Here is a 58258-nt window from a genome sequence, read left to right as displayed (position 1 = left end):
AGGCTGAGACAGAAAGAGACAGATTTGGGAGAAAGGCCAGAGACACAAGGAGATCACAGACTAATCTCAAGCTTTTTTTTTTTTTTTTTTTTTAAAGAATATGAAGGGGAATATGGCCTGTTTATTTAAGAGATCTTTGAAAGTCAAAGGTCATTAAAAAGCTTTTCAAAAATATCCACATCTATTTACAACTTCCCAGAGAACTGTAGGTAAGAGGGGCCAAGAAAGAGCCCAGGAACCAGCCAGCAGACCAAGGTGGGGAATAGAATTGTAGGCTATATGGCTAGCTTTATGTCTCTAGGCCCTAAGGGAGGAACCAGGAAAGTATTCCAAGTCAGGGCTGCTGTTTCTAGATATTCTAGATATGTGTATATATATACATACATACATATATATGTTTATATATATATACATAATTGTACCAGTGTGCATACACACACACATATGGGTCAATGGATAATGCTGGAATTTGACTTCAGTAAAGGTGATACAAAAAAGAATAAAATAGAAATGGTTTGGATTTCAAAGGAGATGATGAAGAGAAAAAAAGGTTTAGGGCTCAAATATCTGGACTTTCATTCTAGAGGATGGGTCATAAAGACAGTGAACCAAGGAACTTAAAGGATTGAGATGGAATACTCTAGCATAAAGTAAATTGCTCTGGGCATGCGGGCATCTTGTTTAAAGTTTAAAAACTAAGACATAAGACACATTTTTAAGCTTAATCTGCATTAGCATTTTTATCATCAGTTTCTTAGTCTAAATCAGCAAACAGTCAATCAAGAAGCAATTTCTATCATATGCTGATTTTTTCAGTGTAAAGGCTCAAATTGAAAATTTCAACAATAGGCTCCACCAATGTTTCTAGGACATCACAGAAGTCTTAAGTCTCTCAGTCAATAAATATTTATTAAACACCTACTAGCAATCTGAAACCAAGATAAACACTGGGCATACAAATTCAGATAGAAAGGCACCTTCAAGGGACTTATGTAATGAAGTAAAAGGGTCAGACAGCTAGTAAGTCTGAGGTAGCATTTGAACTCAGGAAGATGAATCTTACTGACTTCAGGCAGTTTGTCCACTCTCTTTGAAGAATATAATGGAAAACGAATTAGGATATCTAATTTAAATATCTATCTATCCACATATGTATATGTATATGTATGTATACATATTTACACATATATATATACAACTTACAGAAGTCATAAATTTTTAAATGATATAAGAACATTATAAACTAAAACTGTTGATGTTTTACTGTTGTTTAGTTCTCCATTCTAATTTCAGAACAGATGTTTACTCTTTTATATATTAGAGATAATTTCAAAAGTAATTACCAACATGTTTCATATTCTAAGGACATTTTATCTAACTAGAATTTAAGTTACTAACTACAAAGCAAGATCACTCCTTGTGTTGAAAATCAGGCAAAAGTAAACCTTACCAGCTAGTATATATTAAGGATTGCTAGAATCAACTCTAATCAGCAGTCCCTAAATATTAAATTTTGGTATGAATATTTCCATTTTGGAAATACTAAAATGTAACACATCAGGACTTGATTGTTTTGTTGATTAAACTTTTAAAAGTGGTGGAAAAATTTTAATAGTGCAGAGTAAATTTAAATATGTTATTTGTACTTTTAGTCCTAAATGTTTGTTAAACATTTATCAACACACCCCTGTATATGTATGTATATACATACATATGCATATATAATTCCAATATTATCTCATTATACTATATAGCTGTATTATTCAATATCATTGAATTTTCCCAGGTAATTTATAAATTACTAGGTCAGTGAAAGCAAAACAAAACATCACTGTGACTTTATTCCTTTATTTCCCACTATATAGTAATACAAACCTAAATTAAACTGCTGACTTAGAATTTTTCCTCTCTTCCCTTAGTACTATCCATCACTTAAGTTTTAATTCAACATCTAATTCTCCATGAAAAGTTTTATCATCTATTTAAGAGTATAATAATCCTTTTTGTACTTAAACAATTGTGGCAAAAATCTATAGCTACATCATATATATGCATCACCTTTATACATATAGGTATATGCATATACATTCATGTGCACATATATATATATATATATGTATACACATATAGGTATCTATATATGTATTTGCATATATAGGCAAGCTGCCTTTCCTTTTTCTGAGCCTTTTGAAATCTGTTATTTTAATTCAAGGTTATATGTCATACTCAGCAGTTTTCCTTTTCTCTCACAAACTCTATAGTTTTCATCATTTCAGCTTAAGCAACTAGGTCCTCCCTGTTGGTGAAAAAAGTAGACCCAGTATAAAATATCCCTTTTTTGTCACTTCTATCTTTTGAAAGAGGAAATTAATAGATGATTAGCAGATCTGCCTTTATTACACAAAGAACTCCAACATGTCTAGGTAATTAACATTTCCCATCACTGCTGGCATGGCTATTGTTAAGTTTATAATCTATATGCTGAACCTCCCCCTTTGCTTCCATTCTAAATGTTCTTCAATATAGTCTGATGACAATATTGCTTCTGTATCCAATGATCCAAGATGTGTCGTTACTTGTCTCTTAGATTTTCTTTTTCATATCTCCACTCTGTAACATCCCTATCTTTCTTGTTTCTTTTGAATAGGTATATACATATTTCAGTTAAAAGTCTACCCTTACCAAGTTTCAGAAATTACTGAGGCAAAATTTGCCATTTCGTATTAAGATCTTTAACTTGCTTGTTATCCATGCCCACATATACAGAAATAAAATAACCAAGTTTGTCACTTTTAGAAATCTTTGGAATCAGAATGGAAAAAAAAGTTATGAAAACTGCCCACAACTTGATTTTAACCAAATATTTGTGGCCTACTTATAGTGGTGGTAATCATAAACAAGAATAATTTCATAAGCTCCTTGTCTCCTACTCCTGAGCTATTGAAACTAAAGTATGAAACTAGGTTGATTGGGTCTATTAAAAATGAATGCTAGTTAATCTTAACTGAGCTGTCTATATTAGGGAAATCATTAATTCCCATTCTCACTCACTATAGCATCTGTTTCAAATTGTCTTTTGCTCCTGCCTCCTAGCACCCTTTCTTTCCATCATTATTAGGTGAATGTGCCTCATACTTCATTGAAAATAACTGAGGCAGTTCACCAGCACTCCTTCTTCTGCCCTCTCCTCCTCCTCCTCTTCATCTAACATTACCATCCCCCTACTGTCTTCACTAGTCTCAAAGGACGAGTTGATTTTTCTGCTTGTCAAATTCAAATCCTGTAAGTGTCCCCTCTATCCCATCACTACCTATCTTTCCCAGCAAAATCCCCCTACTTTATATTATCTCCTATTTACTGGCTCCTTTTCTTACATGCCCAAGTTTTCCTTATCCTCAGAAACCTCTCTTACTAGCTATCATCCTATATTCCTCTTCCCCTTGAAATACCTCAAAAAAGCCTTCTACAGTCAAGGTCTTCATTTCTCTTACTTCTTTCCAAAACCCTCGTTTTGGACTTGACCATTGGTTGAATCTTTTTTTGTTGTTTTTCCTGAAGCCACGAGAGATCTTTTATTAATATAATTTTTCCCTTTTTTTTTTTTTTTTTGACAGCATAACTCTACCACTCTTCTCTTCCATAAAGATCTAGTATGATATAGAGAAATCCAGACCAAATATTGATAGAGAAATCCAAGGGGAGAAAAACAGCTATTTTTCCAACCCCGGTCAGCATATGGGGACAGAGGTCTGAAGACATTAGAAAATAGATCTGGTCAAAGGCATTCACTTATAACTCAGCTCTAGGTTACAAATGGAGAATATTTACTAAGGAGGGGATCTTTGTCTAGGGGTGTCATTCTAGGATGAGGAGTACCCAAGAACACTTAGTATATGTACTGAGGAACAAATTCCTATACCAATTAATTACTGATTGTTATTGCTCTGACACCAAAGGAGCAGCATTTCAGCTCCAGCTTCTAATTCAATCTGAAATCTGCAGTAAAATAATCAGGGCAGGAAACCCAGATTAAGGAACCTATAGGTCTATCACTTTAAATTGGCAGAGCTTTCTCAGCTGATTGATTATGGCTGACTCCAACAGCAATCTACTGGAAGTTCCAACCAGGTACAAGATAAAAGTAGTGGGATGGATAGTTAAATCCAGGTCTACTTATACAACTCAAATCAGGAGGGCAGTGATGAGATTTTACACTGGATCAGAACACTTTGGGAGCACTGAACGCTTGAAGAGCCTCTATTCAAGCTATGGTTGAGATCCTGGAATACTCAATATCCCAAGAGCAGATGTACCCTAAATGTGTCTTCAGAATTTTGCAGAGTCTGATCCTAATTTAAAGTTCAGGATCAGGAAATAAGCTGGAAGAATGGAAGAAAAAAGTGTTATAAAGAGGTATTATGATAAAAGATGTTCAAGATGCAAAATCAAGGAAAAAAATTACTCAAAAACATTTACAAGGAAATCTAAAAAGAAAAAATAACTAAAATTAATAGAATATGATGGCTTTAGGGGAAAATGGGAAATTAGAACCATGGAAGAAAAATTTGGAAAAAAAAATAATAGCTTGGAATAAAAGGTACAGATCATGCATGACTTCATGACCAAAGGAAAACTCCTATAATACCTTAGTCAAAGACCTTAGCCACATAACCCTGGCCAAATCATTTAACTGTTTACCCCAATTTCCTCATCTTTAAAATGAGCTAAAAGAATATATAAAATGAAAAATGACAAACCATTCCATTGTCTTTGACAGGAAGATGCAAAATGGAAGAGGTGGACACGACTGGAAATGACTGAATAAAAATCAATATTCTAATATGAGATGATGCATATATTCCCCTCAAAACTCTACCATCATCTAGGGTCATAGAGGGAATCTAGACAGATGCCCTGGGAATAGTATTGTTATGTTTTGATGACCTTAAAAAAAATTGGGCAGGGAAGGAAAAATGAATATATTTAGGGTGTAGGAGGGAGAAAAGGGAGGGAAAATTGTCTCAATTTGGTGCACAAGTAAAAGTCTATATAAAAAAGGAAGGAATAAGAGTGGTGACACTTGAAACTCATTTTCTTCTGATCTAGTCAGAGAGAAGAATACCTACACATGCACGTGCGCACGCGCACACACACACACAGTATTTCCAAACTCTAGATAGATATTAAAGTATTGAGAAACAAAAAATCAAAATTCCCCAAAATCATTTTTTCCATTTTTTTCACAAGTTTATTCACGCGTTTCAAAATAAGAATGAGTAGCCATAATAAACTGAATCTTTTTTGCATGTATGATAAGCTTATACTAAAAGTTTCGGATTTTTCTTTAAAATTTAAAAATATATATAATAAATGTTTAGTTTATTATAAGTATTAATATATTGTGATAACATTATATATTTCAATAACATAAAAATGATCTTCACTTGATATAGACATTTGATAATAGAAAATATTAAAAGGGAAAATCAATAGTTTCCCAAAAAATCATTTAAAAAGGAAATGATTATAACCAGACGTATTCAATATTTTAAAGCTATTGTTTTGAAAATGAAATATTAGTAGAGTAGCATATACAAAGAACTATTGCTTAAAGTGCTCAAACACTTGAAAACACTAGCAAATATTATTGGAAAGTATTCAAATAAGGTAATATTTAGATCTGCTAGCAAAGTTAAAAGTACTACATAGTATCAGATCAAAACTGCCCATTTTAAGATTTTGCTTCTACAACTCAGAATACCACTTATAGATTTGTAAAGACAATAAAACAAATTATGGATATAAAATTATTATTTATTTGAAAGAATAATTCACTTTTTATGTAGATGAAACCACAAATACATACTTATGGTAACAAACAATACTAAGGATGACTGATTAGATTGTGTCCACTTCTTCCCTATATGTTCCTATCTTGGATTCTGGAAATGATCTTTAACTTTTGACTATGTGTGTTCTCTGCTTATTTTCAACTTGGTATCAGTGGATTACCATGAAAAGCAACATCTCTGTTAATTGTCCTAACCTTTTTCAGAACTATAAAACCTTTTCCTGAGTTCTTAACTGATTTTTATTGAGGCTTGATATTTAGGGGAAAAACATAAGGGGGAGAAGGAGGGCAAGTTAATGGTAATGGAGGGACTTAAACAAAATGAACCAAAAGTGGATAAAGTTAAGAAAAATAAAAGAGAACAGTTAGGTGGAAAACACATACGGAACAGTTGTATCTATAAATGTAAAAAGGATGAACTTATAAAATGGAAGACAGTGCAATGAATTAAAAAGAATTCAACAGTATGTCACTTACTTTAAACTTACTTGAACAATATATATACGGAATTAAAATAGAGCAAAATCTTCTATGCTTCCAAAAAGTTAAAAGAAAAAGGGGAATTACAATCATGATCTTAGTCCAAAGCAAAGACAGAAAAAACTAAGACCTATTACACACTGCATTTTGCTGAAAAATGACCAGAGACAATGAAAATCAAATAGAACCTGCTACAAAGTAATTTATAACAACAGAAGCTATCCCATATTGTTATAATACTTAATATTGCATCAATTGAAGATTCACATGAACTGAGTCCTTTCAAACATTCAAAGAATTCTGGAAGGTTTAAGGGGTTATTTATCATATTACTTTAGTGTGAATGAGTTCAGTTCGGTTGCTGATTTCTCCTAATGCCCATCTGAAGGCATTTTTGTTTTTTAAGTTTACTTAGATGGGATAGGATTTGTGCATACTGGGAGTTAGAACAAGCCTCTATGAGGTATATTAGAAATCTTGAAGTTACAAGGACAATGTCAACCTGTGAAGAATAAAACCATAGCGAGAGGTATGGAAAGAGAGATTAGAAGATTCAAAGTAATGGTTATTTCATATTTTACTGAGACTGAATACTTATTCTCTGGGTCCATAACATTTTCCTTAAATCAGTTGAACAAAATATATCTTTATTTCCTACATTTGGCAACAAATAATTTTCCTAATCATCATCATTGTGGTATTTGAATGTCTATGGCAACAGAAGGAAAGAATAGCAAATAAGATTTATTGAATATTCTTTACAGCTGACAGGGGTCTCATGAGAACTAGGTAGCTTATAGTAAGCCTACATTAGCTGTCTAAGTAACAGATTTTAGACCAGTTCTTGTGGAAAGGGTAGCAAGATAACCTTTCAACTTTCCTTTTTTTTTATTGGACAGGTCCCATCCTCTTTTCATTTCTTTTGGTTCCAAGAATTTGAAGGGAGTGACTGGCAAAATGTTATTATCTCTGCTCTCAGATGTGTGCTTTTGTGGTCTCTTGGCATCATAGTTAATGGAGTAAGGAAGAAATGGAAGGTAGGTGAGGGAAAGATGAAAGAGAATTTGATTTGCATGATCAACTTTGGTCCTGTTCATGAAGTAACTTGTTCTTATGTCTTGACTATTTCCAAAATAATTTTCTCAGAGTCAAAGACCTCATCCCTTAGCTTCTAAGGGGGAAAAATCAAATAATCAAATGCAGCTTTTGCTTTTGTTCACCTGAAATTTTGACTTACTTGACCTGTGTCAGCATCCAAATTTTAAAATATACTACATATGCAATAAGTTAATCTTCACTGAAGGAATTTTGCTCAATACTTCATATGCTGGGATATTCTGAATCTAAATAGTGGACCACTAGGTAATAGCTACTGTGTATATATGTAGTGGTATATACACATACATATTTTTCAGATTCTGTTGAGGATAGGCCATGACTCTGGAGCTAAGAGCAATGCTTCCAATCCAGTATCTGTAGTCATCATTATAGAAATCAACTCTTACAAAGACGGCAACAGTTTTCTCCAAGTGCTATAGCCACGATTTCTCAAAAACCAATAAAAGATCTTATCACCAAAGTCATTACCAAATGGTCAAACATCAAAAATTGACATGAATTAATCAGTGGAAATAACATTGAGACATTACCATCTGTTTTGCTATAGTACCCTATAAACCATGAGATTTTACATCTGACTTGAAACTGAAGTCTTCCATGTTGATCTCCCTAGTTAGGATGTGAGCTTCCTTAACAGTGTGACTTCTCGGAAAGGGACCTGTATGTGCACGAATGTTTGTGGCAGCCCTTTTTGTAGTGGCTAGAAACTGGAAACTGAATGGATGTCCATCAGTTGGAGAATGGCTGAATAAATTGTGGTATATGAAAATTATGGAATATTACTGTTCTGTAAGAAATGACCAACAGGATGATTTCAGAAAGGCCTGGAGAGACTTACACGAACTGATGCTAAGTGAAATGAGCAGGACCAGGAGATCATTATATACTTCAACAACAATACTATATGATGACCAGTTCTGATGGACCTGGCCATCCTCAGCAACGAGATCAACCAAATCATTTCTAATGGAGCAGTAATGAACTGAACTAGCTATACCCAGAAAAAGAACTCTGGGAGATGACTAAAAACCATTACATTGAATTCCCAGTCCCTATATTTATGCACACCTGCATCTTTGATTTCCTTCACAAGCTAATTGTACAATAATTCAGAGTCTGATTCTTTTTGTACAGCAAAATAATGTTTTGGTCATGTATACTTATTGTGTATCTAAGTTATATTTTAATATATTTAACATCTACTGGTCATCCTGCCATTTAGGGGAGGGGGTGGGGGGGGGGGTAAGAGGTGAAAAATTGGAACAAGAGGTTTGGCAATTGTTAATGCTGTAAAGTTACCCATGTATATATCCTGTAAATTAAAGGCTATTAAAAAAAAAAAAAAAAAAAAGTGTGACTTCTCCTTTTTCTATTTATATATTCAGTGCTTTGCACAATTAATAAATAGCTTAATAAAGGCTTCATTCATTATTCTAACTAGACATAGCTCCCAAGACACAGATACATTTTCTAATGAGCAATGGCAATTCATTTACATTCATAAAGGATAGCACTACCAAAACTCCTAAAGAGCAAACACATCTTTATAAACATTTTGTGAAGGGCAATAATGACAAATTAGGTTTTGTTAAATTAATTGTACTAGGCACAAGTTTATCCAGCACCTTTATAGGTTACTGCAGGAAAAAGACCATTTATCCCCTCACCCTATACCCTTCATAATATTCTGTTCCTAGGATCAAGAACTCCAGCTAACACCCAGTGAAAGAACACTGGGAAATGAATATGGACCACAACATAGCATTTACACTCTTTCTGTTGTTTGCTTGCATTTTTGTTTTTCTTCCCAGGTTTTTTTTCCTTCTATCTAAATTGGATTTTTCTTGTGTAGCAAGATAATTGTATAAATATGTATAAATATATTGTATTTAACATATACTTTAACATATTTAACATGTATGGGACTACCTGCCATCTAGGGGAAGGGGTGGAGGGAAGGAGGGGAAAATTTGCAACACAAGTTTTTGCAAGTGTCAATGTTGAAAAATTACACATGCATATGTTCTCAATAAAGTTATGTTTTTTAAAAAGGTACTATTAATTCAGTTATACGATTGGACAACTAAGGTTGGCTATATTGAAAATTAAACAGTAGACACATCTCTTAAAAAAATCTATCCCCACTCCCAAAATACTTTAGTATGGTTTATTTTGGATCTTTCTGATGCATTTGTCTTACAATTATATAGGTAACTGAATATACTTTATAACTCCTATTGGAAAGTAAAGTTGAGGAAGGTATGATCTATGTTTAAAACACAGGACAGTGGTCTGTACCTACTAGGTTTTTACTATTTGTTGAATAGTTCCACTTCACAAACTTTCTCAATTTTAATTATACCTTTTATTTTTTTACCAGTAATTTCTGGATGTCCCTATTTTACTCCCACTCTTCAAAACTGAACCTATTGTGATAGACTATTTTCCCACTTGGCACTTTTCCTGTTTATTGTTACATTGACTTGTTTATGCAACACCTTTGTGTAGAAATCTATACACAGGTTTTTTATCTTGGATCCCTGATTTTTTTAGGGGAGGAAGCATGTATTATTTTTATAATTGTAGTTAAATGTAGTTGGTTTCCTTTGTAATATTATGGATTTTACTCATTTAAAAATATTTGGAGAAAGGCTTCCTAAGCTGTCCATAACATTCAAAAAAGTTATGAATCCCTTGTACAAAGTAATTTCATTTTTATTTGGTAGCTTTCATTTATCATATATTGATCACCATAAACAAACAAACAAATAAATAAATAAAGGCCACAGCAGAGAAGTCATTTGAGGATAAGAATGATTTTCAAAGAAATTCAAATCTATAACAGCCATGTGAAAAAAATGAAAATGGTCAATACTGAAGTTAGCAGGGTGTGTGTGTGTGGGACCACTGGGAATGTGGGCACACTGTTTCACTATTGGTTAATCTATGAACTTGTCCACTCATTTTGTATAATATGGACTTCCACAGGAAAAATTAATTTCTCTTCATGGCCTCTGATATGGTAGTCCTATTACTTGACAAAGAATGTTTAAAAAAAAATGAAGGTCGAATATCTGCCAAAAACACTGATGGAACTACAAAAAGTGGGTGGTAATCAAGTAAGAACGACATGATGATTTCAGGGCAGCTACATCATGCAGCTAGATGTGAATGCATTAAATTCATTTATCTATGTTTACAATATATGGATAAATGTATATAATTTATATAGACAGTACAAATAAGCAATGAGCTGGGCCTAGAATTTAAAGATAATTTGTGAGACTGTATCTTTTGTGCATCTTAAAATGAAATTTCATTTTAGAAGAACCAGTAAGTATTCTTCAATGTGATACCAGAATATGTTTGTAAAATATATAACACATTTTTTGAAAAACCAAAACTGTGCATGGTTATAAGAGCAATTGATAGGTCATGTGATTTAGCAATAAACATATAAACTTTTGACTTCCAAACTCAACATTTAATTGAAATTCCTCTTTTCAAGTTAACAATTATATAACTGATAAATCTACTGATTTTAGTCCATTTCTTATTTTTCTCTGACCCATCTGACGCAAGTTTTCATGACACTATTATTAGTTCTACCTCTCTGAATCTTTGATATTTGAGGAGCTACATCTTTATAACATTCTAACCACTGTGCACCCATGATTTTCTTAGGTGTTCTCTCTATCCTCCCTGACTTGGTGATCTTATTAGTCTATGGATTCAAATCTATAAAGCCAAGGTCAATCTCCAAGTTTCATTCCTGATTTGACTCATTTCTTCCTGGGGTGTTCCCTACATAAATCAAACTCAATTATGTACAAAATAGAATGCCTTACACCTTTTCCTTCAAATGACGGATTTGTCATTATTCTAAACTTCCCAATTTCTGTAAATGGAACCACTATCCTAGTCACTAAGGTTGAAAATGGGTCACCTATCACTTAAATCTCCTTTTTAGAACTGCTAAATACTGTCATTCATTCTTTACATTGCTCACATTGATCTCCTTCTATCTACTCATAGTACAAACACTCACGTTCATTCTCATCACTTCTTATCTTGATTAAGGCAATTATTAAGTAATTAGTCTTCTTGTCTCAAGTCTCTCTTCTCTGTAATTCATCCTCAATCCATCTACTGAAGGATGGATAATCCTAAAAACACAAATCTGACTATTTTAGTCTCCTCAAAGTCTATTGACTATTACCTCTAGAACCAGTTCATGGCTTGGCTCAAATTTACCTTTACAGGGTTATTATATATTACTTGATCTTTAGAAGCTCTATAATCTAAGCAATTTGGCCTCTTTGGTGTACCTCACATAGTACTCTTCTAAATCAAGGGCTGGCAAACTACAATCCACAAGCCGAATTCAGACCATTACCTGTTTTTGTATATCCTGCAAGCAAAGACTATTTTTGTTTTTTATTGAATATATGCTTAACAAAATGGGTCCATGATTTAGACATAAAGAGCGAGATTATAAACAAATTGGAGGAACATAGGATAGTTTATCTCTCAGACTCGTGGAGGAGGAAGAAACTTGTGACTAAAGACTAACTAGAGACCATTATTGATCACAAAATAGAAAATTTTGATTACATCAAATTAAAAAGCTTCTGTACAAACAAAACTAATGTAAACAAGATTAGAAGGGAAGCAACAAACTGGGAAAACATCTTCACAGTTAAAGGTTCTGATAAAGGCCTCATTTCCAAAATATATAGAGAATTTACTCTAATTTATAAGAAACCAAGCCATTCTCCAATTGATAAATGGTCAAAGGACATGAACAGACAATTTTCAGACGATGAAACTGAAATTATTACCACTCATATGAAAGTGTTCCAAATCATTATTAATCAGAGAAATGCAAATTAAGACAACTCTGAGATACCCCTACACACCTGTCAGATTGGCTAAGATGACAGGAAAAAATAATGATTGTTGGAGGGGATGCAGGAAAACTGGGACACTGATACATTGTTGGTGGAGCTGTGAACGAATCCAACCATTCTGAAGAACAATCTGGAATTATGCCCAAAAAGTTATCAAACTGTGCATACCCTTTGATCCAGCAGTGTTTCTACTAGGCTTATACCCCAAGGAGATACTTAAGAAGGGAAAGGGACCAATATGTGCCAAAATGTTTGTGGCAGCCCTGTTTGTAGTGGCTAGAAGCTGGAAACTGAGTGGATGCCCATCAATTGGAGAATGATTGGGTAAATTGTGGTATATGAATGTTATGGAATATTATTGTTCTGTAAGAAATGACCAACAGGATTAATACAGAGAGGCTTGGAGAGAATTACATGAACTGATGCTAAGTGAAATGAGCAGAAATAAGAGATCATTATATACGTCAACAACGATACTGTATGAAGATATAATCGGATGGAAGTGGATTTCTTTGAAAAAGAGATCTAATTCAGTTTCAATTGATCAATGATGGACAGAAGCAGCTACACCCAAAGAAAAAACACTGGGAAATGAATGTAAACTGTTTGCATTTTTGTTTTTCTTCCCGGGTTATTTTTACCTTCTGAATCCAATTCTCCCTGTGCAACAAGAAAACTGTTTGGATCTGCACACATACATTGTATCTAGGATATACTAGGACATATTCAATATATATAGGACTGCTTGCCATCGAGGGGAGGGGGTAGAGGGTGGGAGGGAAAAATCAGAACAGAAGTGAGTGCAAGGGATAATGTTGTAAAAAAATCACCCTGGCATGGATTCTGTCAATAAAAAGTTACTATAATAAAAAAAAGAAAAAAAATAAAATAAAAACATGAAAAAAAAAAAGAATATATGCTTAAAAACAATATAAAACTTTATCTTAAAATATAATAATCATTCTTAACTTGTGGATCCCAAAGAGATATATGAAGTAATTTTGTAGTAAAGAAGAAACCCACGGTGGATCAGAAAAAATAAAAATATATGCTAAAATTGAGGCAAAGAGAAAAATTGTTCAAGGAAGAATGTAAGTTTTGACAAACAGCTGTAATTTAGCAGCCTGGAAATAAACATAAAAAAACTAGATTGGATCCATTCAATCTGGTGCTGTGCACACCTCCAATGGTATCTTCAACATCTTGAGGGTAGATGAAAAGGTAGATTGGGGTAGAGTTGACACATTATTGGGAATCAGTAAAATATCAACAATTGTAACGAAGATTTTTGCTCTTCCTTTAACCTTTTACCTCCAACTTTCAAAAGATAACTGGTAAACTGACATGTGAAAATTTTATACAGTGAAATTTGGTTAAAATTAAGCAACACAGATGGGCAATTCAACATTCTATTAGGGAAAGTATTCAAATTCCCAAGCTGAAATAAGTTTCTGAAAATCTCTAAGAGTTTAATTTATAATAAGAGATCTGACTTGACAATAAGAAAGATCTAGATTCAGGTCTTAATTCTGACACAAAAATAGCCATGTGACACTGGACAAACAATTTATTATTCTGCTTCTTAGGACCCCAAGGGAATTGCTATGGCTATATGTTATAAATGAGATGCTGATAAGCATTGGTAGAGAGTTTATATAATGTAACTTCCCTATAATAATAAATATTAACAGATTTAGTTTAAAAAAACTGAAACTTGCATTTGGAATTTCAAAGTGATTTTTTACTGTACATCACTAATTAATCTGAAATTAGGACCATCCATGACTAGTTCACTCCAATAAAATACACTTAATCCCTTTCTCTGAACACAAAAAATCAAGACATATTAATGGAAAGAAAATAATTTATTGGAGTACTGAGAGTTGACTAAAACACATTTGCTGTATATCTTCCAATAAGATTTAAATGCATTTCATTTAGTTTTTAAATATATTCTAAAAGCTACTACGCACAATTCAAGAGTCCAGATGGTCAAGTTTCTTCTTCTCAAAGCTGGAGAATGCTTGAAAGATATGGAATTCAAAAGGAACCTAAAACACCATAAAAGCCCATCAAAAATGAAAATTATTTTAATAGAAACATATTTTATATAATATAAATGTATTAGAAAACTACAATTTCAGTATTTAGAAAATTAGTGAATCACGTCAGTTTGACAATATAATTTAATTTGTATAGGTAATCACAGCTTATGTGAACTAAAATTGTGAATCAAAGAACCAAAATTAAATATATTTTAAGGTCCCAAGAAGCAATATAAATAATTATCATGAATTCACACTTTACTTTATTGGTCTTTTTTTCCTATCTATACACAAATGTTAATGACAACTAATTAATTAAAAACTATACTGTTTCTAGAATTTACTAAGTTTATTAGTTAAAAATGTGGAGCTCTAAGAATGTTTTCAAAAGGTGGAGGATGGGTAAAAGTTGGTTTTTACTCAGTAAACATTTATTAAGCACTGTGTACAATAATACACTGTGCCAATCAAATCAATATGCATTTTAATAAAATGTATACTTTGCGCCAGACTATAGGTGCAAGGAAGATTATACACACCTTCTACATAAACAACTTTTAATATGTTGAGATGGTAAGGTGAAGGGCTTTGGAAGCCAATAGGCTGTTAACATATTATGCTTTAGCAGACATACTGTGCTACCATCATTAATCGACATAAAGAGATTAATTATATTCTTTTTCGAATATGTATCCATCATAAAAGATGTTTCCAATTGTCTACTGCCCTATTAAGGGATGATCTATTTGCTACTTCCTTCAATAAGGAATTAAAAAAATATTAATATCCTGGGTGTAAGGTGCTGTTAAACAGCAAGACTGTCATTTGGTATTTCCATCATTTAAAAAGCCAAGAAATAGACAATCTTTAGAAATAAACTTTGTTGAGTCTTCTATAATATATTTTACAATCTAAAATTTTAATTTTCCCTTTCAAGCAGTACTGATATATTTCCTATACTACACTACATAAAAATATAAAAAGAGCCAAACCAAGTGTTTTAAAACCAAGTCCATAAATTGCAAAAATTAAATTTCAGGAAGACAAATATAATAACTAAGATCAAATTCTGAGTTAAAAAGCAACTATTATCCTGTAGTAAATTTGATGACCTGATTCACTAACTTTCCCTGGAATGACTTTTCTTAAAATGAAGCACATTATAGACAAATCTAAATTATAGACAAATTTAAACATTAGTATCTGGAAAGAATATCAAATTTTCTTCAACCTACATTAAACATATTATTTCTAGAATGCAAAGTTAATCTCCAATCTACATTATGGGAAAAAAAATAAAAAGAAAGAAAAGATTTCTACAAAAAAGTACTGCCCCAAAAAAGGATACAACAAGAAAGGATACACTTTGCATGACAGTATTACTGCAGTATTTACGCAGGAATGCTTCTAAAGAAGAACAGCAGAATGTAGTTTAATTTTCCTTATTTTTCAGCATTAGATTTATAAAGAATTGATATTCTATCATAAATGAGTATGTTCTGTCCATTAAAATATTAAGCCTGTCACTCTAGGATATTTGAGAAACTTCTGATTACAACAAAATTGGGAAAGTAAAGAAATACAAATATCTACAGCATTTTACTGAGTGACTATTACACAGTACTACAATTTTCATTTCAGATGAAAGCTTTGGTCATCTTGATCCATCATTTAGTCTCTTCTTCAATCCACAAAGGTAAGGTTAATTTTTTGCTTTGTTTTTAAAAAACAAATAAAATGACTACATTTCAATTCAGTATCAATACTTCTAACATTTTTCCCACAGAAAGATGAAGCAGGAAACCACTCAAAAAAGCTTTCTAAATAAAAATGCTTAATGCTATTATCAAGCAGGTAACTTTTATATGGCTTTTATAAACCATTTTTGTTTCTGTTTTACTAAATACAGCCTAATACTATGGAAGGATAAGCTTGACATATGCAAGATATGTAACTCCCTAAATTATACCTAACTTTCATTTTGTGAAATGTTCATAATTATTTTCCATATATGACTTACATATTCCATATATGACTTACATATTCCATATATGACTTACATAACTAAGTTTTACAAAGTTTTTAACTACTAAACTCAGTGAACTTATCTTTCTCTTCAGCTGCTATACAAGATCTTAAATTGTCAGTATGTAGAGAAACAATTTGGAAGAGCTTATCATTGTAAAACTTGTTTTGTAATCCCTTCTCTTGCAAACATAAGTGTTCATACATGATTCTACAATTATTTCAAAATCAATAGCTATGGTTTTTCTAGCTGTCCCCCAAAGAAACAAAAGGTCTTTAAAAAATAAAAAAAACTCGAGATATTTTAATTACCACTCTAATATGTATATTCTCCTTATTTCCCTTTAAAGAATGACAATTTCCCTTTATTACATAAAAGTTCATACTTACCAATTCTTCAGCAATTATCTATCTTTTCCTTTTTCCATCTTTAGGATCTTGTTTTGGTCTAGCAGATCGAGCAAATTGCTAAATAATGTATTAAGGATTACTTTACAGAAAAATGAAAGTTACATTTTCTTAGGAAGGTCAATGATATTGATATAAGTTCTAAATTCTTTGGAATATCCATTAATGGCTTTCATCCAATTCTTGTAAAATCACACAACAACAAAGCTGTATTAGATTTAAGACTGCTTCTTACTACTATTCTTTATAAATCTTATATATTCCACATTCTAGTCCTGATTCTCATTCCACTTTTTTTTTTAATCCCTTATATCACATGCTATAAGAGGATCAATTGAAAGGACTGGAGATATTTAGGTGGGAGAAGAGTAGGATGGTCTGGTTTCAAATCTTGAATGTTACCTGGCCTCCATGGACCCATTTTTCTCATATTAAAAAATATAAAAGGATGGGCTAGATTAGGTATTCTTAATCTGAGGTCCATCAAGTTGGTCTAATATGTCAGAAATTTTAACATAATGTGTGTTTAAAAACATTATTCAGAAAAGAGGTCCATGACACACAAAAAAAGATGAATCCCTGGACTAAATGACAGATACCTAAGGTCTCTCCTAGCTCTAAATCCCATAATCTTAGGAAGCATTGTAAAATTATGATAGTTCCTTATTTTCTATTTATAATTTTTCCTAGTCTAGCATGTACATGTTTTACTAGCTGAACTAGCTACTAAAAGCTAATGCTATACACATAACACTTTCTGCAGAATTCCCCTCAAAAGTTTTAAGGCATATGTATTTCATTTAAGACTTCTCTCATAAATGTAAGGAGTAAGGAAGGGAAAGAAAATGGAAGATCTATACACAATAGTTCAAGGGCCAATATTTAAATATGGCCAACGCTTAGGCCTGCTCTAAGAAAGTATATGAGCAAAGGCCTGAAATGCTTTCAAGTTTATCCTGTAATCAGGAACAAACATAATGGAAAGAACTTTGAAGTTTTAAAATTAGTCAACATGTAAACCAGGGCAGGGACCAGTACATCTTTCTTTGTATCACATGCACTTTGCACATACTAAGACCCTAATAAATATTGTTTTAATTCCCAGTGAATCTTGCTGTATGGTGGAAGTCAACACTAGTCCTATAACCAAGCAAATTCAGGGAATAAAAGATATTTACTATATAAATTACACTTAGATTAATAGTCTGGTCACCCATAAATCTAACTGTTTCCTAATAAATGATTGGTCTGACATTATCCTTATTCTATATGTCAGATGTCATTTGAAAAACAAAAACAAAAACCAGCAATACTTTTTTCACCTTTATCCTATAACAGGGTACCAGAAATGTAACTACATAGCCTAAACAACAAAAGACATAACTTTTAAAAAGGATACGACAACCATGGGTTTTCCAAAAAGCACATATCCATTAGCTTCTTTTAAAGCTTTAGCTGCAGCCTTTTCATCTGGAAAGCCAATAAAAGCTTGGCCTTTCATGCGACCTTCTTTCATCAAGCGTATGTCAAACCTAGAAAAATATATGAAAAACGTAGTTTTATTTCAAATTAACATCAACCAAAATTGTTCAATTGATTTAAATACATGGAAAAGTGGCTGTACAACTCAGTCTCTCCATTAGTTCATTTTCTAATACCACATATCTACACTCTGTTCTAAAAAACGTCCTTAAAGATAGCTAACCTAGTTTTATTGGATTTTTTAAAATTAGGTATGTTTGAAACTTTAGAAGCTATAAAAATAGTAACTAAAATGGTATTCATATGTTGTAAATATTTTGTTTCATGTTAGCAGTATTCCATTATTGAAATACATGGGGTTAGTGTACTCTAACAAAGACAGAAAAAAAACCAACACCCAAGGCAAGAAGGGATATTAAATTTTCTAAGAGAAAATAATAGCAAGATGTTAGAGAGAACTAGTCTTCTTATGAAAACAATTGAAGAAACAGGTTCATTAGTTAAGCAACATTCCTATCACATGCTGGTTCTCTTATAGAACCAATGCCCAAATCCTGGTTTTGAAATTGAGTGTTCAAAATATTGAATTTTAGTTTAAGATATAGAAAATGGTAACAAATCAAACTGCTACAATTATTAGTACAAAGACATAAAAACTTAGCACTGCAGGTACCTACTATAAAATCTTCAATTAGAATCTTACTCTTTCTGAAAAGTTAAATTCATGGCAAATGAAAGTAATATACAAGTTTATACCACTATTAAGATAGTTGGCTTTCAATATTGTTTCAAGGACAGTAATGAAGGCACAATATACACCTTAATAGCAAAGGAAGATTTAAAACTAACTTTATTGGCAGAAAATTTCTTTTGAAACTAATAAGAACTATAAAAGCTAAATAGTTTTTTTAAAACTATTTAACTAATAGTTTTTTTTTTTTTTAACACCAAGTCATACTTTCTATATGACATTTACTTGTGAATTTTTTCCTTTTATTTTTTCTCTTCTTTATTAGAAAGGATTGTTTTTTTCAAATAATACAATCTTTCTTTATTTTTTGAAAAAGAGTTTACTACTATGAGATCTTAGAATAGATCTCTCAAAACAAGATATACTTTGTGTGCTCCAGGGCATATGATATAAATAGGTTGTTAGAAAAATAGAGTAACTATTCTTCAATCTCAACAATTTCTCCCTAAAAGTGTCTCATTACCTCCTCTTTCTTATTTCTGCCTTTCTACGAATTCAAAGGTTGGATTAGGGGGCTACTGTTCACCCGAAGATCATTTTCCCTAGATCAAAAAGCTTAAGTCAGAAATCTGAAACTTTAAAGGAAATCCCCTCCATGTACCATGCTGCAGAAATTAACAAATCACATTTCCTAACAAAAATAATTATATTCTAAAACAATGTTCTGCTGAGCCAAAAGGGATTGTTAAAGAAGAATGCTAAATCTAGATGCTAATTAGCCATGCCATTAATTTTGAAAGTTGCTGGGATCAAAGTCCTTAAATTTAATGAAAGATGCTAATGATGAAATGGATCATGATCTCACTAACTCACTTTGTTTTAGAGGGGAAAGTAGTAAGGAAGAAATGAGGATAAATGAGAGGACTTACATGATTCGTTCTGTTTGTGATGAAAAGTCAACATATCTTCCAAAAATAAACTTAAGATCCTAGAATTTCATCAAAAAGGTGGAAAAAAGAAAAGTCACAAGGAAGCCAAAAATAAAAATTTTTAGAAGACTAATTTATGGAATTCTACTTACATTTTCTTCAACTTGCTTTGCTAAGTTCTTTACATAAATCCTACAATTTGGATCCCCGGGTTCATAACTTTTGAAAACTGAAAGTGTTTCCATTTCTTGAAACAATGAATAGAAAAGAAAGAGAAAAGTGTAATGTTTCAATCAATTTCCACCAAGTCTTAAGCAACCAATTCCAAATAACACAGACTTCAATATTCAGTTGGGAATTGCAGCATACACCGAAACTATAAAGTATATGTGGATTGAGTTGCCAGGTCTGAAATCAGGAAAGCCCAAGCTCAAATCTAGCCTCAGACACTTATTAGCCTTGGACAAGTCATTTAAACTCTCTGAGTCAGTTTCCTCATATGTACAATGAGGATAATAATAGCACCTAGTTTTTCATGGCTGTGGTGAAAATCAAATGAGAACTGTAATCTGGCACATAATAATCGCTATGTAAATATCAACTATGGTTAAGTGACAGAAAATACTGTGACATTTTAATTAAGGAACACTTGAATTTCTGTTTATTAATTTGGTTAGAATTATGTCAAATTCAACCAATAGGGATTAAAGGATGCTGCAAAATGGAATGTTTTATATAAGTTAAAATAATTAGAAAGTCAACTACTTTTCATAAAGCATTTGAAAGTTTACTCAAGTATTGTAGACATTTCCATTATGATCTCTTTTATTAGTTTAATAACTGTTTATTATGTGCTAAACACTGCCAGCAGTGTTAACAATTCTGGTTTCTTTCAGAGAAATAATGATCAAGAAATGAAAAAGTTTAAATGGCTTTAAGGGAACAATTCAGCACTTCAACTACTAGAGCTCCTTGCTTAGTCCAAAATTGTAGAGTCTTCACAATAACTTCTTAATTTTATTTAAAGTGTATTTCTAGTATAATTACACACACCCCATTCAAATTTAAGAACATCAGGGATTCAGACCAAAGAGTTCAATTGTTCACTTTCACCAGCATAAATTTTTTTTATTTTGATGCTGAAAAAGCTATGTAAACCAAATGATTACCTTCTTTAGAAATTCTGCCTTTTTCCAACTCTTTTCTAGAGACAAATTCTGCTGGTATGTCATCTGAGTCTTCTTGAATCTCCTCTTTGTCATTCAGAATGGGAGTTGGAAAGATCTTTCCAAATCCTTCATTAGTTGTATCTCCAGGAGCAGACAAATCTAAAGTAATTCAGTATTAACATTATTCATATAAATATCTAATTTAGAAAAATTCTAAGCTTTAAGACGAAAAATATATGGTAAAGTGTACCTATAATTATCAACTAAATTTCAATTTTAGATCTGTACTAATAAAAGTTATATAAACCCGATAAATGATTTTATATTTCTAGACTTCTATGCTTTCTATAAAAAGAGTGAGAATATATCTAATACCTCTTCTAATTCTACAATATTTTGAATCTGTGACCTATATGCCCAGAACTAAATGTTACTTTTATGTAGCCTGAGTATATTAGCATTCAAATCAATTTCCATGTATGGCAGAAAGTTACTACACACACACACACACACACACACACACCTCCTTCACACCCATCATTTAGTGATTTTAATAAAAAACACAAATTAGATATATAAAATACAACTTAAGTACAATAAAACATTAAGAAACATCTATAAACACACACATACACATATGCATGCATATACACATACAATATTTTATCTTTTACCAAATAAAACACGTTAAAAAGAAACCTAACCTGATTTTGCATAACTAATTTAAAATAACTGTAAAATCTCCTTACCATTATTTTGTCTTCCCTCTAAATCTTTTACAAATGCAGAAGGTATCCCAGAAGATATGTTGAATTCTATTTTTTTATGCTCTACAGGTTGTGGCTGTTCAAACACATCTGAAGGTAATAGTGCAGGGTGTAAATTACTGTTTTAAAAAAAGTAACACTAGATTAGTCTCACCTAAGTGGAGAAAAACAACTCTTCCAGTTAGTGAAATAATATTATGTAATCCAAGTTTCTCTACAGATGGATTTCTGAAATTATTTTAATTAAGAACACTGTACTTATTTTGGGTATTTTGAAATTACAACCACAAAGGTGAAATAATTTCTCTTATATTATTCATACTTAATGAGAATTAAAAAATGGTGGCAGAATTTCAAAGACAGCAATATAAAATGTAAGAGGATAAATTTAATTATCAAGTAAAATAAAGGTATATTCTTGAATATCAGTATCAAGACTTTTCTTGATTAGTAAGTATATCGCAAACCTTTTTATTAGTTAAGCATTCAGAGCAGAATTTGATTAAAGGAAAATCCAAACATTTAAATGTTTTTGGGGTGAGTTTACTTAGAGGTAAACAAAATGAGAAGTCTTAGGTGATGATGCAACACTGAGATAGAATAATGGAGGTATGGAGGAAAGAAAGAAAATATTACTTTTTAAATGTCTTAAAAAAAAAAAACCCTCAAGAATTAAAAAAAAAAATTAACTATAACTTGAAACCCAAATATTTCTAAATCAAATTCTATTATCAATGCAATGGAAATGTCTTGAGTATCATATCACAATTTATTTTAACCATCTTTAATGAAATCTCCCTAAAGAAGAAGGCCATGGCTATTAATTTCAAACTTAGGAGATATAACTCGTATTTCATAATGTTACTTTGTAATCTAGAAAGTAATGAAATCACAAGTCTGACTTAAAAAAAAAAAAACTCAAAAAAGTGAAAAACTCTTTAAATTACCTATGGGAAGTAGATGCAGGCATATTCAACATGTCCTTTATCTTTTGCCTTTTCCTTACACGCCGTTGCTTTGCAGTTCTTGGTCTTTTAGGTTGAAAATTAGCTAATTCCATCAGTTTTGTCATCCTAAATTAGAAAACATTACATTTTCCTTATCTAAGATTTATCTACATGTCATCATTCATACAGCAAAAGATCATTCAAGAAAAATTTTTTAAAGAAAATCACAATTAAAAAGTATGCACACTTCAACCAAATACTTCTATCAGTCTAAAGCCATTTAAGTCCTTATGTGCTAGCCACAGCATTAAGTGCTAGAGGTTATGAAGAAAGGCAAAAGGTATTCCCTGATCTCCAAGAGCTGGCACACAACTTGAAAACAACTATATACAAATATAAACACACACACACAAATTGGAAATAATCAACTGAGGGAAGACAAGTATTAACCGGGGTCAGGAAAATCTCTTTGTAGAGAAGGTTTTTTTTTTTTTTTTTTAATTGGAACTTGAAGGAAGCCAGGGAAATTAAGGGATGGAGATGAGGAAGGAGAACATTTCAGATATAGGGGAAAAGCAATGAAAATGTTCATAGTCATAAGATGGAATATTATGTTTAACAAAAAGCAAAAAGTCATTATCATTGAACTGTAGTGTATATGCAAGTAAGTAAAATGTTAGAAGATTGAAAGGTTAAGAAGAAACTGGTAATAAAGGGCTCTTCACAGCAAACACAGACTTATATTTGATCCTTGTGGTGATAAACAGGAAGTGGAATTTTTTGATTAGGGTATTGTTGATACTGTATTTTCGGAAGAACAATTTGACAACTAAAGGGAAGACAGGCTGGAATAGGAGATCAACCAGACAACTATTGCAATAATCTAGGGATAAGGTAATGAAGATCCACATCAGGGTCTTAACAATGTCAGAGAAAGGGAAATCTAATTAAATAAAATCGAATGGATTTGGCAACAAATTGAATATGAAGAATGAGGCAAGCGTAACACCTAGATTATAAATCTAGGTGATAGGGAAGACAATAGCCTCTCCATAGTGGCAAGATGGCTTAGAAGGGGAGAGGTCTATGGGGAAAGAGAAGTTCAGTTTTGAACATTCTGATTTTAAAATGTGTATGAAATGTACAGTTTGAGATATAGAATGAGATATAGAATAGAGATATAGAGCTAGAGATAGAGATTAGGGGAGAACAAAAGGGTCTAAGTATCACCACCAAAAAAACAAAATAAAAAACACATAGTTTTGGAATCCATGGAAGCTAATGAATGACAAATATAAGGAACTAGTAAAACAGTACTGATAAAGAGAATGGGGGCCATGGCAGAGTTTTTGGGAACTACCATTGTTGACAGGTCTGATCTAGATAGAGATTCAGTAAAGGTCAAGCAGGAAAATCAGGATATAGTCAGAGAAACTTAAGAGAAAAAAGAATGACAAGAAGAAGGTGATTGAAAGTATCAATGTCTGCAAAGAGGTCAAGAATGAAAGCTGAGAAGATCCCACTTGATTTGGGAATAATTTATTAATGATCACTTTGGAAACAGAAGTTTGAATTAAATAAAGCTGAAAATCAGTTGGTAGAAAGCTAAAAGAATAAGAATAAAGCCAAGTAGAAACATTGGTTATATATGGCCTTCTCAAATTTAATCACAAAATGGAGATTTGAGACAATAAATGAGATGATAGCTCTCAGAGAAAGACCGAATAGTCTCAATTTTTCCAGTGAAATATGAGGCAAAGTTCTCAGCTAAGTTAAGCGAGGGTAGAGGAAGGTTTGAAGGATGAAAAGCCTCTGTGGGAAGTGGGATAATGAATCAATTAGAGAGGTATAAAGGTATAAAGGAACTGTTTTTACTGTTGAGATGATGTAATATAAATTCATAGCTAGTTCAGTTAGCATAACTCAATGATTTTCTTTAGCTTTGTTCTATAGCACTTGAATAGGAATGAAGACAAAGAATAGTGAGAATAATCAATCCATCCAAGGCTGGAGGTTGACACATCACAAAGGATGAGGCCTGTACTAGAGAGAAGACTATAGAGTAGAAATAATTCATTAAAGAGTCAAAATAAGGAAGGGACATCAATACAGCCAGTAGATAGTAGCCCAGGTGAAAATAAAACAAATCAACATTAAGGAATTAGAGATTATGGTGAACACAAAGATCATGGTTTGGAGGAAAGGGAATTTAGACTTCAAGATAGAAGTAGTGCATACATAAGTAATGGCAACACCAAGGACATGACTCTGTGTATAGCTAATGTAGGATAAAGGACTAAGTCATATGCAAAGAGTACACTGAAAAACTAGGTTAGGCTGTTTCAGGAAGTTCAATATATATGTTGAAATTCCCTTCTATGAGGTCAGGTGCTGGGGAGAAGAGAAAGCCCATAAGCCAAATATTAAACTCACTCAGGAAATAAAGAATCCTTTTGTCATTACTTCCTAATAACTAAAGTCTGCAGCTCTCCTAATTATTAGTCTCTCCATAAAACTGTATTTTAATTCTTTCTATCCAGTCACTCCAAACCTAGATCCCACACTTCTAGGACCCAGATCCCTATCTGTTCTGACCCTACTTCAATACTGTCTAAATACAGTCTACAATGGACATCATTCAAGCAAACACTATTCCTACACTACTTACTCTCTAATCCTGAAATCTTTTCCTTGCCTAGAATGCTTAGTACTTACATATCTTTTCCTATTTCTTGATGTTGCTTTTCTAAGGTGATATATAAAGATCAATTATTACCACCCAACTTTTAATTCTGATCCTTTTAAATATCAAAATCTAAATTACCATGATTTAAGTGTATTTTCATTAACTAGCTGAACCTTAGGGTCTTTTATCCTTGAATCTCTTGTTCCATTCTTTTGCAAGTCCCAACTCTGGATTACTTCCACATATGCTTTTTCCATTCCTACTCACAAATCTCCAAAAATAATGGAGGAAGTCAGATAACTGGAGGTGTGCTACCTTCATCTACCTTCAATGCATGCTAATCTCAACTGGACCCTTACTATTTTAAATTCCACTTACTCTTCTCATATTGGTTCCAAATCATGCTCCCGAGTTTTAAGTTCCAAACATTCTGTTTTTAAGCCATTTATAATACTCATTCCCTCTCAACTTCACTATTTAACAGGAAAAACGAGGTTTTGCCAGAAGTTTATCCTTTCCGATTTTTTTTTGTTTTTTTTTTTTGAAACTGGGTTTCCATTTCTCACTGAGGCTGCAGTCTATTAGACACTTAAAGGACCTAACTAAATGAGGGACATATGAGTTTTTATTTGCTCTGTTTCTAACCTAAACTAGTTTGTACTTCCTTAGGCCAAAAATTCTGCATTACCAGGGATATTGATGACAGACTTAGCATGGTCTCCACTGCAGCTTAAAACTCCTTGATTCACACAATATACCAGCTTTAACTGCTCCTGGTAGTACTACTTCAAATTTTTCACACCTAAAATTTTTTATTACAAACCTCTCACGGGCTTCATCATCACCACTTTCATATTCTGATTCTTCTCCATTAGATCCTTCACCTTCTTCTGGTACAGGAGGCTCCTCAGGTGGTAAAGGAGGTACAGGGGGAAGAGGCACATGCACTGGCATATATTCTTCATACTAATGAAAAGATCCAAAACATATTACTGTAATAAAACGTGAATTATAAATTTAACTAAAAAAGACATAAATTTCTTTAGGATCTACTTTTAACAAGGATCATTAGATAAGTCCAAAGACACTAATCACCAATCGTTTACTTTCTTTTTGATTAGAACAAGCCCCAAACAAAGAAAATTATTTAGGACTATGGAATTCAATATTCGAATTACTTCATTAATAAAGTAACGAAGTAGTGGAAAAGGGAGCAAAATGCATAAAGGAGCATATAGGTGAGATATAAAGATCAATTAATTGTTGGATCTCTAACTGAAAACTGACCAAGCAGTAAATATATTACTAGAGGAACAGCAACTAGGTCCTGAGTTAATCTAAATAACGAATCCCTTGTGGTGGCCCCCATTATTTTAATTCATTACATATGGCAGAAACAATTTCCACATTTTGTATAATGATAACTTCAAAGTGTGAATTCAAAAACATGCAACCACCTCAGGGGACTCATTATTTATACTAAACAGGATATACATCAATATTGACATTCTGACTATAAATGAAACTAGGGTCATAGGTAAATTGCAAGCTCAAGAAAAGTACATTTGAAAAGTTCTGCTTGGGGAAGCAAACAGATTGGGCCAAATTAGATTTTATTGTGTCAAAAGATGACAAGAAATATTAATTACTGACATTTAGTGAATGAGATCAAAAGTTTCTAGATTACTCATCAATGATGTGAAAAGAATGCTAGATTTAAAATAAGAAAATGAGTTCCAATTATGGCATACTATTTGTATAATCTTGGGCAAATAAACTTTTCTGACCTCATTTAGGTTCTTTCCTATTCTAAATATATGATCCTACAATTATTATTTTTCCATCAAAATTAATCTAAAAGTCCTAGAGATAAGCTCTGAAATGCAAAAAGTAAAAGTGCTTATATTATGATAGAAAATTGATTAGTACTAACTTAAAGAGTTGTTTCTAAATGAAGTGTGTGCAATAATCCAACAAAAAAGTAAAATCAATGACAAATTAGGATAAAGATGAAAAGATAATACTGTGTATAGTTTACTATGTAAACTATGAAAGATATATCATAATCAAAATAGTTAAATTTTGAAAAAATGGGAGATTAAATATAAAGATACTGACTCTGATCATTAATATTTCTTAGGAGAAGTAAATTGTTCCAGAATAATCATCAAAACTATAAGGGTAAAGGAGAATGGAAATAATAAGCCAATAAATCTTTAATCCCTATTCTTAACAGATATATGGCAGCCAAAAGTCTACTCAATGTAGACTAATATGCAAAACATTACAGAACATGGAATCTTTGAATTGGTTGTCTGAAAATACACTCTGTAAAACTGATTACACAAACTTGTTTTTATTAAGCAGTAACATATATATATGTATATATAGATATAGATTATTCTCATATTGTTTTAGAGATAAAATAAGCATATAGATTGCTAGCTGATAAAATCTCTTCAGTAGCCTTAAAAAATAATACTTTAAAAAGTGAGTGGAGGGTAGTATCATGAATGCTACCTTTTTATTTGATACTTTATCAATGAACAAACTAAGGTCCAAGGAGATTATGACATAACAGGGGGGCTTTCAGAGCTTTAGTTCAAACGAAGACTCTCTTATTCTAAATCTAACCCATTTTTCCCATCATTGCTATCTTTTCAATTTTGTATCTAATAACCTTTATATAAATCAGATCTCATAACAAAGATTTTTACAGGTTTATTTCCCCTGTTACTTTTTTATGTTTTATGAGGTATATCCTTGTTTGTGATTTTTTTTTTTTGCCATCTCCGGTTTTAAATTCCCAGATATTGTGATCTTCATTATCTGAAACTTGAACCAGTGTCAGTACTTATTCTTTCATCACTAAAGATCACTATAACTGAAATATATTCTTACCATAGGAGGTCGGGCAGTAATTGGTCCAAAAGGTGTGGGTAAATTCATTTTATTCATAAGATGAAGCACCTTAAAAAACAAACAAAACAAAAACAACCCATAAAACACTTTCCTAAATAATCTGGAATTAAAATGATTAACATATATCTAAAATTACATTTGAACTGTATAATAACATTTAATAGAAAATAAATCCATCTTTAATCCCAACCCTATCCACAGAGTTTATTTACTGAGATACCAAAGAATTTTCCTATAATATAATAATAAAATAGACAATAGTAAAAGAAGTTTTCTATGTATTTCTAAAATTATACATATTCATTGAATGTTTAGTAATTAACCTTAACTCTGAGAATATATAAATTACTCAACTGCAAATGTGATTATGTCTTCTTAGTATTTGCTGAATGAAAAATACTTTTCAGTGTCTTTTTAAAGTGCTTTATAGATTTTTAAAGTAATAGGCACATTAAAATTAGTAGATGACACTACTTTTTGAATTGATACCAGAAAAGAATTTTTTTAAAAAATTATAGTCAAAATAATCAAGTTCATCATCTTATAATCTCACATTAAATATTACTGCTATTCTAAATGTGGGAAGTGACAGTTTCTAAGAGAATTTCTAGGTAAATTGATTTTAATTTTGACTAGCAGATAATAAAATAAGGTCAGTTATTCCCCTCAGTGACTAAAAAAGACCTTGAAAAACTTTGAAAGCTTATAAAGCCTTTGGTAAAGAAGATCCACCTGAGGGTGGAAAGCAACTCTAATTGGTTAACAAGAAATGAGAGAATGAATATTCTAATGAGGAGCTGAGAAATAAGATTGACCATGTCTTGGAGAAAAAGACTTATCTCTACTTACCCCTCCATCTAGACTAGTCTAGACAAAGGGGTCCACCCTCCACTCAGAAAACAAAGTTTTGACCTAATCTAGAAGAGGAAATACAAAGAGAAAAATTCCTGGATTTCTCCAATACTAATAACTGGTTATTTAATAATTATTTCTATCATAAAGGAATAAGCGACACAAGTCAAATTAATTCTAAATTCATGGCAATTCAAATATAATAACGTATATGAATAAATACAATAAGATGGAAAAAATTCTTTCTGAAAGACTACTCAGTAACTCTAAGGGAGTATATCTTATCTTTAGATAGTGCCAATAAGTATAGAATTATTTTCCCTTATTTCAAAACTAAATCGACTTATTTACAACTTCTACCCATTATTTTCAGTTCTACCTCTGAAGCCATTTTTAGCAGTCTATACCACTAGACAACCCTTTACATAACTAGAAATAGCCACTGTGTCTACCATTTTCAAATCTTTTCTAAGCTGTTTAGTTTTCAGCTTCTTTAACTATGCTATGTTTTTGAAATTTTCTATCTTAAGATTGCCCTCTGATCTTAAGGTTATCAATGGACTTCTTAAAATGTGGTGGCTAGAATCAAATTTCCAGATATGGTCTGATGAAGGCAGAGTACAGCAGGAGTAGTACCTTCCCTAATGAGGTACACCTGTATTTCAATGCATCATAGATTGAATTAAGCTTTCTGGGGTGCCATGATACTGCTAACTCACTATTCTTGGAGTCCTTTGATCCTTGGATTCTTAAAGATTTAAGTTATACAATGTCATTAAAGGCTGGATGCAACATGCAAAATTAGCATTAATTTTCAAAAGTATAAATTTCTACTACTTACCTGTACATAGAATTTAGGCACACTTGCCAAGGCACTTGCTATGTTGGCTAGTATTGTACTTGAAGGTGGCGGATACAGATATTTGAGGCATGAATTTAGAGGAAAAGTTAACCTACAAGAAAAAAAAATTAGTTTTTAACAAGTTTTACTTTAAGTTACTTAAAATTACTAACACATTGTCAAAATAAATAGAAAACAAACTTCTTCCAGCTTTCCTTCAGTAAAGGGTACAACAATTTTTCAAAATTAAATATCTACTTGAAAATGTTCAAAATCAGTAATAATCAGACAAAAACCCATTAAAACAATTCTTCTGGTATTGCCTCTATCAAACTGATAAAATAAAAGAAAAATAAATCAATGTCAGAGGGGCCAAGAAAGCAGGCATGCTAACTCGGGGTAAACTGAGATTTGTTCTGATCATTTTAGAATATAATGTGAAAATATGTGGCTAAGGATATTAATATTACTCATCTTACAAGGCTGTTAAAGGCTTTGAAAATTAAAATACTACGTTACCATTACAAAAAATTAAAACATCATAAAGTTATATTGCACAAAATTATCTTACAGGCTGCTCAGCTTATTTTTAAGCCAATAATGTAGGCTATTCTAAAAAGATATTTCTCAGGGAAGATGCTGAAGATCAAAAAACTTTCAACTCACTAAATTTCCTTCACAAAAAAAAAAAAAAAAAAAAAATAGAGTACATCACCTCAGAGTACAGAAATAAACATGGTTGGTAAAACAGTCTCCAAAGTCTCCAAAAAAAATTTGAAAAAACCCCAAGACCTGCAGGGGCAGAGGTTTGGCTTGAGTGAAGTGCAAACACCTCCAGGTCACTTCTGCAGAATCGACAAACAAGTTCTGCCAGCAACTGGGTTAAAAGGAAGCCTGAGTCTTAGAAACTTTCATTTTGTAGTCACGGTGGGGGTCTGCCTGCTGAATAGAATACTGAAATTTCACTATGGAAGCTGTACTGATCAGAGGTGGCCCAGGCTGTGGCTGTGGGGAGAAAGAACTAACATACACCTGATAAGTACAGTAGTGAAGGGCAGAGACATGGTGGCTTTGGATTCTTGCTGGAGAGCAGAGTTCCTGGTTTCAGTTCTAGGGCAAAGAAGACAACTGTAGTTTGTAGCCACCAGAGGCATTGTGGTTTTTGCCTTGCGCAATAATAATTTACCACTCGCACAGACCATAACTTGTTCAGTTAATCCCCAAATGGAGGGGGCAACCCCTCAGATTCTAATTCCTTGTCCAAAGAAAGAAGAAAAAAAAAGAACCATTTTTAAAAACCTGGTATACAAGTCCTTTTCCTCTTTTTTTAATCTTTAGCAGGATCTAGTACAGTATCACTGACACAAAGTGTATGGACAGTTTAATAGCTTTTGGGACGTGATTCCAAATTTTTTACCGAATAACTGGACCAGGTCAAAGTTCTACCTATAGTTATTAATGTACCTATTTTTCCATATTCTACCCTCTCCACCATTTGTCATATTTATTTTATATCAACTCTGCCAATTTGAAAGATGTGAAGTGGTAGCATAGAATTCTTTTTCTTCTTTTTTTGCTGAGGCAAATTGGGATTAAGTGACTTAAGTGTATGAGGCCAGATTTGCACTCAGGTACTACTGACTTCAGGACTGGTGTTCTATCCACTGGGCCATCTAGCTGTCCCCACAGAATTCTTTTAATTTATATTTTTCTAATTATCAGGGAAAGTAATGTGTTTTTAATAAGATACCCATTACATGTTTACAAGCACTGAAAAACAATTTCTAACTTCAAAACTATTTCACTTTCACGAAATCTCATAAAAAGAACAAAACTGTCGACAACAAAAAAGAGAGGGGAAAAAAAAGAAGTGAAAAAGAATACTAACCCATGATTTGGTGCAATTCCATTTTCTATTGTCAAACAACTTGTCTCTTTTTTTTCTTTATCTTCTTCCACAGGCTCATCAGACCTAGAAAATAAAAGATTAAAATTAGTCTTACTTTTAACATCTTATCAAGAAAATATCTGCAATACTAAATCATGACATTTGAAGCTAATTAATCTAACAAACAAAAGTGTACTGTGCTAGATGCTGCAGAAAATACAAAAGATAAGTTATAGCAATCCTTAAGACTTTCTTGTTATCTTTCAATGTAATAGTTAGAGAAGCCATGGGATTTTTAAGGGAGAAAGCAGTTAATACAATACTGAGCTTGGCTATTTTGTAAAAACATGGGCAAGTCATCTAACCTGTCATCCTCCAATGTCATATGTGTATTGGAGATAACAGCATGTACCTTAGAAAATTATTGTAAGAATAAAGTTTCCAAATCTTAAAGGACTATATAAAAGCTAACTATTTTTACTATTAAGTTGGGACAACTAGTAGTGAAGTGGATAGAATACTAAGGTTGTAAGCAGTAAGACTTTTATCTCCAATTTAAATCTAGTCTCAGAGGCTTACTGGGCAAATCATTTAACCCTGTTTGCCTCAGTTCTTCATCTGTAAAATAAGCTGGAGAAGGAAATGGCAAACCAGTCAAATATTTTAACAAATTAAATAGACATAGTAATAAAACAAATTAAGTGCTTAACACACTGGGATGCTAGATATTAGAAGCTGGGAATGTAAATTTTAAAACACCCTCTTTTCAAAGAGCTTTTGTTTGAAATAAGGGAGACAATATGTAAATACAGCTAATAAATATAAGGTAATTTAGGAAAGAGGGCACTTGAAATTAGGAAATTTAGGAAAGGTTTCATGTAGAAGACAGGAATTGAGGTGAATCTTGAAGGGAAAGATTAAAGGAAATGGCGACAAGGATGCAGTACATAACAGGATTGGAAGAGGGAATTCTGTGAGGAACAGAGATAAAGCTAGTTTGGTTGACTCTGATAATATGGAAACGACAGGAGCATGTAACAAAGCTAGAAAGATGGGCTGCAATCTGTAAAGGGCTTTAAAAGTGAAACAAAGGAGTTCAAATTTTACTTCCACGATAGGTAGACAATGAAGTTTATTGAATAGAGATGTGGTATGGTCATGAAAAACATATGGCAGGGAGACCAATTAGGAAGCCACTGCAAAAATCTAAGTGAGAGGTAATAAGGGTCTTATGAGCAGAGAAGGAGTAAGATGCAAGAAATGCTATGGAGGTAACAACAAAATATGCCATAACTAAGGAGCCTAAGGAGTCTACATATATCCATTAGATGTGTTAAAAGCCAGAGTCTAGGTGGATTTTTAGGGAAAGATAGTTGTCCTGTTTTAAACATAATGAGTTTGAGATACCTACAAGATATTTATTCTGAAATGTCTGATTTGCAATTGGATTGAAGCTCAAGGAGAAAATGGGACTGGACATGGAGATCTGACAATCATCTCTAAGGATATGTTAAGTCCATGACTGCCAAAGAAGAGAGAGAAAAGAGTCTAGGACAGAGCCCTAGGATGTACCATAGCTAAAAAGCATAACATGGATAATAAGCCAGTAAAGAAAGGAGTGATATACAGGTAGGACAAAAGAAAAATGTTTATCACTAAGAAAGGTTAGCAGTATCAAAATCAGAAAATTCAAGAAAGATGAAGAGCGAGAAAAAGACAACCCATTTAAAAATTAAGAGAATGCTGGTAGCTTTGGAGAGGCCAGTTTCAGGTGAAGGATGGAATCAAAAGCCAAATTGCAATGGATTGAATTGAATGGGAAGTAGAAGTAATGAGTATAGACAGGTTTTTTTTAAGGAGTCTGGCTAGAAAAAGATAAGAGGATGATATGTTAAACATGCTGTTATTATAGGAATTTTAGGACAAAAAGTCATGTTTAAAAGCAATAGGGAAGTAATTGCTGAGTAGGATCAGGATGAAGACTGAATAATGGGGTTACTGAGAGAACCACTTTCTAAAGATCAGAGAGGATGGGATCAAGAGCAAATATAGAGGTGCTTGCTTGGCTAAAGAGCTATTTCATAATCAAAGACTAGAAAAAAGGAGCAAAGGGAGAAGGATAAAATCAAGAACTTCTGAGATGAAGAGAAAGGGAGGACAGTGAGTGTTGAATAATCTCAATTTTCTCAGCGAGGTAAGAGGTGAAGTCTTCAGCTGAGGGATTAAAGTATAGGTGAAGTTGTGGGAACTCTCAACTTGGGAAGCAATAAGAAGATTTGGCATAGCTTATGTTGGAGTAACAAGGAGAAAATCAGGGAAGAATGACTTGGTTTATTGCAATAAGGGTCAAATTAAAGTTGAAAAGCATGAATTTATTAGGAATAGGATCTAATTAAAAGTTGGAAACGATGAATTTATCAACTACTTGGTAAGGCCTAGAGCTCTATTCAAAAGCACTTGTCCAGGAGAATTATCAGGCAGATAATGGAGACAAATTCAGGATCAGTACTTGGTAAGAAACGAGCTTCAACAGAATAGAGGCTAGAAGTTTGAGAATTAATTACAGGGTAGAAAGGGATGGAAATAAAATGACTATAATTCTCGCTCTACCACTTATTAGTCATGTAAATTTGATCAAGTAATTTAATCTCTTTTGTCTTCAGTTTCCTCATTTGTAGGAAAATAAGTTAGCCTTTATCCTGTTTATGGTTCCCTCTATTTATAAACAAAGATTGTTTACATCTTCATTGTTTGAGTTCTGTTGCACTTCCTATAATAAGCAATTTCTATTGGCACTGTTAGATTTCCAAGCCAATATATAAAAATCAAATCAGAATTCAATGACAATACAAGACCTAATCATAATCTGTAATGAATATTTCTATAGGAAAAATTCATTCAGAGTTTCAATTTGGGATGTTAGAATCATTTATGTCTTTTCTTTTCCAATTCCCTTACCCACAAAAATATCAATATAATAGGAATACAGACTTCTTTCTCTCTTCAGGTAATACAATACTGAAGGAAATCACAAGAGCTGGGACTACTCTGTCTATTCCAAATGTGTATTTACTCTGAACTAAACCCTCACTACTACACATGAATCCTTTTATTCTTCCCTCATTGACTCCCAATAATAGCATCCTCCCCAGGAGCTATTCCAAATCCACTCTTCTTTCCTCAAACCATTTACACACATACTCCCCAAGCTTCATTAAGAAAAGCTTCCTTTACCCCCAAAAAGACGTTATTGAGAGTAAATTCTCTTCTTCAGTGCTGTATTGTCAAATAAATGTTTGAACTGAAATAATATTACATAAAAATAAGTTTTTTACTTACTGGTTTTTAATATCTATAAGCTTTATTAAGCAATTCCCCTCTCCTCCAAAACTTAATTTTCTGTTCTAAAATAACTCTAAAAATGTGAGAGGAAAAAAATACAACAAATCTAAAAACCACATACCTTTTCTTTTTCTCTGAATATGAAGTCTGACAGAAGGAAGACGCTTGGTCTTGTTCTTTTGCAAATTCAACAACTAAAGTGTGACCTAAAACTTTTAGCTGATGAAGTCTTGATAAAGCCTTCAAATGACACAAAACAAAAAAGTTAAATTTGATAAATGTTAACAAACATTTAAAATCTACTTATTAGCAACACATTTTGAATTAATGCTTTCAAATCCAAATACTCTGTCATTCAAGTTCACAAGTCACAATTCTTGAAATAGACCACAATTTTAAGTATATGGTTATTCTTTAAAAAAATAAATAAATAAAGTCTTTAAGATAGTAAGAGGGATGAGGGGAAAAAATAATTGATTCATCAGAAATTTTAACTTACAACAACTAAAAAAATGTACTTTTTTCAATATTATTGAAATTATGTTATTTAAATCCAGTTTTATAATAATGGTTTGCTTTACCCACATGTCTTTGACAGAATTACTTACACATTTAGCTTCTATTTTTAGAGGCAGAACTAGAAAATACCATCAATGATACTGAAGTCGAAAAATATTTAATGGGCAACTTTGTGAGTTGTGTACTATTTTTATCCTCAAATTGCAGTACCTGAAGCATAATCTTTATATAACCTCCTCTTGGTCTCTCAAAATCTCTAATTTATTCCCAAAACTCAGTTCAAGTACCTTCTACATGAGGTACTTTCCAATGTTATCAGCTGTTAATATCTTCCTCTCAAACCACCTTATAAATTTTACTAAGAGTCATCTATGTCCTTAGTGTGTTTCTTCAACTAAACTGCTAGCTCCCTAAAACTAGATTATTGCTATTTTTTGTTTTTATAATGCTTAGTGAAATACTTAAGGACATAATTTACACTTAATAGTGACATATCACAACAGTAAGTATCACATACTTTACAAGTACTGGGCTCAACTTTAGCTCAAATTATGGCTTATATTCAATCTATTCTATCTACTTTTGACAACATGAACCACCACAACCATAACTACCTACTACATCAGAACTACTTAGGTTTCTGGGATAAAGAAAAATCATTGAAGGATATCCCAACTTGTTTTTTTTTTTTCTTTCCTGTTCAGGAACTTCAGTGCCCAGAAGCAATGATTAATAACTTTTTAAATATTTAAATTTAAACATTTGTTGAAACAATTTAATATCTGTTCTTCAAATGCAGTAACAACTTGAAAATGTTTACCATAAGGTAATACCTCTAAGCACTTCTATGCCCTTAAGAGGTTGGAAGAAGGAAGGAATGAAAGAGATTTGAATGAAAGGTCAAGAGTATATGTCAGCAGACCTTAGCCCAATAGTTCAAATTTGATTAAGTAGAAATAAAATGTTTACTACCAAGAATATTACATACCTTTATGGCAGCTTTTTCATTAGGGAAAGTTGCAAAAGCAGTGTGTTTCTGAAAGATAACCATAATATACACAAGTCTGAATAAGCACCAACGTAAACTCAAAAAACAAGAGCCATACTAAGGTTAAAAGTCACAAAATAATCAGATGCTGGGAAAGCTGAGACCACACATTAAACTATATAAAAGAAATAAAAAGTCATAGTATTTTAATGTTCCTCTTAGCTTTTATAATTTCCAATACAAAATATTAGTAGTTTGCATTAGTAAGGAAAATCATTCCTTATGGTGTTATTTAAATATATTCCCTTTTGCCCTTTCTTCATGGAAAGAGTCTATTCTAAAAATTATAGTTTAAAAGAATAAAACATAAAAAGTAGCAAATATCAAAAGTTACTGAAGCCAGATGAACGAAGATTTTGGTTTTGGTTATCTCAAAATGAAGTTTTGTGTTTTTAGATAACATGGATCAGACTAATATTAATTTTAATGAGTTTCAACTGAAGTACTTCAGTTGCATTTTTAAATCTATTTGTATGTCTTTTCTTACTTTTATGAAAAACATAACCCTGGAATCTAAGTCACAGAATCACATAAGGATTATCTTCTAATAGAGAAAGCTTTAGATGTAAAATTAGAAAAGATATGGGATAAAAATCCAGCTCTGCTTTACTATGTATTTAACTGTGGCCAAGTCAATTAACTTTAGTGATCCCTAATTTTTTCTCAACTGAAAAACAGGAATTGAATAAGAACTAAAACTGCCAGATAACCTTTAGTAACCAGGTAACTAATGACCACCTGACTCAGGCCAAACCATTTTTAGACAAATTTGTTAACAGAAATTTTTTTAAACCGAGTTGATACACATCTTCCTGAAACTTTGTTTTCTCAATCTATTGAAAATGTTAGTATTCTATATTAAGGTACGAGAAAACTACTTTTAATGAATTTCAAAAGAACATCTCCAACTCATCCAATAGCTATTAGTTAATAAAACTATTCTGATTTTTCAATTCTGCCAAAAGAATGTAATAGGTTAGAAATGAAACCAACAGCTAACAGTCTCCTGGTTATACCTTGGACCTTGTCTTAGAAAGGCAACGATGAGGACCATTTCATCATTTTATGAGATCTACAAGAAGTAGAATCCCTTAGATCACTTCATTTGTTGAGAAAACTCAGGTGGAAATAGTGGCTTGCCCAAGGCTCACTATAGCTAAGTGGCAAAGCCAAGATTCTTATGACTTCCTTAAAGCATAGCTGGTCTTGGATGTAAGACCTGGATTGCATTTACCTCCCAATGATGTTGTGAAATTCACGAGAAAATCGTAAAATGCACAGCTCTGACCCCCAAAACACTTTTCACTTCATTCATGAACGTTTCTGGCCTCAGAAATTTCAATACAGTAAAATCAAGGATTAACAAGGGGAGGATGAAAGGGTAGAAGCAGTAAAAAGGGGTTAAGTTTTGGGATGCACTGCAGAGTTGGGAGTGGGAGCAAATGACTTTCCTACTTAACATGCTAATTAATGCATATTTTCTTTAGCGCCTCCACAAAGAACTCTGGGGCTAGATACTTCGGCAGGTGTCCTCTTTTTAAAGAGGAGTAAACTAAGACTAGCCAAGGGTCATTCTGCTTGCCGCCCTACCCCCACCCCCGATCAGTCCCGAGAATCGCAAAGCCAGCCCCAGATCCCAGGGCAGTTATCCAGATTAGGACAAGGGCACGGACAGCGGGCCGCCCGGCTCGGCTCAGCCTGCCCAGCCCCAGTGCTTGTTCCCATCGTGCTGCCCTCAGACTCGGATCGGCCCTGCGGGACCGCTGGGCCGGCCCGTGCTCGTCCTTCCTTACCAAGCGGCCCTTGTCAGACAGGACCCGCACAGCCTGGGCACCGAAATGCTTCAGGAGATGCTCCTTCTCCTCGGCGGTCAGCTCCGCCGGCAAGTGCCGCACCAAGAGGGTCCGGTTGGCCCGCGGCAGAGGCGGCGTCGAGGAACCCTGGCAACCCCGTGACAACGGGATCTGCTCCGGCGCGGCCATTTCTTCCCAACACGCCGCCAAGGCGGCAGTGACAGAAATCAGAGGGGACGGGGACCGAGGGCGGCTCCCGGACGACGACCGGAAGTGCAGCCCGAAGGAAGACGACGCGAGAACTGGAGCTTCTCCTTACGAGATCTTCGCGGACTAGCGCCCCGCGCATGCGCGGGAAGAGGTTCCTTGTTCCCTTTCTGCCCGTTTGGGTTATGACCACGAAGTGAGCAGAAAGTTGAAGTTTAAGGCCTAGCCGAGTCCCCAGCCCGACCTCTGCTGGATTTGTCTTTTCGAACACGCCTTAAATTTCCGAGAGTTAGACGGGGGCGAAGAACGTTCTGCTTTTTTTTTTTTAAAGAAGTGAGAGTGAAGGGGCTTGATTATAAACCCTTATTTCATAAGGGCGGGGCTGGCTATTTTTACGCATGCGCAGTCATCTGTTATCGCCTGTCCCGGAAATACTTCGCATACTCTGCGGTGAATCTTCAATGAGTCTGCAAGGTTATTTAATTTGGAGTCTGGAGTCTTTGTTTTTCCTATCAGGAAAACTAGGATGCCAGACGCTGTATTGAGTCTGGAAGAACGAATTTAAATCCTGCCTCAGACCTTAGTTGTGTGAACTAACCTCCCTGCCTTAGACTAGTTGTGTGAACTAACCTCCCTGCGTTAGACTAGTTGTGTGAACTAACCTCCCTGCGTTATACTAGTTGTGTGAACTAACCTCCCTGCCTTAGATTAATTGTGTGAACTAACCTCCCTGCCTTAGACTAGTTGTGTGAACTAACCTTGTGTTAGACTAGTTGTGTGAACTAACCTTGTGTTAGACTAGTTGTATGAACTAACCTTGTGTTAGACTAGTTGTGTGAACTAACCTCCCTGCGTTAGACTAGTTGTGTGAACTAACCTCCCTGCGTTATACTAGTTGTGTGAACTAACCTCCCTGCCTTAGATTAATTGTGTGAACTAACCTCCCTGCCTTAGACTAGTTGTGTGAACTAACCTTGTGTTAGACTAGTTGTGTGAACTAACCTTGTGTTAGACTAGTTGTGTGAACTAACCTCCCTGCCTTAGACTAGTTGTGTGAACTAACCTTGTGTTAGACTAGTTGTGTGAACTAACCTCCCTGCGTTAGTTTTTATCCTCTGTCAAATGAGAAACTCGATGGCTGCTCAAGCCCCTTGCAGCTCTTGGTCTCTGAAACTGTGAGGCACTTTTATGTTTCAGGCAAAAGTCATGTGAGGCAGGAATAGTGCACCATCTTGGAGTCAAAAAGATCTCAGTTCAAATGCTGCTTAGCTTTGTGACTGAGAAAATCACTTAATCTCTCTCTTCCTCGCTTATCCGTTAAATGAAGGATCAAATTAATTAAAAAGAGTAAAATGCTTTGCAAATCTTAATAAAGATTATAATAAATATATAATAATAAATCTTTATAATGTATTAATATTAATGTTTATTTATTAAATCTATTATTAAGATATTTATTAATATTAATTATTAACATATAATTATATATTTTGTATATAATTATCATATATTAATTAATAATAATATATTAATAATATTAATTATTTAATAATAATCTTATTAAATCTTAATAAATCTTTGCAATCAACATTTATTTAGAACCTTCTCAGTATCATTAGTCACCCCATCTCCTATATACAAAATGGATTTATTTTTGGGATTTGGGAGAATTGGCCCCAAAAGTATGTTGGGATTGCAGTCTATGTCTCTAGATATCTCCAAAAAATTTGTAGGCTTAGACCTTTTCCAGATGTAGATGCAAAGGTTTTATTACTCTGTTAACAGCAAGGCTAAATGCATATGGGGTTTTTAGGAAAGAGAAGTTTTAGCAATTAACAAGGGAAAATCAGGAGCTAAGTTCCCTCTAACTTGTAGGTACAAATAGGTTCTGGACTGTTCTTTTCTACATTAAGATGGTCTTGTGAGGAGGGCTCTTTTTCACTCACTGATCCTATGGAAAGTGGGTACCCAGCCCAAAACTTAATCTATAAAGGAAAAAAATCAGCTTGAGCATTGTAAGATTCTTGTTTGTTTTCTGGAGGTCTCTGGGACAGCCTTCTTTTCAGTAGAGTAATCACCACGAGAACACTCAAGAGTCCAAATCCTTCATTATCTCCTTCACAATCTAGTGTCCTTGCCTGTCACTGGGCCAGCTTTCGGGAGAGCCTTTCAGAGGGCCTTGGTCTCAGTGGGGGAAGTACAAGAGGACATGCCAGCTGCCATGGGGCTGATGAAGATGGAATGAATGAATCTCTCTGAGGCCGAGGGCTTGTGCTTCAGCCTCCAGCCACCACAAAGGTGGAGGATGGAATGAATCTGTCTCTCAGTCAGATAATCTTAGGTGTGAATCCTGTAGAACTATATTAAGTACTAAGTACATGTACTGAACTAGAGAACTATTAAGCACCATGCTAAACTAGAAAACCATTGTCTTTATCAATTCCACAGACTTACACTTTGTAAAAATCCTTGTTTCAGAGTTCTGCCCCATAACAGAGCACCAGGCATGAACATTTAATTCCTGGGAGCCATTGATCTCTACCACTTTTAAGATCAAAGTACTGGTTTATTTGCATCCCTACCACAGAAGATAAAGCTTGGATTGGAGCAAATAATTGTGCTTGATTAACTGAGGGAGAGAGAGGAAGGGTACAAATGCAATCATCAAGTCTCAAAAGCAGTGGATATAAAAAGTTACTACAACATAACATATCTATTAGAGGAAACTTTTATCCTTAAAAAGTTATTTAAATATCATTGCTTTTGTTGTTCATCTTGACTTACAAGTGAATGGATTCAAGTGAGGCAGGACTGTGCAAAATCATCAGCCTCTCTCTCCTCCACACTCATTCAATAGTAAGACCTAGATCAGGATGACTGGAAAGGGTCCAAAGGTCTTTCCCAGGTCTCAGTTTGTCTGAGGCAACACACATTCAATGATAAAAGGCTATAACAATCAAAAAATGGCCTAGGATGCCTTCATAAAAGAATGGTTTTGGCTCAAGTAATTTATTATCCTATAAACCCCATGTTTGATGGGAAGTAGTGATGCTTAGATCAGCACAACCTACAACCTGGTAACATGGAGGTCAATGACCAACCATTTTCCCTTCTCTCATCCCTTCAAAATCTTCATGTAGTCTACTATCCATATAATCTAATACCACTACACTTTTTTCTCTCTTCTGTACCAGTTTGGGAAGTCCATAAGACTAATAAAGCTATAAGCACCAGTGTTTCCATAACTACAAATATACTAGCAAGTTCTTGATAAATGCTTTTTGATCATATAATAAAGGACCCTTCTAAAACCTATCCTTTCATTTTAATATTAATATTTTATTTTGTAAAGGTCTTTTTCTGCATCTACTGACATAACTATATAATTTTTAATGTATTTAATTGTTTCTTGCATGGTTATGCTGATTATTTTCCCTGCTATTGTGATAGAAGCTATTGAAGGCTAAGTTAGCAAAATGCAAGATCTATTGGTTCTCTCATGCTAGAAAGGTTCCATGAACCTGATAAAACTGGATTTTTGTTAATAACAGTGTCAGTGCAGAGAGATCAAGAAAAAATAATATTGAGGAAAAGCCATTAGATTTTTTAACTTAAAAGATCACTGATAAATTTAAAGAAAATAGTTTCATTTGGATGATGATACTGGAAGCCAAATTTCAGAGGGTTTAGAAGAGAGTAATAGCAGAGAAAATGGATGCAGCCAGTATAGACAGCTTTCTCAGAGATCATTTATAAATGGGAAAAGAGGACAGTAGTTTGTGGAGATAGTCCCAAAAAGAAAAGAGATTTTAAGGATTTAAAAAAAATGATAATATTTTTAAGCATCTAGGAAGGAGCCAATAGCTAAGAATAGATTACTGAGAAAAGAATTGGGATGGTGGTAGCATGGGAAGGGTTGGGTACATATAGAAAAGTTGCCTGTACCAAGAAGGGACCACATTGACAGAATCATAGATTTTACAAATATTTTAGCCCAAGACTAGATTTTTTAAAAAATAATAATAATTAATAAAAGATCCATTCCAGCAAATCAGATAGTCAAGGAAATTTTACCTTAGAAATAACGAGGAGAGGCAATTGAAAAAGATTTGATTTCAGAATACCAAGTTGAGGAAGGGATGTTGACAACTTATCATGTAATTGCTGGTGAGGAGAGAAGGAGTTAGAATCCTATGCTAATGTTGAGGTTCAAAAGGAGAATACAAAAGATTGGAGTCGAAGACCAGTGTTATGAAGTATCTCAAAAGAATTTAAAGGCTTGAACTCATCTCCAAGTCAAGGAGCAAAGTTTATTGTAAAGCCGAATGAAGCAGGCTAAGTTCCAAAAAGATTTAGCAAAGAACCAAGATAAATTTATAGGACAACATTAGAGAGATCAGATCTTCATGGTACTTATTTGCTAATTTTATGGCTTACAGGTAGGTTTGAGGGGTGATCTATTCACTATTGACTCAGGAATTTGGTTATCATTGACCAGTGTTACTACTGTATTTCCCTTAGAAGTTGTATCACCTTCACTACCACTTGTCTATGTATGAAAATGTTTTCTCTATAATTATTGTTCCCAGATATAGGCTGTATAAATAATTGGAGGTCTTGGATATGATCTGTAAGAAAGAGAAAAATGCCAATGTTAGTAAGAAGCTAGTAAAGCTAGCAAAAAATACTCAATTAAATGAGAGTTAATATTATTTTATGTATATGTATGCTTTACATACATTGAATTTATATTCACTATAATCTATGGTTATTCTCAGAGACCTGAGACTGAAAAATTATTTAACTTAGTCATACAATATAAAACAGAAACAAGATTTAAATTGTTTTTCTAACTCTATTTCCATCAATTAACTGTGATATATATTCTTCTAATAAAATGGAAGTATGTATAGTTTAATACTTTTAAAATTAACCTTTTAAAAAGGAGTGGGATCTAGGATAAAACATTTATAAAAATTAACACATTTTCCCTTATTTTAAATCTCTTCTCTCATTTCTTCCATATTCTGAAATTCACTGAGATCTTGCTTCTTCTTGATAACATGACATTCCTAATCACCCTGTTCAGTACTGGCTGTGCTTTCTTTGATAACTCTTTTAACTTACTGGTCTTGGTTGGAGAGTCAATTATCTTTCCTTCTCATTGCCACTTACAGACCATCTCTACCATTTTCTTTTAACAACCTCTTTCCTTTTTTGAGGTTCACACTGTCTAAATGCTACTTACTTAATTACTTACTGTCTTAATGCTAATACAAGTAGCGGCCTTTGTAATGAGCTGAAACTCTTGAAGCTCTCCTAGCACTGAGGTCCCAAGCACTTGAGGATGATTAGCAATTGGACAATACTCTATTAATATATGCTTGGAGAAAGAATGGCCCCTTCCACTCTCTGTGCAAGTTGGGTGTGTGCATAGGAGATTGCAGAGGATTTGGTGAGTGGAGTGGGGGGGCCAAAAGCACTGCTGGCCGGATTCTTGTTGTGACTGCTCTCACTTCGCCATTCCCCTTGACCTCCACAGAGAATAAAGATCAAGGGTTTTCCCTTATTCTGACTCCAGCTGATTTTAATATACTCTGGGTGCTAAACGCGGTCATCACAGGCCATTATCTACCAACTTCCACTTCCTTGACATTCTTCTTCTCTCTCCTATAAGTTTAGTGCCCAATTCACATTTTCTACTATTAATTCCTGTCTTCATACCAGGGAATTTTAGCATACATAGAGAGGTTCCCTCAAATACCATAACTGCTCAGTTCCTCATTGCTTTGCTCTACTCTACAATTCACTTCGGTCACAAACAAGGATGTTCTTTTCCATAGTGTTGCAATCATGTTCCATTTCTTTCCAGACCTGCTCACTGGAGGATTTCAGTACCAAACCAAATCCTCTTCATGGGTGAGGAATGAAGGGGCAGAACTCACAAAGATGGTCAAAACAGGAGTTCGTTTATTCAAAATTCCTTTAGCCTTATATACCCTAATACACTTATGTAATTGTAGCACAGTGCACATGTACTAACTATATACTGTGCATGCAGGAACACATAAACAACTTGCTATTGTGTGCAGATATCTCTGCTACTAGTATAGCTGCTTTAATTACAACACAGGTTGTCACACCTGCTGACTTATCAGGAAGGCTGAGACTCCCCTAGGGGAGTTACAACCTTGTAAAGAAATGATGTTTATTTATATGGTATTGCCCTTCACCTTGTATAGAAAGATGCATATATGTGTTTGTGTGTATGTGTGTAGAGAGGGAATGTTGTTGTTTTATTAGAGTCATGCTGCCAAAATTTGTCTCACAGAGGATAAGGATAAGCATCTCTTTTGTCTTCTCCCCCCAATAGGAAGGGAAGATGAGACCAGACACTGGCGCTATTCTCAGAGATAATATACTGAGCTAGATTTATATGTCTGCTCCCTTAAATAAATTTGACTAATTTACAAGATTATCAGAGGAGGAACTCCTAGTTTTCTCAATTTTCCCTATACCAATAAATCTGAAAGAAAAGGAAAATGGAGGACAACAATAGAGAGAGCAAGACAAAGTAAAGAAGAGATTTAAAATTGGAAATTAAGAGAAGAAAAGGAACATTTAAAATGCTCTTTTAGGACAAAACAGGGTCTTTTAAATTTTTTGCTAATGAAATATTAATGATTTGAGAAAATTTTTCCCTACATAATTTAAAGTATTTGGCAAAATCCACAACAAATTCTAGACTATTAAAGAATTAATAGTATTGTTTTTCATTAATGATTTTTATATTTACATTTACATTTGAATTTAAATTTTAACATTCTCTCTAAGCATTATGGAATACAGTAATCTTGAGTAATTCTATTGTCATAGTAAAAAATAAACCTATTGTCATTGCCTGAAGTACTTGTGACTATGATTATATTTATAAAATAAAACATTTATAAATGATATATAATTATAACTTATTTCTGCCTTAATCACTATATAATATAGCAATGCTAGCATTGCTAGTTATTAAATATCCACAACAGAGAATTTCCAGAGGGAGATTATTGATATCTTTTGTTTTTATATTTCCTAGATTTTTCCTTCTTCCCCTTCCCTATGGAGAGCCATTCCCTACAACAAAGAATTAGAGCGGAATAAGGAGGTGGGGGGAGAAAAATGAGGAGGAAAAGAAAAAAATCCCAGCAAAACAGAACAATACGTTATGAAATATGATAGTACATGCAATATTTTATACCTGCTGATGATAGGGTACAGATTCTAGGGAAAATATGGCAATAGTTTTTAGGGCTCAACCTCAGAGTGCCTCTGTTCTAACAATCTGTCAATAATTCTAAAGTTTAGAATCAGTGATCCCCAGATCCCCCAGATCTTAGAGTGCTATTGTTCTAACACTCTGTCCCTCAACGATTGTAAAAATCTTCTGGCCTAGGAATATGAAAATATTTGTTCCCTAAGACTTTACATAAAATAAATTAGGCATCCTAAGGTTCTCTTACCTTAGAATACTAACAATCTGTTAATGATTCTAAAGTCTTCTGCCCTTAGAAAAGTCCTACAAACATTACTGACTGTGAGATAGATAATCTGTTTGGTCAGTGATAACCAAGTTCCTGAGACAATAGTGAATAGACTACCACTCAAATCTACCTGTAAGCCATAAAATTAGCATATCAGTGACATGAACTGGATAAATTTGTCTTCTTTCTCTTGGTTCTTTGCTAAATTCTTTTGGAACTTAGTCTGCTTCTATTGGTGTTACAATCTTAGTAAACCTTGCCCCTTGATTTGGAAATGGGTTCAAGCCTGAAAATTCTTCTTTTTTTTTTTTTTTCACTATAAAAATGTGAGTTCTTTATTACATTTGTTCTAACTCTCTTTTTTTTTCTTTTTTTTTTTTCTTTGGCTTTCTTTTTTCTTTTTCTTTTTTTTTTTTAATAACTTTTTATTGCCAGAACCCATGCCAGGGTAATTTTTTTACATTAATCCCTTGCACTCACTTCTGTTCTGATTTTTCCCCTCCCTCCCTTCACCCCCTCCCCCCGATGGCAAGCAGTCCTATACATGTTAAAGAGGTTACAGTATATCTTAGATACAATATATGTGTGCAGAACCAAACAGTTCTCTTGTTGCTCAGAGAGAATTGGATTCAGAAGGTATAATAACCCGGGAGGGAAAACAAAAATGCAAGCAGTTTACATTCATTTCCTAGTGTTCTTTCTTTGGATGTAGCTGCTTCTGTCCATCCTTGATCAATAGAAACTGAGTTAGATCTTCTCTTTGTCGAAGAAATTCACTTCCATCAGAATACATCCTCATACAGTATCATTGTTGAGGTATATAATGATCTCCTGGTTCTGCTCATTTCACTCAGCATCAGTTCATGTAAGTCTTACCAATGCTCTCTGTATTCATCCCTGCAAATTCTTCTGAGACACCTTGTGACACTGGTCTGTGACCCCAATCTTTTGGGGTCCCTTCCCCTTCTGAACCTCAACATTTGGTGGCCTTGTACAGGGAAAGTCTGGCCTCCCCTGGCTTGATTCCCTCCTTGTCAAGATAAGTCCCCCATTTAGTTTCTCCCTCAAACCTATAGCTAGGACACCCCAAGCCAGTGGGAGAAGGCTTGAGTAGGTTGTTGTGAGCTCCATCTCAGTAAATTTTCTTTGATTGGGGATGCCCAGACTTGGAAATTCTTGCAATTTTTGACAAAGTTCCTAGGGAATCTTTGCCACTTTTTCACCCTTTCTGGAACACCAGAAGAGATGAAGTGCTATAGATGGCTTTTGGCAAAGACCAGAAAGTCCTCTTCCATGTCATTTTTGTCTGTGTCTGCATCTCTGTGCAGGATGGTTGTCATATTTGTTAGATTCTGTTACCTGGAAAGATTTAAAATGCAGCTGGTAAGGAAGAACTATGCTGTAGTTAGAATGCTGGGAAAGATCTCTTAACATCCTTGACTCCCACCTTAAAAAGGAAAAAAGCATAACTTTTTCCTGTGGACCTCAGCTCTAGCTAATCTGAGAGCTACAGAAATAAGGTTAACTAGTTAAAATTAAAATAACATTTTAGCAGATTCTTAAAGTTTTGAGAGCAATAATTAAGAAATTTGGAAATGTTATTTTAAGATTGCAAGAAAAATTCCTGAAACATTGGGGATAATTCTAGGAATTTACCTCATTCTGAAAGAAGAAAAAAAAAAAAAAAAACTAAATAGCAACTTTTCACTAATCCTTCCTTTACTCCTATCTTGTCCTGAGTCCTGAGTACATTTCAGTTGTGGGCATTGCTAACAAAATCAACACGGCCTAAGACCCTGTATTTTACTAACTTCTCTCATCACAGATCAGATTAAGAAAAGAGAAAACTAAAATACTGTAGGGAATGCCTCCCCTGTAGAAATCAAGGAAGCAACAACAACATAGGGACCCCACACAACCTTGCCCAAATACTTCCCCAGCCCAGCTTGGGGGATTGGGGATGGAATGGGTGTCAGGCCCCATGGTCAGTATTCCCTGAGCCCTAGCACCTAAAACTACCATCAAGGGGAGATCCTGGCACCAGCTGCCCCAGCCTTCAGCAGGTTCTGTGCAGCAACTGTGTGTGAAGAATCCAGATGCCCCTGTCACCACCTAGAATGGCAGTGTGAGATGAGAAAGCCAATCTCTGTATTTGGCAAGCCCACCATTCTCTGTTTCAGTTGTGGATATGTATTAGCTATGTAATTTATGGCAAATTATTTTATCTCTGCCCAGTTTTCTGATTTGTAAAGAAAAATAATAGCTGTTGTGAAGACTACATGATTGCAAAAGTGCTATATGATTGTTAACTGCTTTGTTGGATAGAATTACTTCATATATGATAACTTTATGGGTTTTTATATGTGACTAACATAGTGTCATTGTTGAGATAAATGATTTCTATGTAAGGTAATTTGGAAGAAAATTCAACTAAATTAAGGCCTCCCCAGGAGTAGGAGGATAGTGCAGAGAGGAAAGAGAGTCTCTTCTTTCTTCTCCCCTCCCTCCTTCCCTGACTACAGCAAGAATACATGGAGGAAGGGGTGAGAGGGAGAGAAAGAAAACATATTCAGTTCAGTGAAATTTGTTATTTGAGATCTGATAGTAAAAGCAGTTTTAAAGGAGCTCTAATCAAAGCCCACTAATGGGATATGTAAATTGTAATCTATTTGCACTGATAGTGTTAGAAGATTTCAGAGTTTTGAGACTTTTAGGAAAACAGAAAAGCAGTTTGTCACTACTTTAAAGAGTGGCAACAAACAGCCAGCTTGTGAATTATTGAGAGGCAGACTTCTGAGGGTCCCGTCAGTTAAAAATAATAATAATAATAATAATTGTCATTTTAACCCTTTCCTGACTCAAGAAAGAGAAATGTTTTGTGTGAATTGGAAAATAATGAAATGGCAATTCAGTTTGTCTAAAACATTTAATTAGAATTTAGGGAATCTCATTAACTAAAGTTAAGTTAATTTTAAAATCTGCTCTACCTCAATTTTAAGCATTTTCTTGTTTTCTTCCTAAACCAAAGGGAAAACTTATATAAGGGAATAGGAATTACAGCTAAGAAAAACTTGTCTATTACTCAGGAAAGTTCTAAAATTGTTAATTAAGTTATTTGGAGTTATGTTAAACCTAAAATTGGTAATTACTGTATGGGAAACAAGAAGAATGAGATGAAAGCCTTATCAGTTCACCTGCAAGTATGAAATATGCAGCACTCTTTTTTCCCCCTTTCACAGAGTAGGGTGAGGTATCAAACAGCACAGCCTAAGAAAACACTAAGAATAGTTGGGGTGGGCAATAGCAAGCTCAGCCCTAATTTGTAAGCTTGCCAGTTTTCTCGAAACCATCATGGTAAACAAGGTCTTCAGCCCTGATAAATGAGCCTGTTTAGGTTGTGTAATTCCTAAACAAGGAATGTGTTTACTAAAAATCTATAAGCTTGTTTAATGAATGATCCTTTGCACTAGGATAAGTTTAAATATATAAAACATGTTAAACAAAATCTCCTATGTGTGTAAGTCCTGGTAAACTTTTAAAAATAACGAATCTATCCCTAAACTGCAATTAGCAGAATTTGCTATTAGAGATAAAAATCTTGGGATTGTAACTGATATTCGTTTAAGTTTTGAATTTGATTGCCTCATTATTAAGTCAGTAGCCCACCACTGGAGAGAAATCCCATAAATTTCTCAGAAGGTTGCCTTCCTGAACTATCATAGGTGGAGTCTTATCTGGGCAAAAGCTGGGAGGACAACTTTAGCCTCTGCTCAAGGTCAAATCCTTCTGACTCAGTTTCCCAGTTCTGTTTCTTTGTTTCCCACCTGATTATTCCTGAGTCTGGCTATGATGTAGAATTGTTACTGAATAGAAATGACATTTGATTTCAAACATATCTAAGGATGCTTTATTCTGTCATGTATTTGCTCTCAGGCTGAAGTCTGAAGGAACTTGTTTTGATGCTATTATAATCATGTTCCTGCTTTTTCCTCTTATAGCAAATTTCTATAATTCGAGCAAATGGTCAGTAGAAGCCATGAGCCTAGTATAAGTATCCAGGAGGACACAATGGTTTTCTACCTTAGATCTTAAAGATGCTTTCTTTTGCAAATCATTGCATAAAGACCCACAATTTCTTTTTACCTTTGAAGGGGGCAAATCCAGGGGAACACAACCCCCACCAATTAATATGCACAGTCATATCCATAACATGGAAGTAGTTCAGGGTTTCTATGAGATCCCTCACATATTTGAAGAGGCACTGGCTATCCAGTATGTAACCTCAGAGGCAGCTCTGGCTTCAGCCATAAAAACTCTTAACTTCTAGGCCCCCAAGGGCTATGAAGTTTCTTTGTCTAAAGGCCCACATTGCCAATCAATCTGTTAAGTACTTGGGCCATGAATTAACTCCCACCTCCTATTCCCTCATAGCAGAGAGGAAGCAATCTTAACTGCTGATTGAACCTTCCTCAAAGAAACAGCTTCATATTTTCCTAGGCACGGCTGGATTTTTATAAAATCTGATTACCTATCGTTAGTTATTGCCAAGCCCCTCTGTGATTCTATTCAAGGACCTGACACAATTCCCCTTGAATAGGGCCCTGATCAGCCCAAGGCTTTTAAGACCCTAAACTTAGCTAAACCAGTCTCTTGCCCCAGCCTTAGCCCTACCTAAAGCTTTTATGCTGTATATTAACGAATGGTGGGCCCAGGTCCTAGGACTCAGTCCCTGAGACCATATCCTTGACCCCTTGCTTCCTTCTCTAAGAAACTTGTTGTCTTTGGGGGTGACCCTCCTGCCTTAGACCAGGTGCCACAGTGCTTCTAAGGAAGCCTCTAAACTCACTGTAGGCCAACCTTTGGAGGTTCTAATCTGCGCCACCGGGTTCAGAGCATGTTTGCCCTCACTGAATTTTAGAATTGGGGAAAAGAACACAAGTGAACATCTATATTGACTCCAAATATGCCTTTCATGTTTTGCATGTTCATGGGGCAATATGGAAAGCAAGGGGATTTTTGAAATAAATAAATAGATTTTCCCATTAAGTATTCAGGGGAAATTCTACAATTATTGATGTCCGTGTACCTAAAGAGGTTTCTGCTATGTTTTGTAAAGGACACCGGAAGAGAGATTCACTCCAGGCTGAGGCAAACAGGCTTGCAGATTCGGCTGCCTGTGCTGCTACTTGTTTGCCCTGACCATGTTACTTTTAATTCCCCACCTCCCCACACCCCTCCTAGGGGTACATTCTTTTTCCTTCTGGGTGATTTCAAACACCTTTAGTCTAACTTTTAATCCCAGAAACCAGTGGAAACTTCTTTTTGGCCTACACTAAGGTACTTATTTGAGGAAAAGATATTCTCCAATGCCTTGTGAATCCTAAATCCTGAAAGGACTTTTAAACTCTCTATCTCCCCACCCCACATGTGGGAGGCTTACACACCCAGGGTAGGACTGGCAGATAGATTTTATACATCCCCCCTCTCAGGAACTTCAAACTGCTTTTGATTTTTGTTGACACCTTTACTAATTGGGTAAAATCCTTTCCTTGTAAGACTGAAAAAGCTCAGAGGTTTTTGCTAAAGAAGATCAAACCCATTTAAAATTAATTATTATCTCCACTCTGTATGTCATCCTCTCTACTCAATGCTTAATGCCTTTTAAACAGAACCACCTGAAAATTTTCTTTGGTATTTACTCTAGGAAAAGCAATCCTATGAAACATTTGTGAAAGCCTTACCTACTCCCCCAAGACTTCCTCTGGGTGGAGTTTCTAGTTATTGTCCCTAGTAAAGCCCATACTAACTCCACTTTTAATTATTCTTTTTTTTTTTTTTTTTTTTTTTGCTTATGTTTAGGACCTGCATTTTTAACCTACTTGTGAGATTTGTTTCTTCCTGACTTCAAGCCATGAAATTCCAACTACTTCATCAACTGAATATCATTTGATACCTGATTCTGACATTCAGCACTTCCTGGATGCTGCTACCATCATTTCAAAACATGTGTCTACCCTCTCTACCTACCATGTGTCTGGAGCCTACTAAGCAGGGATAGCTCTACAGCCCTTATTATCATGAAGCACTCCAGAAGATGAGATCTCCATCCCTTTGTCCCAATTGAATTTGGTGTTCAAACTTCTTGAGAGGGGAAAAATGACAGGGCACAACTTCTCGGGAAAATATAGAAATAATTTTAAGGTCTCCTGACCTTAGAGTGCCTCTGTTTTAACCATCTGTCAATGATTCTAAAGTCTTCTGACTTTAGAATCATTAATCCTGAAGTCCCCCCAACCATAGAATGCTATTGTTCTAACAATCTGTCCCTCATTGATTATAAAAATCTTCCGGCCTAGGAATATAATAATATTTCTTCCTTTAGACTTTAGAGAAGATTTATTAGGGATCCTGAGGTCCTCTGACCTTGGAGTGCTATTATTCTAACAATCTGTCTGTCAATGATTCTAAAGTCATCTGGTCTTAGAAAAGTCCTACAAACATTAGTGACCTTGAGATAATCTTTTGGTCAGTGAAAACCAAGTTCCTGAGAAAATAATGAATATACCACCATTCAAATCTACCTGTGAGCTATAAATTTAGCATATCACTAAATGAACTGGAGAAATTTGTCTTCTTTCTTTTGGTTCTTTGCTAAATTCTTTTGGAACTTAGTCTGCTTCTATTGGTGTTACAATCTTAGTAAACTTTGCCCCTTGATTTGGAAATGGGTTCAAGCCTGCACAATTTTTTGGGATACCTTGCAACACTCGGCTATGACCCCAACCTTTTAGAATCTCTTCTCCTTCTGAACCTCAACACCAACACAACTCTTCAAAGGAACAAGGGGAGATGTCTTTTCAATTCTCTTGTTCTTTATCATTTAACTACAGTTTTCAATTGTTTTGAAGTGATTGTTCTTTTGATTTATATTGATTCGGTTCAGTATATGATTTTCTGTCTCTGCTTAATTTATTCTGCATTCATTTGCATTTTCCATGCTTTTGTGTATTTATCATGTGTTTGTCATCATAATACTATTTCATTTACATTCATATACTATGGTTTGTTTAGTCGTGCCGCAGTTGATGGAATACTACGTTTTTTTTTTAATTCCCAATTTTTTGCTACAACAAAAATGGTCACTCTAACTACCTTAATATATATGGGAAGTTTTACTTTGTCCTTTGGGGTGTGTGCCTATCTGTTAACTCAATGGAATTGATACAATGCTTAATTGGTTCACACATTAAAGCAAATCCTTACAAGGTGTTAATTCACTAATATTGATAGAAAAATGTTTGCACCTTTAAGAATTCACATATTAGCTCACACATTGGAGTTCACAAGTATAGGAGATACTTTGTAACTTTGTGAATTCACACCTCCCATGATCCCAGTCTCAGAGGAGGTGTCAACCTTTTACACCAGAGCTTCAATGAGTCAGTCAGAGTCAGTTCAGAAGAAGCCACGAGTAGGAGTTGAGCTACCTAGAAGTCACTTCTGAAGATTGACAGAGTGAGAGTCAGTTAGGAAGATTGCCAAGGGTCATAGTTGAGCTAGAGGCAGAAGCTGGCAGAAGCAAAAGACAAGCTACAAGAGCTCTTGGAACCAAGCAGAGAGATAGGCCTCTAAGAAAATTAAATGGGCTATTTTGGAGGAAGCAATAAAAGATCTGAACTTTTAACTCCTGGCTGCATTTGGAGTGATTATTACGTTGAACTGAAACTAAGGCTACCTCCAGAAAACCTACCCCGAGAAACCTGCTCCCAGAGAACCATCATATATTATACAAAAGAAGGAACACCACACCTATCAGTGGAATATCTGGGACAAAGAGTGTGGATAGTTTATTCCCTGTTGAATAATTCCAAATTGCTTTCCAGAATGATTAAACTAATTCTTAGGTTCATCAGCAAAGCATTACTAGGCCAATTTCTCTCCAACATTAAATATTCCAATTTTTGCCATAGATGCCAATTTTCTTAATGTGAGATTATTTTGATTTGCATTTTTCTTAATATTAGTGATGGAGCATTTTTTAATATGGTTGTTCATAGTTGGTCATTATTCTTTTGAGAATTATTTGTTCATATCCTGTGATTTGTTAAGTGAAAGTCAAAGTGATTACTCTTAAATTCAATTTTAATCTAGTTTTGAAAGTGAAAGAAATCACTTATACAGTATAAAAGGGAATAGATCTTAATAATGGCAGGCATTTGGATTCCCGAAGGAATGACAAAATATCTGCCAGCAGGGGGAAGCATAAGCTTTCTAAATGCATCCTAAATGACCCTTAAAAAAAAAAAAAATGGTAACTTCTTGCAAAATTGGTTTAAAAATAAAACTTATGCCCATAAGAAAGAGATTCTACTGTGCATAAACTCCAGCCTCTTTTTCTGGTATCCATGGAGGTCATCTATTCAGAGTTAGAAAGGCCTAAAAACCCATTTTTTTTTTTTTTTTTTATTTAATAGCCTTTAATTTACAGGATATATACATGGGTAACTTTACAGCATTAACAATTGCCATACCTCTTGTTCCAATTTTTCACCTCTTACCCCCCCCACCCCCTCCCCCAAATGGCAGGATGACCAGTAGATGTTAAATATATCAAAATATAACCTAGATACACAATAAGTATACATGACCAAAACATCATTTTGCTGTACAAAAAGGATCAGACTCTGAATTATTGTACAATTAGCTTGTGAAGGAAATCAAAGATGCAGGTGTGCACAAATATAGGGACTGGGAATTCAATGTAATGGTTTCTAGTCATCTCCCAGAGTTCTTTTTCTGGGTATAGTTAGTTCAGTTCATTACTGCTCCATTAGAAATGATTTGGTTGATCTTGTTGCTGAGGATGGCCTGATCCATCAGGACTAGTCATCATCTAGTATTGTTGTTGAAGTATATAATGATCTCCTGGTCCTGCTCATTTCACTCAGCATCAGTTCGTGTAAGTCTCTCCAGGCCTCTAAAAACCCATTTAATGCAACCCCTTTATTATGCAGATGAAAAAAAAAAGGAAGCCCAGAGAGATTGTGATTTCTCCAAGGTCACCCAGTTGGTGAGTGGCTGAGATGGGTCCCAGGAATGCCAGATGAATTTGGCTCTATCAAAAGAGAGATTTCTTTAGTTCAGAACAGATAGAACCATTTTAAATTATTTGGATTTAAAAAATATATATATCCTTTTCAGAACTTATATAATATGACTCATAAAGGTGGTGTTGTCTCTACAATGGCTCCCACCCTGGATACACAGAACTCTACCTGTAGAGGGGCATGACAAATCAAGAGAAAGTTTTCTCTCTGTTTTCTAGTACACCCAAAAAGAATTCTGGCTCTATCGCAGCTCTGAATCTATGACCTCCAGGTGAAATTGGGCAGGAAAAAAGGTAAGGCTACCACCAATTCTCTGAGGTTGATTTCTCACACACCTTTCAGTACTAGCAGTGGGTAATGAGTCATTCTTTCTTTGAGGGAAGTAGATACTAACAGCTGTGCTATTTTATAAATCTGAATTGTTCTCCATTGAAGAGAAATATGTTAAAGCTTAATACTAGAAGCCTATCAGTTCTGTTGTATTAGCTGCTGAAGTGGGCTGTGCCTTTGTTTGACCCCAGCTCATTTTCTTTCTCTGCAATATTGCCAAGATTATGTGAATTACAAAGGATTCTTTGTCCTGACTTACCGTTAGCTACACAAGGAGATCACCATTATTTGATATATTCTATATATTCCTTTTTTTCACTTATTCATATATTCATTCACTCAAAAAGGGTTTATTGAGCTTCTACTGGTACCTTGCTAAGGATTATTTGGAATAAAAAGTTATAATTTATTTGTATTTTTGTAGTAAACTTCCTTCGTCTGTAATAATGACCTTTGGGGCTGGTACTATCATTGCTTAATTAGTCCTTCTTCCCTTGAATCCCCAGTACTTAACATATTGTTATTACTTGTTAAATACTTTAAAATTGTTGAATGAAAGAATGAGTACATAAATATTGTATATACTTATTTCTGTTTATAAAGAGCTTATTGTTGGAGTCCATAGCTTTTAGAATGATGAACCTAGGTTGGAAATAAAAAATATTGCCTTTATTATTACAGTCTGGAAAAATTATTAATCAGGGCCTGAAATTTACAAATGAAGAATCATAGTAATATAGTTCCCTGGGGGGAACGCCTCAGCTTTCATTGATGCCTTCCTGGGGACAACTACCTCAGATTCAAGATGTATTATGGATCTGAACTTCTAAAAAGTATATATGCCCCCACTTACATATTGATATATTAATAATTTATAGTTTACACCTTTGGCTGACACTCCTTATCCTCTAAAGTTTCCTTAAACCTGATCTATCAAATTTTGTTCCCCAAGTCAGAGGAAGTCAGGGAAATAATAATCTTAAGTGATTACAATATAAGGAGACCTGCTCTAAATTTTCTTTCCATTACATTCATGGTTCTCAGTAATTAATAGGTTCTTCAGATAAGGGATTATATCTTAGTTATCTTCATATTGCTCAAAATGCCTATCTATTATAGATAGTTTTAGGTAGATAGATAGATAGATGGATGGATAGATGAATTGATGGATAGCTATAGATAGATATGTATGTGTGTGTGTATCAGAATGAAGAGGGAACCCCAAAATTGAAAATCCACAAAGGAGAAAACCTCCTTCGACTCTGCCTTAGGGAGGGGACTCCACCCCAAGCTCAGTTTCATCTTTTTTATCTGGGTGGGATCAGCTCAGTCCTGAAACCCATTGAATTCAATTCAAATTCTAACCCTAGCTGAAACCCAGTGAGCAGCCAACATGGGACTCCACCCACAAGCCCCCTTAAGCTTGTAGCCAAAGCCCCCTATTATAAAAGAGCCAAACTAAAACCCTCTCTTGGCAGAGGTTCCAAACATGCCAGCTATTCCATGCTTGACTTCCCAAGGAGCCTCTGTCTACTGGAATATAGTTTCCAGTGCTCCTTCTCTTTATTCTCACTTATTTCCTTAACTAGTTTAGACTTTAACTTTACTTCCAATTCCCATAATAAACCTTTTTTATCAATCTAGGTTTTCTGGTCTGTAAATTCCTTTACAGGAGACTCTTGCACTGCCAGAAAGGAATCTCAGAACTCCTTACCCTTGCACCACTAGACCTTATTTAGACCTTATTTAACTCCCTGACCACCAGTAACCGTAATTTCATTTGGGTACCCCAAATCTAAACCTCATCAAAATGAATGGGTAGAGAATAAGGGTCTGTATCGTTATGTAGTCACCTAGTTGGAATTTAGATATTAAGTTACTACTTCTACCTAGAAATTAGCAACCAAAGAAAACAAAAACAAATACAAAATGATTTTTGGGCAATCAGACTATAGGCCATGATATCTGTCCATGATCTAAACTCAGTAGTGAGCATCTCAGGCTTGAAAAATGTGGTGACACTTTTATTGATGATAATAATGTATTCTGTCATCAGTATACTATTGTTTATAGCTTGTTGAAATATTTATATGGAACATTTTTTATTATAATAACTTTTTATTGACAGAATCCATGCCAGGGTAATTTTTTACATTATCCCTTGCACTCTCTTCTGTTCCAATTTTTCCCCTCTCTCCATCCACCCCCTCCCCTAGGTGGCAAGCAGTCCTATACATGTTAAATATGTGGCAGTATATCCTAGATACAATATATGTGTGCAGAACCAAACAGTTCTCTTGTTGCACAGGGAGAATTGGATTCAGAAGGTAAAAATAACCCGGGAAGAAAAACAAAAATGCAAACAGTT

The 58258-nt window shown here is 34.1% G+C and overlaps 1 protein-coding gene across 2 annotated transcripts; it reads right to left on the bottom strand.

Annotated features, from left to right (window-relative positions):
* Nucleotides 1-14206: 14206 nt before the first annotated feature.
* Nucleotides 14207-38903, bottom strand: RNPC3 (RNA binding region (RNP1, RRM) containing 3). Of its 2 annotated transcripts, none has more exons than XM_012549543.2 (15): nt 38715-38903; nt 36862-36909; nt 35476-35594; nt 32013-32096; nt 30125-30236; nt 28411-28479; nt 26333-26475; nt 22824-22949; nt 21859-21995; nt 21110-21268; nt 20093-20187; nt 19941-19999; nt 18238-18370; nt 16821-16898; nt 14207-15812 (listed from the first exon to the last, which is right to left on the bottom strand). In XM_012549543.2, the coding sequence occupies exons 1-14, from the start codon at nt 38901-38903 to the stop codon at nt 16839-16841; spliced, it is 1533 nt and encodes a 510-aa protein (XP_012404997.1). In that variant the 3' UTR covers nt 14207-15812; nt 16821-16838. The 2 variants fall into 2 exon arrangements, with proteins under 2 accessions (XP_012404997.1, XP_003769753.1); XM_003769705.4 differs by having other exon boundaries at nt 14207-14411.
* Nucleotides 38904-58258: the final 19355 nt, after the last annotated feature.

This window comes from Sarcophilus harrisii, chromosome 4 (assembly GCF_902635505.1).
Source record: "Sarcophilus harrisii chromosome 4, mSarHar1.11, whole genome shotgun sequence".
NCBI classification, from domain to species: Eukaryota; Metazoa; Chordata; class Mammalia; order Dasyuromorphia; family Dasyuridae; genus Sarcophilus; species Sarcophilus harrisii.
Note: the sequence above shows the minus strand (reverse complement) of the source record. Positions and strands in the feature narration are given on the sequence as shown.

Coding starts and splice junctions, on each gene's coding strand:
- RNPC3 (XM_012549543.2), bottom strand. CDS start 38,903: ATGGCCGCGCCGGAGCAGATCCCGTTGTCACGGGGTTGCCAGGGTTCC. Junction 36,910..38,714: donor TGTCTGACAAGGGCCGCTTG/GTAAGGAAGGAC, acceptor GTTATCTTTCAG/AAACACACTGCTTTTGCAAC. Junction 35,595..36,861: donor ATGAAAAAGCTGCCATAAAG/GTATGTAATATT, acceptor TGTCATTTGAAG/GCTTTATCAAGACTTCATCA.